Source organism: Sturnira hondurensis, unplaced genomic scaffold, assembly GCF_014824575.4.
Source record: "Sturnira hondurensis isolate 20B ecotype Veracruz unplaced genomic scaffold, ASM1482457v3 Scaffold0018337, whole genome shotgun sequence".
In the NCBI taxonomy this organism is placed as follows: Eukaryota; Metazoa; Chordata; class Mammalia; order Chiroptera; family Phyllostomidae; genus Sturnira; species Sturnira hondurensis.
Window position 1 is genome coordinate 4,399,858 of NW_028090968.1, and position 72,089 is coordinate 4,471,946.

Here is a 72,089-nt window from a genome sequence, read left to right on the forward strand (position 1 = left end):
CCAGTGGGGATAGGAGAAAAAGAGACCCAAGTAAGGTGTGGGTTTCAATCACCCTTAAGAAAAAAAATTTTTTTTCAGCCAACATGGAGGCGTAGGTGGAAATACTATACCTCCTCACACAACCAAATTTAAGGACAACAAAGATTTAGAAACAAAAACACAACCAAAACAGACAGAAATTTTAACAATACCAGAGTCCAACAACAACAAACCATTCATCCAGACCAATAAGAGGGGCAGAGTCAGGGCTGATGGAGAGGGGTCCCGGCAGGAGGAGGTGGTAGTTGGCAGGCACGGCTCGGGGAGAAAACCAGCAAACCCAGTGAGGCGCGCAAGGCAACTGGCTGGCAGTGGACACACACTCGCGTGCAGATAAACCAAGCAGGCTTAAAAATAGTGAGACAGGCCGTGCAACCCAGGGCCCCAGAGATGGGAAATAAAGCCTAAAATCACTGCTTGGAAAAACTTTCGGGGGTTGAGGTGCCAGGAGAGGCACCCAGCCTCACAGGAGAGTTCACTGGGGAGACCCACATGGTCCTAGAATGTACACAAGCCCACACACCCAGGAACTAGCACCAGAAGGACCCAATTTGCTTGTGAGAAGTGGCAGAGGGGACCGAAATCCAAGAGACCAACAAATGCCATTGCTCCCTCTCTGATTCCACCCCCAGTCAAAACCCAGCAACTGGGTTGACCCACTTCTCATACATAACAGGTGCAAACAGACCAAAACATTATGGCTCAAGCAGAAGAACAGCTCAAAGCCCCAGAGCCAATACTTTTAAGGGACCAAGACATAGCCAACCTATTGGATGCACAGTTCAAAATAGTGGTGATCAGGATGCTCACAGAACTGATTAATTTTAGTCGCAAATTAGATTAAAACATGAAGGCTACACTAAGTGAAATGAAGCAAAATGCACAGGGAACCAATAGTGATGGAAACAAAACTGGGACTAAAATCAATGGAGTGGACCAGAAGGAAGGAAGAAACAACCAAACAGAAAAGAATGAAGAAACAAGAATTCCAAAAAAATGAGGAGAAGCTTAGGAACCTCCAGGACATCTTTAAATGTTTCAACATCCGGATTATAGGGGTACCAGAGGGGAAGAAGGAGAGCAACAAGTGGAAAACTTATTTGAACAAATAATAAAGGAGAACTTCCCCAGTCTGGCAAAGGAAATAGACTTCCAGGAAATCCAGGAAGCTCAGAGAGTCCCAAAGAAGGTGGACCCAAGAAGGAACACACCAAGGCACATCATAATTACATTAGCCAAGACCAAAATGAAGGAGAGAATCCTAGAAGCAGCAAGGGATAAGGGGACAGTCACCTACAAAGGAGTACCCATCAGACTGTCAGCGGATTTCTCAAAAGAGACCTTACAGGCAAGAAGGGGCTGGAAAGAAGTATTCCAAGTCATGAAATCCAAAGACCTACAGCCAAGATTGCTTTATCCAGCAAAACTTTCATTTAGAATGGAAGGACAGATAAAGTGCTTCTCAGATAAGGTCAAGTTCAAGGAGTTCATCATCACCAAGCCCTTATTATATGAAATGCTAAAGGGACTTATATAAGAAAAAGAAGATGAAAAATATGAACAGTGAAAGGACAGCAAACACACAGTTATTAACAACCACACCTAAAACAAAAGCAAACCAAGAGGACAGCTAGATCAGGAGTGGAACCATAGAAATGAAGAACACATGGAGGGTTAGAAACAGGGGAGTGGGAGGAGGAGAAGGGGGGAGAAGTCACAGAAAATAGCATAGATGGTAGGTAGAAAATAGGGGGGAGGGCAAGAATAGTGGGGGAAATATAGAATCTAAAGAACTTGAGACACGTGGTTATAAACTAAGGGGCGGGGAGAATGGTGGGGGAGGGAGTGTGCAGGTGGAGGGGAAGGAGGGGGGAATAAAACAACTGTAATGGTATAATCAATAAAATATATTTTAAAAAACCAATCTCCCTAAAACTCAAAAAAAAAAAGAACTTATGACACATGGGCATGAACTAAAGGAGGGGGGCAATGTAGGGAGAGGGGGTGTGCAGGGTGGAGGGGAATGAAGAGGGGAAGGGACAACTGTATAGCATAATCAGTAAAATATATATTTTAAAAAAGAAAAAAATTTTAATCATTTCTAATAAGCAAGCCACTGGGTGTTGAAAGGGTATGTCTGTTCTGCTTCCAAAGGCTTTCAGAGTATATTTCTGGTCACAAATTAAGCAACAGACTCACATACAGCCCCAGAGACTCCCCAGAAAGCTGATTTGCAAACCCCCAAAGTGTCCCAGGTGCAGGGCTGAGCTCTTTGAGGTCTGAACTATTTCCAACAGGAAGCATAGTTCCTGGGACAAAGGCAGTGCCTAGAAAATAAATGTGGAATGTATCCAAGGCTAACCTTGACCTCTTTGCAAGGTTAAGGTCCTTCCGGCACCCTCGGACCCTGTCTGTCTTCACCTCCTCCTCTCTCCTCTCTCCTGCTCTTCTCCAGCCATACTGGCTCCAGTGCTGTCCCTCAAACCTACCAGGATCACTGCTGCCCCAGGGCCTTTGCACTGTCCCTGCCAACAAGGCTCACTCCCTTCTCCCCTTCAGGTCTTGTTCAAGTGTCCCTTTATAAAATTGCTACTTCCTCTCTTTCCCTTTCCACCTCTCTCCCATTCTCTGATTTTTTTTCTTATAGTATTCACATCCTTTGAACTTGCTAAATAATTCCCTTATTGTTTGGTGTTTATCTCTAGACTCCTATAGAAAAGGATCACAATAAATATTTGCAGAATGAATGAATAATCTGTAAGCCTCACAGTAAGTCTCTATGATTAGTAATAACATTTCCTCCATTTAATAATGGGAGATTAAGACCTAGAGACCTGAAGCAAGTCAGTCACCTAAGACTGCACAATCAAGTAGAGGAGCCAGGATTCTAACACGGGCATGCCTGACTACAAGTCCAAGCTCCCCCATGCCCATGCTGCACAGGGCCTGCAGGACAAGGGCCACCACAGACCCTTTGAGAGTGGCCCTGAAATGGACTACAACCAACTAACCCTTAGTGGACAGTCACTGGGTAGCAGGCAGAACACTACACACCCTATGCATATCCCCTCTTCTAATTCTATGAGGTAGCTACCATTTGCAGTGCCATTTACACACGAGGAAACTGAGGCACAGAGCGGTCATATCACTTGTTCAAGGTCATGTAACTAGCGAGTTCAAGAGCCAGATTCCAACTCAGGCAGGTGGCCCTGAGTGTGTCCTTCTCAAGCACGAGGCTGTGTGACTCCCAGGCAAAGTCTTTCCCCAGAGTCTTTCTCTGTTCCCCCAAATCCAGGGAACTGTAAGCAGGTTCCTTGTCCTCAGCCTGCCCACCTGGAATGGGAGCCACCTGGACTCATTCAAAGTTCCTTCAAAGATTTCTGCACTAAACACTTCCAAAGACTCATGTGCAATTGGCAGCTCCCATTCACATCACTAAATACTGAGCTCTAGAGAGATGTGAGGTGCACTGTGGAAAGTCAGAGAGAGCTAGGTGGAAGCCCTGGCTAGCCACACACGTGTAGAAACTCCTGTGAGGAGGGTGAATGTTATGGGTTAAATTGGGCCCCCTCCAAAAAAGACATTAAGTTCTAACTCCCAGGACCTCGGGATATGACCACACTTAAAGACAGGGTCTATACAGAGGCAATCGTGTTAAAATGAGGCCATTAGGGTGGACCCCAATCCAACAGGACTGGTGTTCTTATAAAAATAGGAAATTTGAACATAAAGATGTGCACAAAGACCTTGTAAACACAGAGGGAGAAGACAGCCATCTATCTACAAGCTGAGGAATGCCTCCGGCCTCCAGAAGCTGGCAAGAGAATCAGATTCTCCCTCCCTTCCCTCAGAAGGAACCAGCCCTGTCAGCACCTTGAACTACAGGAATACGCTTCTGCTGTTTCATCCACCCAGGTTGTGGCACGTTGTTGCAGCAGCCTTAGCAAACTAGTAGAGGGAATAACCGAAAAATCGGGGGTTCTGAGGAAAGTGTCAGCGAGAAGTGGCCATGAAGAGTGGCCTGAAATCATAGCGATGCCAGCAGCCAACTGAATTCTTGATCCATGAGGCAGGTATTCTCGAATCCTGACTGGAAAAGCTATTCTCAGAAGTGCTCCTGCTTTTTATTCCTTCACCCACTCATCTCCTCCGAAATCCTCGAAGATCTGTCTGCCAACAAGGCACAGGATGAGCTGTCTAATCATAATTTCTTAGATTTTATTTTTGCCCAAATACTAGGCATGACTTAATAACAACCAAAAATTGTTTTCACGAATAAGGATGGGTGCCTTATCAAGTACATTAAAAGAACTTAGCATCTATCTTTCTTGGAAGGGCATGGAAAACCTTGATACAAATTAGCCTTAAAAAAAATCAGATGCAAATCAAGAATAAGGGGTACTTAATTTTTCTTAACTTAAAAAAATAAATAAATAAACATGGTTACTCAACAAATCAAGCTAATGATTCTCCTGGATCCCAGAACTCAAACTACATTTATAAATACATGATTCCACTACTATTTGGTATAAATGGGCTGTTGGGCTAGCTGGGGACACGTTGTCACTTTACTATTTTCTAAAGAGGAAATATTTTCCAATTTATGTATCAACTCAGTGAGTCTTAATATAAGATCCATTTTTAAGTTGGAACTACCTGTACAGTAGTTTAAAATTTTCTCTACAATTTTACAGAAATAACTTTCTTTACTGTAAAACTGAGTTAACATGTAAAGTACAGCTTTACATCATAATAAAAATATTAGAACTATTTCTTTTAAATTGTATCCTTGTAGAGTAGTATTGGGTACTATTCTCCCCCCAGATGTTATTGCTCACAGTATTGAATTTTTGCATTTTTTAAACATTAAAATGTATTGTTTAATGTCTCTTTCCTTTCAGTCACTGATAATAAACCTTGTAACAATTTTCATTCTTCAGTTTTACTGTCTTCATTCTTTTTCCCTTAGGATTCCTTAGGAGTCCAGGTTTGCATTCTTTAGACTGCCAATGGTTTGCAGAATCAAAGAACTTGAGAGCTAAATGAGGCCTTAGAAACTATTGTGTCAACAAACGTTAATTGGATATTGAATATTTGATAAATGGACCATCCAAACAATACAAAGCGCTCAGTTGGACTGGGGCCATTGACTCCTGGAAAACATTCCAACGTGTTTTTGCAAATGGAAAATGCCAAGGAGAAGAATGCACCTGAATTGTTTTGAAGGGCTGGGTTTCAAATGTAGAACAATTAAGCTTGTGTTTATAAACACAGCTATTTAAAAGAATGCATGACTTATTTTCCAGTTAAAATACCATGCGAATGTGTAAGCCTGAGCTTTGTCAACTAGAACTAAGTAAACAGGAGAGCAGAAGAGCTCAAATGAAATCATTTCTAGTTCAATTAGTTATTTCTGATAATACTGTTTTCTTTTTTTGTGTAACTATTTGGAACCAAAAAAAAAGTCAAAACAACCTTGATAACTCTTCTTTGCAGGACTCTTCACCTCAAATCTCACTGGGGATGAGGGACCGTTATTATAATCAGACACTAGAAAAGCTACTAAGATGAAGCTCACATTTACTGCGTGTTTATAATGTGCTAGCTATTGTGACAAACAGGCTGTACTCAGTATCTCATGTGATCTTCCCAAGAAATCTATGAGGTCATCATGCATGTATTATAAGTTAAGTTACAAGTGAAGAGAGACCCAAAATGACAGTGGCCTAAATAAGGTAGAAGTTTTCTTTTCTGCGACATAAAAATCTGATATAAAGTGTTCCAGGGCTTGTGTGGCAGCCCCCCGGTGTCGGGGAAACAACTTTGTTCTGCCTACTGGCCTACCATGTATGCCCTCCGTTCTCCAGTCCTCATGTTGCACATAGCTGCCCCGTCTCCAGCCCCGACACCTGCAATCCAGCTCAGGGGAAGGGAAACACACCCAGAAGTTTCCCACACCACTTTTACCTACATCCCATTGGCCAGAACTTGGTCACCTGGCAAAGGAGGTAGCAAAATAGTTATTTGCAGTAGCCGTATGCCTCCACTAAAACCCAGGCAAGAGGATAACAATCAGTCTCTACCACAGGTAAGACCCTATTGTTAATCCTCTCTTACAGATGAGAAAACTTAGAAGATAGTAACTCAGCCAAGGTCACAGAATAGGTAATGAACCTAGACTTACAAAACCCTATTTTCTGATACTTTTTCTCAGGCACCTTGCATCAGTAAGGTATTAGTGATTAACTTCTGTATGTTGCTCAAAAGAGAGAAATTATATAAAAATGGTGCGTGTAGAATTTTACTTTTACACTTAAATCACTGCTTATTTTATCAAATAGAAATTTTTAAAAGTACAGCTATCTCTGTGTCAGAGACTAGTGTGCTAACTAACAAAAATAGGGCTTCCTCCTTCTCCAGAGAATGTGGGCAAACGGGCCAGCCCTGCTCATGCCTGGAGGGTTTGTGGGCAGCAGGGCCGTCTTCCCCCTCCATCCGGGGCTCACTGTGGCTTTGGCCACAGCACCTATACCCTTCACAGAAATTAACCCAAAATGGATTGCAGACCTAAACTGAAAATGTAAAATTATAAAACTCCCAGAAGATAACATAGGTGAGACCTAGACAAATGACCTGGAGTATAGCAATGACTTTTTAAATACAACACCAAATGCACAATCCATGAGAGAAATCAGTGATAAGCTGAACTGCATTATAATTAATAATTTCTGCTCTATGAAAGACAATGTCAAGAGAATTCAAAGATAAGCCACAGACTGGGAGGAAATATTTGCAAAAGATACATGCAATAAAGGACTGTTACCCAAAACATACAAAGAACTCTCAAACCCAACAACAAGAAACAAACAACCTGGTTAAAAGATGAGCCAATGATCTTAAACAGACACCTTACCAAAGAAGATATTGAGATGGCAAATAAGCACATGACAAAATGCTCCGCAGCATATGTCATCAGGAAAGGCAGATTAGAACAGTGAGGTGCCACTAAACACCGATTAGAATGGCCAAAATCTGGAACACTGACAACATTATGTGCTGGTGGGGATGTAGCGCAACAGAAACTCTCCCTCACTGCTGATGGGAATGCAAATGGCGCAGCCACTTTGGAATACAGTCTGACAGTTTTTTATGAAACTAAATATATTCCTACCATATATTCCAGCAATCGGGCTCCTTGGTATTTACTCAAAGGAGCTAAATACTATGTCCCCACAGAAACCTGCTCATGGATGATTCCAACAGCTTTAGTCACAAACTACCATACATTCAAACAAGGGAATATTACTCAGCACTAAAAAGAAATGAGCTATTAAGCCATGAAAAGATATAGAGGACCCTTACTGCATATTACTAAGTGAAAGAAACCAGTCTGAACAGGCTCCGTACTGTATGATTCCAACTCCAAGGCATTCTGGAAAAGGTGAAAGTTTGGAGATAGTTAGAAACATCAGTGATTTCCAGGGATTATGGCAGAGGAAGGAATGAAAAGGTGGAACACAGAGGATTTTTAGGGCAACAAAAATACTCTGTATGAACCACAATGATGGATACATGTGTCCAAACCCACAGAATATACACCACCAAGAGTGAACCCTCATGTTAACAATGGACTTTGAGTGACAATGATGTATCAGTGTAGGTTCATCAATGTACCACTGTGCAAAAGCACCACTGTGGTAGGGGATGCTGAAAATGGGAAAGGCTTGGCATGTGGGGGCAGGGGTAGATGAACTATCTCTATATCTCCTCACAATTTTGCTGTGATCCCAAAACTGCTCTTAAAAAGTGTTAACATTCATCCAGCCAAGATAGGGGCATAGGTAGATACACGTTGCCTTCTTGCACACCCAGAAGAAGGACAAAAACAAACTTAAAAACAAAAATAACCAGAACTGCTGGAAAATCAAACTGTATGGAAGTCTGGCAACCAAGGAGTTAAAGAAGAAACATTCGTCCAGACCAGTAGGAGGGGTGGAGACGGGCAGCCAGGGTGGAGAGAATGCGCAGCAAGGCAGCAACTGGCTAACCTGGAGAACTGGGCAGTCCCACATTTGTGTGCAGACAAACTGGCAGAAACAACTGGGGAGAGAGAAAGGGGGAGCAACCCAGGGTTCCACTGTGGAGAACTAAAGCCTCAAAACCTCTGACTATAAAAATCTATAGGAGCTGCAGCAGTGGGAGAAACTCCCAGCCTCACAGAAGAGCCTGTTGGAGAGGCCCACAGGGTCCTCTAACCTACACAAACCCACCCCCCCAGGAATCAGCACCAGAAGGGCCTAATTTGCTTGTGGGTAGTGGGGGAAGTGCCTGAAAGCTGGCTGAGAGCCAAGCAAGTGGCATTGTTCCCTCTCAGACCCCTCTCCCACACACAGTGACACAACATAGCAAGGGGAGTTGCCCTGCCCTGGTGAATAGCTAAGGCTCTTCCCCTTACAATGTAACAGGCCATCAGAGACATCTATATATATACATGTGGAGCTTTGATATATTTATTAAATATATATTATTATAAATATATATAATATATATCTACAACTATATTTATATTTATAAACATATAAATATATTATTATTATAAGTATATATATATTTTGGAGCTTTGATCTGTTTGGGAAGGGTGGGAGCCTTGATCTGTTTGGGATATATATATATATATATATATATATATATATATCCCAAATGAAAAAACAGATCAAAGCTCCAAAAATAGAACTAAACAACAAAGAGACAGCCAACCTATCAGATGCGGGGTTCAAAACACTAGTAATCAGGATGCTCACAAAATGACTGAATATGGTCACAAAATAGAGGAAAAAGTGAAGGCTGTGAAAAGGAAAATATAGGGGGAACCAACAGTGACAGAAGGAAACCGAGACTCAAATCAATGGTTTGGAGAAGGAAGAAAGAAACATTCAACCAGAACAGAATGAAGAAACAACAATTCAAAAAAATGAGGAGAGGCTTAGGGACCTCTGGGATGGCTTTAAACATTCCAACATCTGAATTATAGGGGTGCCAGAGGGAGAAAAGAAGAGCAAGAAATTGAGAACTTATTCGGAAAAATAATGGAGAATTTCCCCAATCTGTCAGAGGAAATACACATCCATGAAGTTCAGAGAGTCCCAAAGAAGTTGGACCCAAGGAGGAACACACCAAGGAGCATCATACTTACATCACCCAAGACTAAAGACAGGGAGAGAATCTTAAAAGCAGCAAGAGAAAAGGAGACAGTTACCTACAAAGAAGTTCCCATAAGACTGTCAGCTGATTTCTCAAAAGAAACCTTGTAGACAAGAAGTAGCCAGAAAGAAGTATTCCAAGTCATGAAAGGCAAGGACCTACATCCAAGATTACTCTATCCAGCAAAGCTATCATGTAGAATAGAAGGGCAGATAAAGTACTTCCCTGATTAGGTAAAGTGAAAGAAGTTTATCATCGCCAAGCCCTTATTATATGAAATGTTAAAGGGATTTATTTATTTAAGAAAAAGATGATCATCAAAACTATGAACAGTAAAGTGACAACAAATGCACAACTATTAACAGCTGAACCTAAAAAAAAAAAAAACTAAGCAAACAACTAGAACAGGAACAGAATCACAGAAATGGAGATCTGTAGAAGGTTCTCAGTGGGGACAGGGAGGAAGGCGAATGGGGGAAAAGCTACAGGGAATAAGAAGCATGATTAGGAACTTCCGCCAAGATGGAGGCATAGGTGGAAACACTGTGCCTTCTCCCACAACCAAGTTTGAACACAACAAAGGTTTGGAGAACTAGGACACACCCAAAGACCAGAAAACGGAATTATACGGGAGTCCGACAACTACGAACCGTTCAACGGGACGGTAGGAGAGGCGGAGCCAGCAGTGGAGCTGGGTTGGGCAGGACAGATCCCCCGACCTAGGCACACAGGCAGCCCGGAACCAGTCGGGGTGTGGGGCAGACTGACCACGGTTGCACATTCGCGCACAGTGAGACTGACCACACAGGCCCCAGGGGGCGAACCCAGTGGTGGAGGGCTGACGGCGGTGGCACACTCGCGTGCAGTGGAACAAAACGCGTGGGCCTGGTTACGCTGGTGGCTGCGGCAGACGGGAAGCCATTGTCCCTCTTTGACCCCGCCCCCACATACAACGTCACAACCCAGCGACTTAGTTGCCCTGTTCTAGTGAACGCTGTAGGGCTCTGATCCTGCTATGGAACAGGCATGAACAGCCCAAAAGATGGTGCAAGAAGAACTCAAAGTCTCAGAGCCAATAACTCTAAGCGACCGAGAAATTGCCAGCCTCTCAGAAGCACAATTAAAGACACTATTTATCAGGATGCTCACAGAACTGGTAGATTATAGTCACAAATTAGAGGAACATAGTCACAAATTAGAGGAACATATGAAGGCTAAACTAATTGAAATGAAGGGAGATGCACAGGAAACCAATAGTGATGGAAAGGAAACTGGGACTCAAATCAATGGAATGGACCAGAAGGAAGAACAAAACATCCCACCAGAAAGGAATGAAGAAATGAGAATTCAAAAAAATGAGGAGAGGCTTAGGAACCTCCAGGACATCTTTAAACGTTCCAACATCCGGATTATAGGGGTACCAGAAGGGGGAAAGAAACAGCCACGAGTGGAAAACGTATTTGAACAAATAATAAAGGAGAACTTCCCCAGTCTGGCAAAGGAAATAGACTTCCAGGAAATCCAGGAAGCTCAGAGAGTGCCAAAGAAGTTGGACCCAAGAAGGAACACACCAAGGCACATCATAATTACATTAGCCAAGACCAAAATGAAGGAGAGAATCCTAGAAGCAGCAAGGGATAAGGGGACAGTCACCTACAAAGGAGTACCCATCAGACTGTCAGCGGATTTCTCAAAAGAGACCTTACAGGCAAGAAGGGGCTGGAAAGAAGTATTCCAAGTCATGAAATCCAAAGACCTACAGCCAAGATTGCTTTATCCAGCAAAACTTTCATTTAGAATGGAAGGACAGATAAAGTGCTTCTCAGATAAGGTCAAGTTCAAGGAGTTCATCATCACCAAGCCCTTATTATATGAAATGCTAAAGGGACTTATATAAGAAAAAGAAGATGAAAAATATTAACAGGGAAAGGACAGCAAACTCACAGTTATTAACAACCACACCTAAAACAATAGCAAACCAAGAGGACAGCTAGATCAGGAGTGGAACCATAGAAATGAAGATCACATGGAGGGTTAGGAACAGGGGGGTGGGAGAGGGAGAAGGGGGAGAAGTCACAGAAAATAGCATAGAGGGTAGGTAGAAAATAGATAGGGGCGAGGGCGAGAATAGTGAGGGAAATATAGAATCTAAAGAAATTGAGACACGTGGTTATAAACTAAGGGGGGAGAATGGTGGGGGAGGGAGTGTGCAGGTGGAGGGGAACGAAGGGGGGAATAGAACAACTGTAATGGTATAATCAATAAATTTTTTTAAAAAGAAGCATGATTGGTAGGTACAAAATAGGCAGGGGGAAGTTAAGAATCATATAAGAAATGTAGAAGCCAAAGAACTTATATATATGACCTATGGACATGAACTAAGGGGGAAATTCTAAGGGGGAAATTCTGAGGGGGGAACATGGAGGGTGGAGGGGAATAAAGGGGGGAAAATGGGACAACTGTAATAGTATAATCAGTAAAATATATATTTTTAAAAGTCTTAACATTCAGTCAAGGATCCTACTAAAATTTACCAATGTGTATATTCCTAGGAAGAAGGTCAAAGGCTCTGTACCAATCCCCCACTCCCATTAAATTATAACTATCAGTGATCTGGGAGGAAGCTCTCAAATGCCAACATGTATCAGAATCACGTGGGGAACATGGAAATTCTAGAGGCTCAGCAACCCTGCTCCCCCCTGCAAGGTCTGATTCATGGGGCTTGAGATGGTTCCTGGGTCTTTTATGTTTTTTAACTGAGAGTACATGTATTAGAAGTGGGAACAGTGAAGCAAGGAAAGACAGAATAGAGGAAGCAGTGACAAACAGCCACGGTGGGCCTGCTGTCAGCTCACTGGAGAGTCAGAGAATAGGGGGCCTTGGAGACAGGTTCAGGGGTTATCCCAGGACAAGCTGCTGGCGCGGCTGCTGCTGCTGCTCTGGCTCTAAGTCTCCTGGGGACCCTTGGAGTTTAGGAGATGCAGGCCTGCAGGGAAGAGGGGAAAAGGAGAGACATGGTGGATATGCTCCCTGGAGGGAGAGTGTGCTCTGGATCTTCATTGTATTAAGTCTCCCACAAGCTGACAGTGATTTTGAGAAATACCACATTTTAAGAAATGTTGCCCCACAGGTTTCTTGACACAAGGCTTGTTGAAGGGTATTTCTGGTGTTGATGTCCTCAGGGGTTTCCAGAAAACAAGCAGCCCTTCCCAGCGCTGCAGCCCTGTCTCAGAGGCTGCAAGGATGGCTGCCCTGTGGGCTAGAAGCCTCTAGATGGCACTGCCCAGCCAGAGACAGGGCCAGCCGAAGGCCGCGGGAATAAGGGGAGGGAGGCCTCCAGTCCCCTAACCTGCCCCAACTGGCTCACACAGGTGGAACATTCAAGACACACGTCAATGAGTGATGCCTGCACTGACAACAAACAAATGATCACTGGAAGGTTTGAAATTCTCAGTAATGATAGTAGCTAACATTTATTGAAAACTTCCTGCTTGACACTATTCTATGCAAATTAGGATCATGCTGTATGTTTTTCGTACTCTGAACATTTTCTCATTTCTTGAAATTTTCTTCAAAAGCATGCTTTATAAAGGCTTCATAGTTTTCCACATAATTAAACTTACGGGTTTTTAAAAAAAATTTAAAGATTTTATTGATTTATCTTTAGAGGGGAAGGAAATGAGAGGAGAGAAATATCCATGTGTAGTTCCCTCTCATGAGAGCTGGCCTGCAACCCAGGCATGTGCCCTGACTGGGAATCAAACCACAATCCTTTGGTTTGCAGGCCTGCACTCAATCCATTGAGCTACACCAGCCAGGACTGAAACTTGTTTTTAATCAGTCCTTTATCATGGGGTTTCATATTATTTCTGTCTTCTACTCCAAATAATACTACATTTCATATGGTTACCTAAGAATCAGCTTTCCCCAAACTCTGATTATTCTCTTCATGGTGTTAATGTTTAGAAGTGGACTCTACACAATCAAAAGCTGGGACGTTTTTAAAGATCTTGATATACACAACCAAATTATTCACCAAAAACAGTTTGCCCTCTCAGGAGCGGCATATGCAAAGATACATCATCTCAGACTTCCCAATACAATGGTATCCAGTTCTCATTTCAAAAGTATACTCAAAATATAGTATCTCTCCCAATAGGCCAAGGCTGTGGTTCAATCCTTGGTCAGGGCACATACAAGAATCAACCATGAATGCATACATAAGTGGAACATCACATTGATGTTTCTCTCTCCCTAAAATAATCAATAAATTTTAAAAAATACAGTATCTGTTCTGAAAATCACAAAGCAAGGTTGAAACTTTAATTCACATATTGGTCATTTGTATTTCTGCTTATGAAATCATATCTTATTTATCCCTTTTGGCATTACTTTCATGTATGTGTATGTATGTGTATGCGTATATATATATATAGGTGAATTTCTCCCCCACGTGAATGTAAATAGTAAGTTTGTCATACTCCCTGGTTTCTTTCAATTTTATTTGTATTGGTAAAGTTTAAATTTATACTCACAATCAAGCTTTTATTTAAAAATATTGCCCTGGCTGGTGTGGCTCAGTGGATTGAGCACGGGCCTGTGAACCATAGGATCGCGGTTCGATTCCCAGTCAGGGCACATGCCTAGGTTGCAGGCCAGTTCCCAGCAGGGGACCCACGAGAGGCAACCATACAGTGATATTTCTCTCCCTCTCTCCTTCCCTTCCCCTCTAAAGATTAATAAAATCTTAAAATAAATAAATAAAAATAAAAATATTGTCCATTACCTTTATCCTTATATATAGCTATTCACATATACTTTCCTCCAGTTTTTAATAGTTTGTTTTGCATTTAACTCCGTAACCTGGGAACTATTTTTTACTCCAAGTAGTCGATTTTCCTGATACCACTTTTTGACTAGTCCACCCCTTCCTTGCTATTTTGTGCTATTCCCTGGTGGAATATCCTGTTTTACTATTGGTGCTAATGCCCAACTTTTAATTATTTCTATTTTATAATGTTTTAATTTCTAACTTTTATTTCAAAATTTCCTTATCTAGTCTCAGTGAATTCTTTCAGCCGAACCTAAATACTCCTGATTCATTCCAAAAATTCCTTTGGACTTTTATTAGAACTATGAATTCAGCTAGAGGCTAATTTGAAAAGAACCAACACTCAAGCATGGAGAGAAAAAAGGGTGCTTGCAGACATCACTGGAGGCTGCATAAACTGGCTTTTAGGAAGTTAAGTGGATAGTCTTCATCAAAGTTTTAAACACATGTATGCTTTGACCCAGAATTTCCACTTCTTGATATCTAGAAGTCTCACACATGTATCAGGTTGGCCAAAAAGTTTGTGTGGTTTTTTCCCCCACTAAATAAAAGACACGTCATTCATTTTCACCAATCACTTTATTGATTTAGATATTTTGAGTATGTTGGCTATCTCCTGTGGGGTATAACATTGATTATTCTCAATTAATTTCTGGATTTGGTTGCAATCAACTTCAACTGGTCTACCTGACCGTGGAGCATTGTCCAGTGAGAAATCACCAGCACAAAACTTCGCAGACCACTTTTGACCCATTCTATCAGTTACAGCACCTTCTCCATAACACTGCATTAATCTTTTTCTTTTTGCATTTTAGTTGCATTTTTACCTTTCTTGAAATAAATATGCTGAAAATATTATGTATTTTCTTCCATCTTCAATATTAAAATGGCTACACAAAAATTCACCCATTTTTGATGGTTTTTTAATGCATGCTGATATGACAGCCGTTACCATACAACCTAACAAAATTGATTCTAATGAAGTTAAAGACAACTAAGTCCTCCCAGAGCCATCTTATAAAAAAGAAACAAACATACGTTTTGGCCAACCCAATACAAAAAAAGGTGTTCACTCCATGGCTTTTTTACAATAGATAACATAGAAATAACATCACAGAGATCAGCTAATAAATTATGGCATAACCAAATCTGAAAAACTGGCAGCAGGCTGGTCCACATGTATGGAGGAGATGCTCAATTTAATGTTAATGAAGAAAAGCAAACTGCTAAACAAATACCGAGAATGATTCCATGTACTTCTTTTTAATTATAGAAGATGATCTAGCCCTGGGCAGGTGGCTCAGCTGGTTGGAGCGTCGTCCTGTACACCAAAAGATAGTGAGTTCAATTCCTGGTCAGGGCACGTGCCTGGGCTGCAGGTTGATGTTTCTCTCTCACCCTCTCTACCCTTCCTCTCTCTCTAAAATCAATCAACATACTCTTGGGTGAGGCTTTAAAAAAAAGAAATAGAGAAAATGGTCAGCAAGTGCTTTCTGTTAAAAACTAGATAATAAAATTTGGGGTTTTGTGAACTATAAGGTCTCTGCCACTGTCAATATGGAAACAAATAAGAGTGAATAAAATTTTATTTACAAGACCAGGCAGTAGGCTGAATTTGGCCCTCAGGCTATAGTTTGCTAACTCTCATCCAGAAAGAAAATTACCAAAATTTTATCAGAGGTTGCTTCTGTGAAAGAACCAGAATTGGGGTTTGGGAGACAGAGAGGGCTGCCAGTTCTATTATAGATGAGGATGCTTCCATATGGTATTTATTTACATCATCATTGATAAATACTTACATAACGCCTATTATATGGCAAATGTTCTTCTAACTTTATAAATATTAATAAATTCATTTCAGCCTTATAACAACTCAAAATATAAACTATCATTATCCACATTTTCAAGATAAGTAAACTGAAGCACAGATAGGCTCAGTGGGTTTGCTCGAGATCACAGAACTCTTGTCAGTGGTGTAGCCAGGATGAAAATCCAGCAGCAGCCTGTGTGCAAAAAAACTGCTCATCAGCGTGATTTCAGTCCTGCTGTATCAGTTTTTTTTAAATAGTGTGCTAATATTCTAAACCCACCACTTTAATTAAAAATTCCACTTTTATACTAAAGAAAAAGCATGAGTGGAAAAAGAAGCCATTTTCCCTTTATGCTGAAACCACAAAACACCATTTAACTGAAATAAATATAGCGAAGTTAAACACATAAATGGTGCCAAATATCACACTTCCCAGTGGATTAAAAGTTCCAGGGAAACAAGCATGGTGTCTTGACCAGGAAATCAAAGTTACACAGGAGAGAGTCCAGCTTTTAGACAAAATCCCAAGTCTGCATCCCAGCTGGGAATCTCGACACGTTAGCCAACCTCTCTAAGCCAACCGCTTCTCTACTGGCCAAAACAGGCACATGCGTACACTATGCCTCAGGGTTTGCTGTGACCATGCAATGGGACTTGCATGCAAAGCATTCAAGAGTCAGTTGAGAAATGGACATTACATAAATTCCTGCACAATCGGAGGACTTCCTGTTTGTCTCCTAGAGAGGCCAGAGACTGCTTTGCCCACAGCTGTGGTTTCCTCTCCTACCAAAGGCTAAGGAAAGGATTATAGTCATAAGGACTTAAGAAAGGACTTTTTAAAAATGATTTTATTATTTATGTTTAGACAGAGGGGAAGGGAGGGAGGGAGAGAGGGAAACATCAATGTATGGTTGCCTCTTGCACACCTCCCACTGGGGACCTGGCCTGCGACCCAGGCATGTGTCCTGACTGGGAATCAAACCAGTGACTCTGGTTTCCAGGCCGGTGCTTAATCCACTCAGCTACACCAGACAGGGCTAAAAAGGGACTTCTGAGGTAAAGCTCTCATGGGCAGACCCAAGGCACCACAAGAACTCCATCTGATAGTTTGGGAATGGAGGAAGTTGGGGGTAGGGACAGCAGGATCTAAACGCTGACAGTAAGTATCTGCAAGTTATAGTTCACCGATTCCTGGGTACCCAACCCAGGAGACCCTATATCCAGGATTGGCAAGGGCCCATTTTAGAGGTGGTTAAGTTGAGGCCCATAAAGCTGCATCACTGGTTCTGAAGGAGCCTGGAAATGTAGCCATCCATTCTTCCAGGCAGTCCGATTCAAGAAATGCAAAAGCCAGCCCCAAATATAGAATGTGCTGGTTGGGCCAACAGGGTCTCTTTGAACAGATGAAATTAGGTGTCCTTAAGTGGATGTGCATTTTGCAATTCACTGTCATCTCAGGGCTGCTAGTTTCAGTCATGATCCGACCCCACCCCCATCCCTCACAGGGAGTTTTCATAATCAGCCTGAAGTATTGTTATCCAGTTGGATAGGAGAAGCAGCTAAGGCCCAGAATAGGCAGAGAATTCAACAAGATTAGAGAATGAGGCCCAGCAGTGTGGTTCCAAAATGGCCTAGCAACTGGATTGGGCGTGAGCAGAAGGTATTCCTTCGAGGAAAAGGACTGCAAAGTCTGGCAGCACTCCCTAGGTTCAGACCTTGACTCTGGATTTCTAGAACCATTCATCAACACCCCAGTCCGTACCAGGAAACCCCCATATAATAAGCCCTGACCTGGGAAAACTGTCCCTTTAAGGCTTTGGTGGGCAGGTCCAGCCATTTCCACAGCACTGACACATTTCTGTCTTCCCAATGCCAGCCCCAAACAGGAAGTGAGTCACCACGGGAGAATGCATGGCTCCCAGATTTAGACAGACTCTCAAGGCCAAACACAGGGCCCCTCTGTGGGCATCACGCCTGTGTGGGTTGCTCGATTGACTTGAGCATCTTCAGTATCTACTTGTATCATTGACTGGTGGGCAACTAGAGAAAGTCTCAAACGCAATTTTTCATCTGAGTTGATCAGGTCAGGCAGGTCATATGGGCATCTTTGGGTCACTGGCCAGGCCCCCAAACAAGAGGCTATTGAACACACTCAGCCAGCTAAATGATTTATGTGCTCACATTACTTTTGTCATCCTTACTTTTCAGATGAGCAAACTGAGGCTCAGGTTAGGGTAACTTGCCCCAGGTCCTACCACCCACACTCCCCAATCCTCTTGCATTAGAAGCCACAGATCCTGGTTTGACCACCCACTTAACCTCTAGGTTCTTCTTTCTTCTTATTTGTAAAATAAGGCCCCTCACCTCTTCAAAACCTATTTACTGATGTCTACTTGGTGACAGGCAGAAAAACATGTTCAAGAGTGAACACACATAGACTCCAAGAAAGGCTGACCAAAACAAAAGTACACCAGTCAATAAAATCACCACGAAGACATAATGAAAAATAAAGAGCAGAGAGAAATATGCAGGAGGGGATGGTCCAAGGAGACAACATGGAAAACAAACCAAAACGTGACCTTGGCCAGGTGGCTCAGCTGGTTGGATCATCATTCCAAACACCAAAAGGTTTTGGGTTCGATCCTGTCAGGGCACATACAGGAGGCAATCGATCAAGATTTCTCTCTCCCTCTCTTGCTCCAAAATCAATACACTCGGGTGAGGGTTAAAAAAAGTAGTTAACAGCCTTTTCAAAAAAACGGGCAGAAGACAACCCCAGGGTTCATAAACCAAAAGAATTCCACAGAACTGAAACTTGCAGCTGGAGTACATGTTAACAAGGAGAAGCCTCTGAAGGTTTCAGTGGGTGGCCCCCAGATCCTGCAGGGTCATGCCCTGGAAGGGAAACCCTCATTCCTGGCATCTACTAAGAACGCCAGCTGGGGTGACAGCAGACATGGCCCAGGCCCTAGTCCTCCCCTGCCTCAGACAGCACCAGCTCCACACTCAGGTGCTGGAAATAACCTTCTCTCTGCCTTCATGGGGCCTCCCCCACCACTGCTAGGCTGTAAGCCCCCCCAAGAATGTAAACAATGTCTGGCTGGTGACTCTGACAGCTACGCATGCCCAGGGATGTCATTACTCTGGTGTATACGGTGGTGCCAAGTCCACTGTATCATGAACTCAACAGCTGAGTCAGGAGTCAATTTATTTATTAATTAAGATTCACATGCCCCATCCTGGGGACCTGTCCTGCAACCTAGGCATGTACCATGACTTGGAATTGAACTGGAGACCTTTTGGTTCTCAGGCCCACACTCAATCCACTGAGCCACACCAGCCAGGGCATTTAAAACAGAATTATCACCAGGCCACTCTACCCAGATGTCAGGTCCCAGATGTCAGGCCCCAAGCACCTTACAGGATCCCACCTGTTGTTCTCATGTTGCATGAGACTGTGAGCTGCCTGAAACACACCTTTCTGGCGCAGGGAATGTTACCAAGGCCGTTTCTGATGATACTCCCCACACCTCGGCACACTCCTCCCCCAGAGCACCCTCCTTTCTTCTGGGGAGGACCTCCAACTTGAGTTACCACTTACCAGCTTTGGGGACAACAGTGCAAAGTCCACCTGGGAAAAATGGAGAGCATACTCTCAAAGCCAGTTTCTCCTGGCTGGGATTAAGACTTTAGTGCTCACCCTGACCAGTGTGGCGCAATCAGTTGGGAGCGTTGTCCTGAAACTCAAAGGTTGCAGGTCTCATCTCTAGTCTGGGAGTGTACAGAAGGAAACCAATCCACGCTTCTCTTTCATAAAACAAGGAAAGTCCTCAGGTGAGGAATAAGAAAAATAGTAAAATTAAAAATGTAATGCTCACCTTGAGCCAGGTGCCCTTAGGTATTACCTCATTGCATCCTCGCAAACAACCCTCTTTACAGATGAGGATACTGAGGCAGTAGCTGAAGAACTTCCCAGGATGGGTTAGTGACACCCTAATGATGAGGCTCTATGACCCCCCAGGCACAGCAGCAATGACGGAGCCACAAGAGCCCATGACATGCCCAGCCCTGCACACAGCAGCAGCCACAAACATAGTCCTCTGGTAAATGAAGACAACAGTACCTACCCGACAGCAGGATGAGCTTGAAGAATCTTCAGACCTTGTTCATGACAATATTCATTACATAATACAAGATGCAGATCTGCACAGGCTGGTCAGGGAAAGAATTCTGACTACTTTAAGTGAAAGAAGTGCACTTCAGAGTGCACGTAACTGCTTCTGTAGATTTCTAGGAATACACATGTAGGTCCATGTAAGTAGCTTCAAAGCGCACCCATAATTCCTGACAAGGTATGGAGATGTGGGTGGGTGCACCCACCCTTTCGGAATTGCTCCTCCTTCTAACAGGATTTCAAGTGCAGTTAAGGCAGGGACCAATATTGTCCAGAACCAAGGATCTTCCCATTCTCTGATGTGCCCCCTGCCCACTCCCCTTGTAGTGGTGAGCCACACATCCCCAGGCTTACCTGCATACATGATGACATCCACCCGGAGAGACTGCTCAGGCACACTTTCACCTTGAACGCTTCCTTAACAATCTTCCCTAAAGTGCATGTATTTATTATCGATGTAGGTTTCAGAATATAAACAGAGGTAATGAAATGATAAGACTTAGATCCATTTTTTAAAATTCTTTAATTAGCCTTTAAAAAGAAAAAAAGATAACCCTGTCTCCAACCCCAGACCTTTGGATTTAGTATGTGTAAGAGGGTCCAAGAAACTGTGTCTTAAACCTTTGCCACAGTGACCAGCACCACCAAATGCAGGAGACACCATGCTCTGAGGCCTTGTGGGTATGCTTCCTCCTGCCAATCCTAAAAACATGCTGCCCACTGCCCCATGCCCTGATCACGAGCCTGAAAGCACACTACCCCGTGCTCTGGTCACATCAATTTCCTCAAAGCCTGAGGAACTAAAAGCAGATGGGCAGGCAGCCCAAGGGGAGGGGAATAAGCCTCCAGCAACACCAACTGCCCTCAGCCTCAGGGACAACCAAGGAAGCCCAGAGCCACTGGCCATCTGCCCAGGAAAAACCTGAAAAAAGAGCCAAAGCAACATTCCCCTCGGATTGCCCTACAGAATGCACCATGCAGGTCCTTGGACACTGGGTCTCTACTAGAGGAGCTGGAAAAGAGCAGGTGCCTGGTACCACCCCATTAAGTCCAAGTTTGTCTGGGCTCATTCTGATTCTCTGCATACAAGTTTGAGAACACTGGAGGGAAAAGGAAATGGAGGGAACGAGCTAGTGTAGGACCCAGGAGAGCTCCTCACTCTGAAGGGAATTTTATCCAGCCAATGAAGGTGACATTTAATGGCTGGCATGAGTGCTCACCACGTGCCATCAGCCATCATCCCAGGCGTCTTCATCTCAGCAGACCTGAGGCAGGGCTCCACGACACCCACCAACCCCCATTAGTCCTGCTCTTAACCACCACACCCCGGTGCTTCTTTGACAGACTGTGAGGTCCCATGAGGAAAAATCGGGACTTTTCATGAAAACTGAAGAAATTTCTTCAAGCCACCTTTTCTCTACTCACTCATTCAAGAAATGTCCGAGTACCTACTCGGTGCTGGGTGCGGCCATCCAGAGTGCCAGGTTTACAAATCGGTTGTGGAATAGATGCAGTAGTTAATACACAGCATACTGTTCAATGAAAACGGCAAGAAACTATCAAGCGCAGTGCACCAGACACAGTAAGAATGGCTCCCTACAGCTTGTCTTACTTATATGGTGGATGGATCTTTCCACATGAGGTCTTGATGGGAGGTTATCTCTGTAGACCACAGTCCAAAACATTTGAGAAACACTGAGATGGGCAAGAGACAAACCTTAATATACAGAATGTAATTGGGTTAGCAAACAGATCTATATGTTTATGTTAACCTAAGAAGCCTCAAACAGCAAATCAGAACTACTTGGCAGTTACCAAATTCTACATGCACCTTGAAATCAACACTAACATTGTGGTTATGACAGTCACTGTCAAAGATGAGATGGGAGAGCCACCCACCTCCTTGCATGGCACTCAAGGGACAATTTGGAAAAATGTTCCCTCTCCCCACAGGGATTCCAGCTCTAGCAATGCCACTCCTGAGGAATATCAATGGCCTGAAAACATTTCCTCCCATCTCAAAGTTGCAGTGGCAGTGGCACATACCCTAGTGCATTTATTGAGAAAGTCATCTGGAGTACAAATCCACTTGGCCCTTGGGTGTTGAAAGCAACGCAGGGAATCCAGGGGTGGCAGGCTGACCTAACCCCCCCCCCCATCCTTCTTTCTCGGTCAGGCTACAAAACACTACAAAACAGCCTGCTGAGCCATGCCTACTGTTAAAACTGGATAAACAGTAGGACAACCCCTGAACACTTTTGTAAGCTCAGAGGACACACCTATCAGACCCAACAGGAAGGAATTCCACAGCCCTTACTACGGAGTGCAGTTGTGCTGTGACAGAGGGCTGCATCACAGGTGTGGCGGCACACGGCTAAAACACAAGTTGGGTCCAAAAAGCACGGCTCCCTGATCTGAGGATTAAGTACTAATGAAGTTAGGCTGCCTGTGCTTGGTGGTCTGTGGCATCTCCTTGGTAAGCAGTCAATTCAACCTGTCTGAAAAATAGGATCTCACTCCCATGTAGACAAGCCTTCACAGCACAGAAACGTCATGTCTGGTACCTAACAGCCCCAGGTTTCAAACAGCACCAGAACAAGGTGAAATCGAAGTTCCCATCTCCCAAAATGACTTTCATCACTGAAGAGTATTGTCTAGCACTAACTCCTAAATTACCACCAATCAGCCAGCATATTTTAATGGTTACATACATGACTGATATATATAAAAAAACAATTTGGAAAATCACCCTCCAAAACAGTATACTGTTTTTACCTTTGCAGAGAGGGTGAAGGCAGAGGACAAGTCAAAAGGGCCTTCATACTAACTGTCTCACACTTTACAGAAATGGTGTGTGTTAATTTTTTCGGTGGAACATTTTTTTAAACTATCAGAGCCCCTCAGGGGCTCTTCGGATGGGAGGCAGATTACAAATGTAGATATAAACAATTCAAGTCACTAAGCTTCATTGTCATTTTTTTCTAGATATATTTCCCAGATGAGCCCAAAGAGGCCCGGGTTCCAATACACAGTAAGTAGTGGGATCAGCAGTCAAATCCACATGATTTCAAGAAAAGATTCTTTCTCCTTATGACAAGGCAAAAAGTAAATGAAAATGGTAAGCTCACCTCTGCCTGCAAGTAGTATAGATAGCCATAGATAGCCAACACTGGCTAAGACATAAGGGAAAAGGCACTCTTGTCACCGCGTTCACAGCGTGCTTGAGCTCTTCCTTGCAGAAGGACCACCCAGTGTTTTAAATATGAATTCCTTTGGTATTCATATTGCCAAAGGAATTCCTTGCCAGTGCAGCTCAGCTGGTAAGAGCACCATCCCAGTCACCAAAAGGTTGGCAGTTTGTTTCTAATCCACATGGGAGGCAACCGATCGATGTTTCTCTCTCACATGGGTGTTTTTCTCCCTCTCTAAAATCAATAAACAGCTTTTTTTACAGTATACAATTGTAAACTGTATACTTAGTTTACAATTGTAAATATGAATTCCTTTGAACCAGCAATTTTACCTGCAGAAATTTATCCTACAGAAACCTAAAGAAACTAAAATATTCACCACTGTACTAATAATTATCAAAAACTGTGACTCCCACGAAGGCCCACCCATACAATAGCATATTACTTGGTCATAAAATACCACCATATATATATTCTGATGTAAAAGATCTATACACACTATAAACTGTTATGTGCTTAATTTTTGCAGTTTTAGATGTTCTTTAGAGAATTAATTCCATACAAATGAAATAAGGGGCCACTGGAAACTTGGAATAGTATCAATGAAACTTACCAGTTCAGCTGAGGGCTAAAAATTTGCATTTAACCTGCAAAACCCTCTCATGTCATAGGCTGCTACCTGCTGAACTTGACAGAGAACATGCATGTCCCATCACAGGAACTAAAACCCTGGATCTCACTACATAAAATGCATCAGTCTAACATACAGAATAACAGCCATAATACTTTCCCCACTAAAACACCACACGCCCCAGAAACATTCCAGTGAGGAGTCTACAAGCTAGCCTTAGGTGGTAAGGTCATCCGAACTAACCAAAGTTGTAACAGCTCAAAGGGGATGGGGGTTGGGAGGTGAGCAGGCACTACAAACAACTGATCAGAACAATCTAACAAATCTTAATTTCTTTTAACTTTAATAAATAAGGCTTTTTCAGATCTTGTTTGGAGGAACCTTCCAAGTCACTCCATTCCAAAAGGATAGAATATCTTCCTGAAGATCTCCAATCTCGTCACTATATATACCTAGTAATCAACCTAATAGACAAAGACACAGCTGTATGAAATAAAATGCAATGAGATTAATTTACTAATAGTCACTACACCTCTCAAAAAACTTAGGCAGTAATCATATGAAAAATTTAATGATTTGTTCATAACATTCTAAAATTCACTGTGCTGTCCCTGTCCCCAACTAATGACCGTATTTCCAACCATCTCTTGGCATCATGAATCCTCACTGCACTGAGATGGTTCACCTCACAGTCAGATCTTGGCCATCCCCTACTATACAGGAAGCAAGCCAACTTTCACTATTGTAGGGAAACCGGTAAGGCCCAAAGCCACAGTTACTCAAATTTAATGAGTTCCAATAGCCCTTAGAGGAAAAATGTAGAAGGCTGGTTCTTCTTTAAAAGCCTGGACTTCATTTGATTACAACAATGAGTTATTCAGGTGCGATGACCAAAACAAAACTGCAGACAAGCCCCATAGTTTTTTGTTTTTTATAATTATTTATTCATCGAATGATTTACGGTGTGTACCACTACTCCAGTTGGGTAAACCACATTGAAGAATTTGACTGTAGGACTTTAGGTTCAGCCAAATATTTTCCATTATTTTTGTTCTGTAAAATACCAGACATTATCGTTAAGTTTTTAATGCTTCAGCCATGCTCAGAACAACTGCAGTGTAAGGATGACTTCAATTCACTCATGCCAAGTTAGAACAACAGGAACAGAAGTAATGAGCTACGAAGTCTCAAAGAATCAAAGAAGCTACCTTATGATGAAAACAGGTTCTGTTCCCCAAAAGCAAAGTGTTAAATTCTAAAATTCAGCCTACAATGTTCTCAAGAGACCAGAAAAAAATATTTTTAAAAAGTACCACACAAATACGCAATCTTCCATGATTTGTTTTGCATCTAAAATGGTACAAAGAAAAGGTTCAAAAATCTAGCAGTCAGAACTAACTTTTCCTAAAAGAAATCATTTCCCTTTCTATTCTTAGGTTTCAGGGTTAATCTGCACAGGTGGCACAAGGGAGAAAAACAATGGGATGGAAAAGGAAGAAGGGAGTTACAAGTGATTAAATGCAATGGAAAAAATTAACAAATGCTAAAGTTTTCAAAAAGTTTAATGCAGCCAACAAGGCGTATAAATTGTGTTCTGGCAGACAGTAACACCTGCTTTCTCTTACCAAAGAAAATGGCACATGTTTTACCGGAATTTGACAATTGAGAGTAAAGGGTACTGAGATTAGGCATCAGAGCACCAACTAAAACAACCCCCCCCCCCAAAATTGCCACTCAACTTGGAAAAGAGGAACTAGAACCAAGGTATAAAGGGGAGATTAAATATGTGTTCCTCAATCTCAAAAAATCCTTTAGGAGGAGTTCTGGCCAATTGTGAGCAACACATCACACCACCAAACCCCAGTCCCAGAATCTAAATTTACAATGACAGAAAAACACAGATAACTTCAACTGCATTTCTTACTATAGTCCAAAGTGCAGCTTGCAAGTATTCCTAATACAGAGGAGGCTTGTCCGTTTCAGGTAAAATGATAAGATTGATGTAATTCCTCCTGCTATAATATTCAAATAAAAATGATCCACTTTTACAAAAATTTAGAAATACCTTTCCTTTCATTCCTATAGTATGAAACTGACTTTAAATAAAGGTTTTATATATGATTGCAGAACTTTAGTTCACACCATCTCTAACATTCTATTCACATCCCACCCAGTCCACGAATATTATGGCTAACTTAGCAAAGTTTCTTCACATAAAGGTATTATTAAATGGCTGGAGAAATTGCAAACTTTAACAAAGTGCTGTGAGTAAATTACTGGAAAAATCCTTACATTGGATTTGCAATGGTCTTTTAAGGATAAAAATAGAAAGTAACTGATATTGGACTACAAATTTGCAAGGAAACATTTTTCACTGTCCTACTTGATATATATTATATAATAATATGATAGAATAAATTACAGTACCTGGCAGGCTGACATCAGTTCTTCATCTAAAAAAGACTATCATTCAGTTGAAGGTATTAAAAATGAAGATGAAACATGCTCTAAAACATAGTAGCTACAAGAGGTCTTATATTTACCCAAAAGAGAAATATAGTGGGGATTTTTATTTAGCTCTAACATCTAGAGAACCTCCATGCGATTCCATCTTTTCCAGAATGAGAATCCAAATAGCACTTTTTAAGAGAGGGACTGGAGAGTGGGTTTTGCTATTTAAGTTGTAATCACATTATAAGCAGATAAAAGACCTTTTCTTACCTGCCACCCATTCCAATGGAAACTGCACAAAGTAGGGCACTCATGAGAAATGTAAAGCATAACAGAAAGACTGGAATACCTACCCTCCCACTATCCATCTCCCTCTCATGAATACCAGAGGAAGCCCACTCTCAAAGTTCATGACCTCTCTACTTGAGGCCACCTTGAGTACAGTCTACATGTTTACATTTATCGCAAGTATAGTACCCTGCATGGGAAGCAGTACTTGTCTTAAAACCGGAGTTTAAACCTACAGGGTTAATCTGGGGGCAATTTAATATTTATTGCTACTTTTAGAGCACTAACACACACGAAGTGAATCCAATAAAGTTCTTTGTATTGATTCAATATTAATTGCATGACCATCATAGCACCTCTTAACATCACACAATCACCAGAATTTGCAACTGCCATGAAAACTAAAACCAGAGCACAGTTCGATAATTAGAAGTTGCACACTGTTACTATACAGAAACCAGGTGCATGATACAGTGCTGCTGTGCAAAAAAATGGAAGCCTGCAGATTTGACGAGGAAGCCAAATCGTGTGTTTTAGACAATTTTAGGAACCTGGCAATACTGTTGAAGCAAAATACTCAGCACAGCAGGAAATTTTTAGAAAAGCATTCTATAACCAAATAAACATCTGATATTTCCCTTCCCTTTGAGAATAAATACAGTTAAGGTCACTTTTAGCCTTGGAACGGATATATGTTTGCCTATGATGATCTTGCTAACGACTACACAATATCTCATGTCCTCTGCTAGGATTATAGTTTTAAGAAAGCCATAGTTACAAGAGGCATCTACTGTAAATACCTAGAACTTCCATTTATGGCAACCACTATAGAATTCACTTGTCTTAAACTGAACAAGGGAAGATGGCCTCATGTTTCCTTTGCAATAATAGTATATGTTGAGGATCAAGTGGCTTTCAAGCAGCATGGTGGGTGTGAAAATGTTTTCAGTTTAGATCATTCTGTTGCGTTTATGGGTTGGTGAGTCTGTAATGACATCGCCACACTGGGCTGAGGTACGCTTTCTAGTTCCACCATTGTCCAAGTGGAGTGCCATTTCTTCTGATATGAAAGTGTTCAAATCGACATCATGGAGTCCATTTCTCCTTCGACTAGCATTCGATCCACTGCTTACATGTGTAGGAGAGCCTGGGGTACTCGAACGCACGCTTATACTAGCCATTGCACCACTAAGACCTAGGAAGAAGAAAAAAGGTTTTAGAGTTGCTCAATTATTCAACCCCTTTGAAAGCAATCCACTTTACTTTCAATGTTCATAGTGTCAAAGGATGTCCATTTTCTTTGTAAGGGGTCCCCAGGGAGCAGGTAAGCTTTATTTTGGAAAGAGGAATTGTCTGGCTTTGCTATATGAGATGCTTTATTGATAATACTACCAATTTTTATAATATTGGGCAAGTACCGTGCTAGGTGTACAAACAGACTGTGAAATACTCCCATCTACTTCTTGGCTAGGTACATATGCAATTCACAGCTGAAGATAGAAGGCACCCGTTCTAAACAATTTTAATTATCAAAAGCCACCATTTTGACAGAGCCTCTGATGTGTCTGTGGGTGTAGGTTGAGTGTGGGTGTGTGTGCTCACATCAACATAGGGGAGCAGGCAATCATTTCCAGGCGTGAGGGGGTTTGTTCCAACACCCCCTCTAGATAAGGCAACTTTATAATTTATCATCCAAAACTACACTATCAAACCCCCCAAAAAGGCCACTACTATACATTATACTGGGAGATCAAGTACAAGATGAATCTGACCTACACAAACTGGGCTACCTGATCACCCAAGGTCTGGACTCTATTTGGGAGATATGCCCCCCCCCCCTTAGAACAGCCTAACTCATTATCACCTATAATTTTTTAGAGGAGCGAGGGCAACAATGGCATAAAAAATCCTGCTTCTTTGCTTGCCCCATAAATTATTAAATCCAGAATAGACCCAGCCTTCATGGCTTGAACACTCAATTCCTTACACTTGTGAACAGTTAAGGAAATCAACGTGTCCCCACTCCTAAATGTCCAGGATAAACCTGTAAAAGGAATGAGTGAGGCAAGGAAACATAAACCATAGTGCTGAATTAAAAAACCTAGTATCATCAACAGTGGACATTCTTTCTCATGAATTTCCCTTACGCTCTTCTAGCCTCACACAGGGATTTTGTTATAGCTTGATTAAATTTATATAACATGATCTAGTATAACCAGTGTTTCCAAAGAATAGGATTTAAAATAAGCTTAGAGGTTGGTTTCATAGGGGCCTGTTCTAATTTTATGCTCTGCAAATATGACTTAACTGTGAACATTAAACGTTGAAAAAGTATTCTGCTTCCTACCATTCCAATTCTATTAAATTCCCTTTGACATTGTTCTCACCCTACAAATACTGACCATTCTCAAACCCACAGCCTCAACCCATTTGCTGATTATGTTCACAGCCCACACCAGTCTTCTCAATTGCTCTAACCAACCTGTCCCCTCACTGCTCTCTCTATAAAAAATGCATCCAACCTTCCCACTGATGGCCAGAGGAAAGCTGAGTATGTCCCTTTGAAGCTCTAAATGCCTTTCCAAGACTGGCACCTATTAAAAAAATTAAATACAAACACTAATATTGGAGTACTTCCTGTATCTGGCACATTAAGTACTACTTTTCAATGTCATCCTCAAAATAATCATCCGCATTACCTCCATTTTGTACATGAAAAATCAAGACTAAGTAAGCCACCCAAGGTCACACAGCTAGTAAGAGGTGGGACTCAAATTCAATCAATTATAGCCCCTCCAAAGTCTAAATTATTTTTAATGAAAGTGGCTTTAGGGTCTAGGGCCTAGTATGCCTTAGGCTCCACTTCTTTGAACAGTTACTCTCCCCTCCTGCCTTCTTCACGTCTTCTTCCCCCATAAGACTGAATCCTAACTACCTGTATCACACAATTTCCAGTTCCTTAAAATAGCCGGGCCTTGCCTCCCTTCTAACATCTGCTCCCCGCTGATTCCTCCAGCACCTCCTCCCCTGAGTCCTTCTATCCTGGTTTTCCTACCTCCCCTGTTTAGTCTCTTGCTGGCTCCTCTTCCCTCCTGCTTCAAACTCTCCGCTCCCTGCTGTGTGGCCTTTGCAGGTGTCTCTTATGCCCAACAAGTTGGTATCACGCAGGCTGACCCCTTTGATTACCCATTTTCCCAAATCAGTGCTACAAAAGCAGGTATTTTTCCTCAGCTCAAAGTCCTATCCATTTTTCTAACTGCCCAGACATCTCAAACTTCACATTTTCATAAAGAATTTCACTCCTTCTTCCCTGGCCCAAACAGGTTTATTAAAAATAAATTTTAAAAAAGGGAAAGAAGCACTTCAGGCTCACTTTTCTGTAATAGCACAGTACAATCATTAGACTCCTCCTCGACAGTCTTTTCATCTCTACCTAATAAACTTAACATGGTATCTGGCACATAGCATTCACTGAATTCTGAAAAAATAATGTTTCAAAGTCCTATTCAGTATTTTAAAACCCACTTAAATACAAAGCTGTTTATTTACCTACCACCAAAAAATAAACTCAGGTAGCTCCCTTCACTTAAAGCTTTGCCATCAAGTTAACGCAGTCTATTCCCAAGCTGGCAATTTTTTAAGTTCTTCACCAAATCTGTAAACTCGAGAGCTGTGCCTTCCTAATATCAAAGCTCACAAGATACTAAAAGGGGTCCACATACCCCTTTTTCATACTTGTTTTATAATGCAGGATTCATAATTTGGACCTTCAGCCAAAAATTGGGCTATTCAGTAATTAAACTCAGGATGCCCTTTAGCATTTGAAACCACACACACACACAAAGAGAGAGAACACACCTCATGAAACCCCACCCCAATGCCCTTTGTAAGTTAGAAGGTTCCATGGCAGTAAGTTTTAACACCTAGTGACAAACACCCAAGACTCGTTAGTGATTCCATCAGAAGTGAACAAACATACCAACCGCCATTCTCCATTAAAAAGATGAGAGTAAACATTTGCGAGTAAATTTGAATTTGAAAATTCCCCAGTAACTTCTGTAAAATCACAATCTTTTGGGGGGGATATAGGACATGGGGTTTAGTTTGACAGCTAAAGTAAAATCACAATGTGCAGCATTTCCTACTTATTATCTATTCTCAACAGTAAAGTTTCTTTTCAAAGTTTAAGTATCTAATCTTCCCCAAAAAGACTTTTCAGGTGTAAAAAAAATTAAGATTAACAACCAAAAATATGTGCATTTTAAACAGCCCAAATTTTATTTAATAAACCAATGACAGCTACTAGAAGATGCTTTAGGAAACCTTACTAAGCCAATGAACAATCAGGCCTATACAAGTACAGAGAATCTAAACATGCTTCAGAACTAAAAATGAAGTTGTACAGCCCATGGGCAGACAACTTAATCTCTACCAAAAACACACTTTTCAAAAGGGCTATCGGAATATCAATTGACAAAGCAATAGAACAAGTAGTATGATTAGACAGAGAAGTCTCAATTTCTTAATACAAGATAAATTTTATCCGTATTAAAGTTTCTGCATTTTATTTTAAATGATTAGTGAAAGAGTGAGGAAAAAAAGATCAGGAGAATGTAACCATACTTTGGAGGAAAAAGAAAGCTCCCACTGGAGCTAAAACAAAGTTACAAGTCCAGGTTATAAGAATCTCAGTTACAGGGTAAATTGTTAAAAGTAGCACAAAACTATTATTCTCATGCCAAGTTCATGCTTAGTACAGTCAGGAAATCCTGTTTTGAACATTATATGTGATTCCAGCTTACCAACACATAGTCGTGTCACATACAGGCAGAGAAAGAGCAAATGTAGAACCAGTCCACCTCCTTCCTCCTCCACACAGCAGCCCCTGGCCTGGAAGCCCCGTCTACCCTCTCTACTTGCTTTCACCTCTGCACCCCACTCCACCCACCACCCCACCCCAAATCCCCCAGACTTATGAGAACACAGAGCTATCTCTTGAGAAGGCAGATTGTTAGTACTGTTGATCCGATCAGCACAGGTTCAGGACCCCCTGCAGATCTGCTCCACCAGTTTTCTCATCTCCAGTGGAAAGGGGGAATTTGACATCCACACAACTTGAACCAAGTGATTAACATCCTGCCTGAAGCCTAAGAAACTGGTATGCTCGCATTTGAAATGAATTGCACTATTCAAATGGATAGCAGCCCTCCCTTTTCACCAAATTGTGTTCTGAGGTTTTCATCAAGAAGCACTTGTGTGTAAATGTGGTGTTTTAAATGCACCAGGGGGAGATTCAATCATTGAAAAAGAAATTCTACTAGGAAGATTTCTGTTAAGTTGAAGTAGATACCACTCCCCACCCCAATCTGTAAATTGTAATACTGAACTTTTATTGAAGCAAAGCACACTAAATCAAACCAATTACAAAGATACATGTGTCAAACCGAGAAAACATTTTCAGTTATGCTCACAGCCCAAAATGCTTTCAATTTTTCAAAGACAGTTTTAATGCCATGGGGAAAATGCTCACGTTAAAATGAAAAAAGCAATATACAGTACCATATGATGCAGCATGATCTCCACTATAAAATAACTTTAATATTTATACATTTGGGGGAAAAAAAGTCTGGAAGAAAATTCACCAAACATTGAATTGTAGTTATCTTTGTATAGTTGGATAACAATATCTAAATTTTTACTTTTAGGAAATTTTCAAATTTTCCAAGAAATTAGTATTCATAAATCAGAAAACTAGTAAAAAAAATTAAACTCAAATGTTAAACTCTTATCATAACTACCAATGGATTTTTAAGTAAGTACCAGGTGAGTAAACTGGCTTTGAGGCATGGCTATGCTACACAAACTTCTTTATCACTTCAATGACCAAAAAATAAAAAGTCCAACAACATTTTATTACAAGTTCAAAACAGTTCTGTATCATTGATGTTTAAAGCTTTAGTTAAGCCCTACATCCCCCAGAAAGTTCAGCAGCTGACATGCAACCTCAAAATTTTTTCATCAAAAATTTTAATGCTATTTTAAATTGCCTTAATTGTTCTTGTTCTCAGAAGCTAGTCTGAACAAAGGGCATAATTTAAAAATTCTAGCCTTCAGAGAACTTTTGATTCAAGAATATCCTTTGAAATAATCACTTCAATCAATCAAGAAATGAGACAGCTTTGGTGCATTCATCTCTTATATCTTAATGTCCAAGTACTGTTTTTAAAACATTTTACTGCTAAATAACTCTTGATAGTTCTGTTATTCAGTAAGATGCAGACCACAACATTCAAATATTTATCAAGAATATACTTGTTCCACACACTGTTGCTAGGTATGTGGGCAAAAGGAAAGATTTTGAAAGGTGGATGGAAAGAAATGCCCCACAGGTCAGTTCCAATTAGTCCTCAGCAACAGAAAATTCAAAGGAGTTTATTTTATAACATACCAGCAGTTTAAGAACACTTAACCTATTTTTTGTGTTAAATTATCAAAATTTGTGTCTAAATATTTAGCTTTATAAATGAAAACAGGAAAGGGGCAGAGACAAAGAACCAAGCTACTTATTTGAACAACTACTTAAATTTCTTCTTAAATGGACTAGGACTTCATGTCTAAGAAATTTTACCAGGAAGATTTGTTCTCACCAAAATTTTTTAACTTCTACTATCACTCTAGAGCACTAGGCCAAAGAATAACAAAATAACAACAGCTGCAAAAAACCTGTGCTCAAAGAACAAAGAAAATCCTATTGTGGCTCAGGCTGCCAAGAATCACAGTTCTCCATAAACTCTACAGGAAGGTTACCAGTTCTATGTGTTGAGTATGACAAATTAGGAATTAGCCTTACATTTTTTCTAAGTAAAAGTTCTGTCTGACCTTATACCCTTGAAGATGACTTCAAATGATTCCATTTTTATTATAAGGCTCTACACCCAGTTTCACCCAGATCCTCAAAGTTGTCAAGCAACTTAAACTATTTAAGAGGGTATGGATCTTCACACAGCCCAGAGAAAGACTCTGCTAGGCAAAAAAAAAGGGGGGGGGGGGGCAGAAATGGAACCTATTAATTCCTAAGGCAATGGCACTGTCCCTCAATCCAAATGCCTAGGTTTATAAAACTTCAAACTGTCTAATGTAATTCTATTAAGCTAGAAACTCCCTTGACACTATTTGATTCACCTTTGTTTTTTAAGGTAGCCTCTGGCCCTTTATTTATTAAAAAAAAAAAAGATTTTAGTTAGAAATATCAATGTGTTGTTGCCTCTCGCAGAATGACAATATAGGCTTTATTTTTAAATGCCTACACCTTCAGCAGAAGGATTTTAGGTGCAGAAGTCAGGGTTTATAACTACATCCATTAAAAATGTTTTAAAAAGAGCTTTCAAACAAAAAAAAAAAAAAAAAAAACAAGGCTTTAGACTTCACTCAGCAGCTGTTTTAACTGACAAAATTCTTTAATAAAACAAATTTCCTTTTTAAAATTTTCCACCGTGACAGTAAAGGCAGGACTACTTAATATTTGCCCAAGTCCCTTTTAGAACTCACACTGGCAAATGCAGTAGCCCAATGTCTTTTTAAACTTGTTCTGATCATGAAACTAAAATTAAGCAAGGTGACACCCTAAAACCAAATGTCAGTAACAGCAATGGTTCCCCCACCAGACACCAGACCCTATTTGCTAGACGCCTTTGAGTTTGAACTAATGAATTTCATAGAGGCTCAATCCAGACCCAGAAGGGTTAGCTCCTTGCACAGCAGTCAAGAATGTTGTCAAAATGACTTCTGGAACTAAAACAGAGTGATTTTTCTGTTTGAAGCAGGGCCAGAAACCTACAAAGACCACCTATGAGATGATCTGAGTAAGAGTAAGAGCAAAGCTTTCAAAAAAATTATCAAATGAGTGAAATCTGACTTGGCATCCTGCTTCTTCCTCTTCCATCCAGGTCTCTTATCTTCCCTGCAGGATGGCATGTCCCATTCTTACTCTGGACCCTTTCACCAAAATCTCCATGATGACAAACAGAACTGAGAACAAAGACACCAGATTTCAAACTAAGACATTTCCAGACACAGCAGCACTAATTTGGGCTCCTAAGAATCTCTCTCCATACAACAGAAAGAGAACATCACCAGCCTCACTGGTTTTTATCAACAGGAAACAAGCTCAAGATCTGAGGAAGTAAAATAAGTAAACCGTAAATTTTAAGTTAACCCTCTCCCCCTCTGGAGTGATTCCACAATGTTAAAAAGCTACCCTTACCAAAAAAGGAGGAGGAAAGGTATCCTCAAAGGCCACTGTAGCTCCAGGTCTCTTTTATATCCAGGGGCAAAAAGAACATTCATAGGACTTAGAACTAACCCTAAGAGTAGATACTTTGGGTAGTTTCTCATTTACTATACCACCTTATATACAAAGTGCATCACCTTTCACAGAGGAGGAGACTGCCTTGGCAAGGCTAACCATATTGCCTAAAATCATACTAGGAAAGTAGCCTATATACAAAGCTTAAATACTCTTCCTACTAAAGTTAAGACAGAAATACAGCAGACCACAAGACATTCACCTGCAAGCCTACTTCCACATTCCCTTATGGGGAGAACACCAAAAAGATACAAAACTCATGTATTTTCTGACAGAGAAGAAAAGTAAGCCTGGAGACCTATACCATCCCACCCCCAAGCCCTACCAACGGAAGGTGGTAGAGAAACCACAAATGTGCAAACATAGAGACACACTGGTTAACAGCATGCATCTAAAAGCCAGACAAATCTATTCTACTACTAACTGATCTCTTCCATTTAGCCAAATAAGCCTTTCTTCATTGATAAAATGGCAACTACCCAAGGTAAATTGAGGATTAAAGTAGACCGTCCTTGGTGCCGACACCAAGTAAACACTAAATTAGTTATTGTGAATCATCCTCAGGCCCCACTCCAAGTTTCAGTTGTTCTAACTTTGTAGCATTCCTAAGGTACACCCATTACAGTGAGTGTACCCTTATAGTAGTCATCTAGAGATCTGTATCCTCACCTAGAGATCTGTATCCTCAACTCTTTCTAAAGGTTCTCTGCCCAAACTGTGCATCCAGTCACTTAACAGACTGCTGAGTCTACGGCCATACCACCCTGAACACGCCGGATTTCGTCTGATCTCGGAAGCTAAGCAGGGTCGGGCCTGGTTAGTACTTGGATGGGAGAACAGACTGCTGAATCAGTGTTAAAGCTCAGAATAATCTACACGAGGTTCGTTAAAACCAGAACCTGTAAGACAAGGCCCCTGCCCTAATGAAACAATGCTTAGAAACAATTCAATTGGGCGGGGGGGGGGGGGGGGGGGGGGGGGNGGGGCGGGGGAGATGTATAGTTCAGTTAAGGACAGAGAAAATGGAAACAACCGTTCAAAAATCTTTGTCACAGCAGAGACTCTTAATCAATCTGAAAGAATAAACAGGCAGAGTGATAAACCTTAAAAAAGAGAAGAGAGGTAGACATTCAATAGATTAAACAGTATGGCTAAGATACATTCCCTAAGGCTGAGACCAAGTCATAAAGGCCTTGCAATGTCAAGCTAAGTTCTGACCTCACCCTATAGGCCACAGGGAAACAAATTATTTTTTCAGTGAAGAGATCAAAAAGAACACTCCAACAGCCCCAGGAAATGTGGACTGGCAAATGGGTCAACTCAAGGTTGGGAAACAAGAGCAGCAAGATTATTCCTAGAGCCCAGAACTCAACTCCTCCAAAGAGCCTTCTCTGAACACATAGCCAGGCAGCACTAGATGTCCCTTTCTGTACCCAGAATATCTTAAACATGATGTTCAAGACATTACATTATTATCCAAGTATGTGTTGGCCTCAACAGAAAAGAAAGCATTCATTTATAATTTCCAGAGACTGCACAGAATCTGCCATGTACACATCTGCTATATGATTAAAAGAGGAAAAAAACATGTCCTTGCTGTAGTCTGGTCTAGAAGGAAGAGTCCAGTTTGACATCTGTGTGAGATAAAGGCCTATGGGACAAGAGTAGAGAGTCCACCAAAGACAATTGGGACCACACATATCTGATAGTCAGCAAAGAGATCTAAACTAGAAGTACAAATTTTGAAAATTAATAATGGCCTTTGGAGTGTTTTCAAGTTAGCCTAAGAAGAGAAGAAAAAGAAAATCTCTACAAGACAAAGTATAACTAAAAAAGGGATTATGAGAAAAACAGAGAACCACAAAAGGAGGTCCAGGTGATTTTAACCTGAATCTGTTTATATAAAAATGAGGTGATAGGTATCAATTCAGCACTCTGTAAATTTTCAATAATGTTCTTAAGACAAGGACCAAAAGGGCAAGAATGGAAATCAATTTACCATCTGCCTATGTTTCTTTGACTTCTGAGTTTAATGTCCAGATAACCAGATCTCAGACAGAAAGTGCCAAAAATAACCAGATCCCATGGACAGAAAGTGCCAAAATAAAGCAATGGATTATATTTGTTAAGCCTCAATAACCCTTGACATTTTTTAATTGAAACTCTGATAACCATTAACTGATGCCCTTTTGGTTGTAACTGTGAACTTAAGAGTAAAGGGGATGAGGGTATTGATCAGAGAATCTTACTCATTATCACATCCGAATCGCCAACATGAAATACTCTACAAGCATCTTACATCTGTCATTTTTACCTTATACATAAAATAAAGGATGTATTTTAGGTATACATAGGCACATTTGGTGCAGGTGGGAATTCAGAAGCTGACAAATAAAAAATTATAAAGGTAATTGTCCTCTTATAAAATGGGCAGAACATGTGTGGGGAAGAATAAATCAATGTGACCTCCTACACTAAAGTTTGCTTTGTTTATGAAACTCAAGAAGTCTGCCTCAATATACCAATTCTTTTCCTATATCCCCTCTTACACTCCTAAACTTCATGAATTTAAACTCTTCCCCCAATGTAGAACTCCGAGAACTTCATTTTGACCTCACATTTCACATATTTGGCTAAGCCAATTATATACCAAACCAAATTCTGATAAGTATGTGCCCTAATCAAGATGTTTTGAAAAACATTTTTAAAGATCTGAACAATTTTCACTTCAATTTACTATTCAATAAAACAGATCATGAGGACACTTTGTTACAAAGTTAGTCATTAACTGCATTACAATTTAGTTAACAATGCCCTACCATTAAAAATCACTCCAATTACTTTAAACACTCAAATCAAGCATTCCCAATACACTGATGTTCTCTAAAACCACTAGAGCACAAAACTCAGTATAATTTATGTTTCTGTATACTCTTTCAAGGGGCCCTATTACTTCACCACAATGCATGTAATTTTAACTGCATGAATTTGGTATATGAACCCTAGGAATAAGAGTACACAGAGTCTCCAATGTATTCTGGATTGGCCACTACTTGGTAAATTTATTGAAGACAAAGATTATTTTTCTATACAGCTTTGTAAGTAAACTTATTTAAACCCTCACAAATTAAACATAAATAAAATTATAGAGACACCCTTCCTAAAATTACATCATCATTGAAACTCCCAAAGTTCAGGAAAATATATAATCACAAGTTGAACAGATTCAATTTAGGAAAATGTATGGGAAGGTAGAGGATATAGTAGTTCTCCAGGGAAGGGGCTGGCTTGCCCTTTGTACAACGGGGCGAAAAGTAGGTTTACAGTTGTGAGTACATGAAACAGTTTATTCTTGTATTATTGTTTATTGTATTATTTTCCACACAAACAACTGCAAACCTACTTTGCCCACCCAAGTATACAACTGCATTAAAATTTAAAACAAGAATGGCATATGTTTTTTAAAACTATCTTCTAAAAGCACAGTATAGCATAATACAGAAAAAGACACTTTAACAAGAGAAGTGTGGAATGAGTCATAAATCCACTTGATAAAAGAAAAGCAGAATACTTAGGAAAAAACTACATCAAATATTACCATGCATTAAAATTAATCTGACAACTATGTGTACTTCCAGTAAATTTTCCAAACTTAAAGGTAAAAGATGTGAAACTCTTTAATTCAACAGGAACAGATCATTCTGTTACTTTGCCCGAGTTTCAAAAGTTCTGATGACATAACTATTTCACTGTATTAGAAAACAGCAAGCAGTCTTAAGTACTGCATCCATACATTATGGAGTTTCTTGCAATAAATGTGTCTGTATTTTTAACTTACAAAGTCACAATTAGGAGGGAAGAAAACCAACATGTTTTTAAACCCCATGTTCTGGTTTGAAGATAAAGAATCAAGGTTTGCCAGAGAACAAGAATCTATATAAGCATTAAGGATGCAGGATATAGAAGCCCTTTCTATATTTTTCCACTAGGTTACTTTGCTTTAGATAACCTAACACTATGGTCCAAATGTTAACTTTTAACAGGACTCATGACCTAATTCACTAATCACTGCTACATACTTAAGTCACTGGCACAATCCATATTTTCACCTTGGTTTCAATCAAGTCTTATTATTTTGTTCTTTTATTTTTACAGCAGTATAAAATGGTGTTCTAAAGAAGTATTTCTCCCAGTTATATTTGAAAGTCTGTATTAGAGAACAACAAGCAACAACAGACTCATTGACTACACAATCCAGGCTTCTCCAATAATACTTACACCCTTCAGCCAAGAATGCCTTTTTATGGCAGGTCTGGCCTATGGGGATGGTGACAGACCTGTTCTTTGACAGTCCTGACTATCAAAGCAAGGACCTAAGGGACAAAGGAAAGTCAATTCCATCGGTCCACTCCCACTGGGTCATCAACTCTCACCCTCTACAGGCACATGCAATAACTTAGGGTGTCAAAGGGAGTTCCCATGAGAGCTAGCCCAACAATTACCTGCCTTACTTGCCTGTCACTCACCAGGCTCCTCCAGGCAATCATTAATGTGGTAGAAGTCTTAAAAACACAAGAACTTCCGCTTTGACGCAGAAGAGTAAGAAAACATGTACAATATGAGTAAAGCATTAAATTCTAATCAATGCTGCAAAACACTGTGTTACTGTAAAATCAGTAAGCTCAAACTACCTTTCTTGAAAACATTTCTTAGAATGGGCTATCTAACATTCAAAAATTGTCCATATATGTTCTTAGCTTACATTCTATTTAAACATTTCTAGAGCAAATAGTTGCTAGAATAGACAAAAAACAGACAATATATCTGGAACTAAACCTAAATGTGAAAATGGATCCACAGGCACACTCTTAACCATGTTCCAAAAAAATATGTTTAAACGGCTTTACCATGCAGAGCTATGGCTTCCCGGAAGGGTTGCAAATCAGTCTCTACAGATGAGCTAGTTTCCGTTGAAGTAGCTCGGTTAGGGGACACTACAGTCAGTCTTGGGGGAGCTCTAGAGTTTCGTGGTGGAGGAACTTTCCCACACAGAAAGCTGATCAAATCTTCTCTACGAATAGTTCTTCTGCGCTTTTTAACCCAAGCCAACACATCCTTATTGCGTCGCTGATAGCCAATCTGAATTCCAATATCAAAACTTCGTTGATGGGTATCCACGCTTTCTGTTAGGGGAAAAAAAAAGATACATGATGATCAAAAGAGCCATGCTGAATTTTCTTCTAAAGAAAATCATTTTACTAGGTAACCAATATGAGTATCATGAAGTATGGGGCTTTCTTTAAAAAAGACTTATTTATCTATTGAACAGAGGGGAAGGGAGGGAGAAAGAGAGGGGATAAACATTAATGTGTGGTTGCCTCTCACACGCCCCCTACTGAGGACCTGGCTCACAACCCAGGCAAGTGCCTTGAGTGGGAATCAAATCTTTGGTTCACAGGCCAGTGTTTAATCCACTGAACCACACCAGCCAGGGTTAAGTATGAGGTTTTCTAAGTCAATAAGTAATCTATTAAACTGGATAGTATTTTGTTTGCATTTCAAATGTTACACCTAACATTTAATACGAATTTAAAATCAGTTAACACATCACATAATCCTAGAGCTTCTGCCTTGTCCTTAAAAAAAATTAAAGATAAAAAGAGACTATGCTTAGCCAAATTTCTATTTTTCAAGCGCTGTTCCCTTAAAAAGCTTGCTATAATAATCTGATTAAAATGAACTTGTTTAATAATGCTAACGATGGGTAAATTAAGTGTCTATTATTACTGTGCATATTCAGCTTCACTGGAGAAAAATACAATCATCTTGAGAGCGATACTACTGTCCCCTTATTGCATATGAAGAAGCAGGTATTGAGCACTGAGTAATAACTTCACTAGGGCCACAAAATATGTACAAGGGCTAGAGTTTTGCTTGAGTCTGTTATTCTTATCCACTAAAGTTATAGTGATCTCCTTCAGAAAATAGTGAATTCTCATAAATCTTAAATAGGAACATCCCACCATTCAACAGATGACTAAATACTGCATTTCACTCAGGCCACACTCACCAACAGCATTCACCAAGTTATTTTGGAAATGCACTTCTACTGAAAGGTTTAGCCCTGGTTTGGGGGAACAAACTAAAGTAGCAAACATTTTAGAAATAAGGGAAATTTCATTCTGATTAACTACTCAACAAAATCTAGCAACTCAGTAGAAACAAAAAAAGCTTCATTCATTTCCCTAGGTATATTCTCACTCTGCTTCCAGTTCCCAACAGTTTTCCATAACTCCTAACCATTCCAACCCCAAAAGACTTGGCCTTAAAATCTCTGGCTTCCCAGGCTCCATGTAGATACTCCTTCATATACACCAACCCCAAGTTTTCAGTAAAACAATTCCTGCCTTTAGTGGTTTTATACAGTTGAAATTTAAATCACTGTAATTCTTTAAGATTTTATTTATTCATTTTTAGACAGGGAGGGAGAGAAACATCTATTGGTTGCCTCCTACCCATGCTACAACTGTGGACTGAACCTGCAACCAAGAGATATGTGCAGATGAAAATCAACAGTGGATCTTTCACTTTGCCCGACAGCACCCAACTAACTGAGCCACACTGATCAGAGCTGCAAATTATTTTTAGTTGAGCTGCTAAACCATTAGAAAATCACCAATATACCTTTAACAGAATTAAAGATAGTTCCTTTATCCCTGAACCTTTTGCAAAAGCTACAATTCTTGTGTAACAATGAATCACCACCTATTACTTTTTCTAGCCTTGAATTTTTTAAAAATTCTTTGTCTGCTACAAAGGTACTCTGAAAGGAGCAATGATTAATGACAAGTTGTATCCCCAGAAAGAAAAACAAGAATCAAGACATCACTGGCTCCCAAGCTGCATAAATTTGTATTATTTAAAAATATGGCAGAGAGCAACACAAGCAGAACATTATTACAAGAGCTATTCCTCAGCAGATGATCAGACCTTATTACTAAAAGAGAAATGTAAGTTGTCCATGGAAGCACTCTTAAAAATACTAAACTCCATCACAATGTTAACAAAGTAGGTTATTCTGATTTTATAGATAAAATAACCAGCTCAGGAATATAGTAATTTCTCCAGTATCTCACTACCAGAATAAATAACCAAGTTACGTGAATCAATGACTTCTGAGTTCCCATTTCACATAAACAAAGGAAGCATGAATTCTATTTTAAAGACATATGTCATGAAGAGGACAATACAGCACTTTTCCACCTCTCAGTCATAAAGGCTTAGATGAAGCTAGCCTGAATGGCATAGATAAACTCTAAGGTGACTTTGTCAAGCTATAGCTAGACCTTAAGTGGTCTGAAGAACTGGCAACATGATAAAAGAAATCAAGTCATCAAGAAAACCAAGCCCATCCTGTGGGACTGACCATGGAAAGGAGAAAAGTAAAATGTATGAATCTAGAAGCAATCAGGTTTCCACGAACCTGCCCTACACCTTCTAAGAACTGTTGTTATCAAGCTCGTAACTAGAGAGTAAGTCATTCTCTTTCCAGTAAGAATGACTAATAAAATTTCATTATTCAAGAAGCAAATCAAGTAGGCCCAGAACTGGAAATACACTATAGAGCGAAGCTAAACCTGATACAAACCTCCAGAGTCAAAGGTAAGAAGAGGTTCCGTAAGGTGGTGATTTAAGGAAACTAACAAGCCACAGAAGGAAGGCCTTAACAAAATTTAGGTTTGTTCTTATTGAGGACACAAGGAAGTTGCAAAAGTTAGATTCCCAAGAGGCTGATGATTTAACCACAGATTTTAACAAAGTTGATAAACTCAATATTCACTGGTTTAAATGAGTTACATAATTTTAAATTGTATGGCACTGACGAATCATTTCACCTCAAAAATTCTGCGCAAGTCTCAGTACCAGAACCAACCAAAGGCACACTAAAATTTAGGCATTTTGTAAGCACTGACTTTTACATACTAGAAAGTACAGTAGAAGAAAAGCAGATATAACACTTAAGGTCTTCGGGTAAATGCTTTTGCACTGCCTGGGCATAACTTGGTTTCATACCATTAACAGCATATCCTGAAAGCCAAACGCAATTAACTTTACCACCCAGATTAATTTGATCTCAGTTATGCCACTGAAGAGAAAAATCTCATGTTACATTTAAAATATAGTCCTATTTTTAGGACTTTAACACTTTGAATACATCTGAACCCTAACAACAGACACACAAATCTAGAAGTGCAATACACAAAGAGTAGGGGACAGTCTTGGGCCCAACACTATCTTACTAACACCAAAGTCACTGTGGGAAAGGGCCATAAGCTTGAAGGTTAGGCGAACCCCCAAAACATCACAAAACGTCAATCTAACCTTTAATAACACATTCATTTCCTCACTCAAGAAATGATGGTTCAAGTCAGTCACAGTAGACATCCCATGTTTCATATATACATATTTTTAATTCTTTTTTTAAAAGATTTTTTTTATTTATTTATCTTAGAGGGGAAGGGAAGGGAAGGAGAGGGATAGTTGCCTCTAGTGCATCCCCTTCCGGGAACTGACCTGCAACCCAGGCACGTGCCCTAACTGGGAATTGAACCATGATCCTTTGGTTCTCAGGCCCACGCTCAATCCAACGAGCTACACCAGCCAGGGCTCCATGTTTTATATTTTTAAAAAATGTTTTTAGGTAAGTAGCTGAAATTTAATTCACAAAATTTTTAGAAGTCTAATCATCCCACCACTGGTAGGGGGCACTTGGCAAATAATCATCATTTCTGAGGTCAAGACCAAATGCAAAATTTGGTCTTGATACAGACAGAATTAATTAGATTTCACTATCTATACTTTTCCAGATACTCATAAACCCTGTACAAACCAGCCAGCCAGAGCAGATATCCCAATTTCATAAACAAGGAACTGAAAATGAGGTTCAAGGGCCTTACCCAAAGTTGGAGTAAGTGGCAGTAATAGCTGGATAAGTGGAAAAGAAATACCTTCTGTAAAAGGTAAAGTCAATTCCCATTCTCTTAGAGGATTTACAAACCAGAAGAGCACACCACTGTATCAAAGTAACTTCTAAGAAACACTAATGACTACAAAGTATTTGAACTTAAGAATTGAGCCTATACTAACCAACCCAGTCTGCCATGGGGGTGGGGGGGAATATATATATTTAAAATGTTTCATTAGAAACAAAGTTCTGAGTGATACCTAAAATAAAATGGCTTTTCAATTTTTTGAGAAAATAACTATGTATTCCCTTAATGAGGTAGTATCCACTAGGCATTAACTTCTAGCTATTTAGATATTTACTTAATCTTTACCTTCCACATAAAACAAATGACAGGAACCAAGGAAGAATCATTGCAGCCACAGCTGTGTGGCATCCAATCCTCCTTCCTTTCCTAAAGACCCTCCAAGTTTTTGTTTGGACAGCTCTGGGGGAAGCTTCTGTTGAACATTTGGTCAAGGGGTGGAACATCTGGCTTAGTCCTAAAATTAATCTGCACAACCCAAAACCATGATTGTGATACTGGTTCTAAGTTATTATGTGACCCAATTCTGGCCAAGAAACTATAGAAGTCATTTACTAGTAGCTTCTGGGAAAAAAGGTTTCCCCATCTCTTCTAAATTTCATTAAGTGGCGTAAACTGCCAACATAATGAAATAAGCCTGAAGACAAACCTCAAGCATGCCTGTGTGAGCAGATTAAGGGTGAAGAGCTGTAGAGACATGGAGCCTGAGCCACTGAATTCAGTTGACCTCACCCTCACCTGCAAATTAGAGTCAATCCATGTCCCACACCACCGAAGCGAGCCTAATTTGTAATTTTCTGGTATTTGTAGCCAGAACATCCTTTTTACAGAGAAGTTACACATTGGAAAATGATTGTCTTCTATAAAAACTTAAAAGACAAAATCTTAAAACAGTACCAGGAATAACTGAAGATACTACTGTTCCTCGTAAGTTTAATACAATTTAAGACAGGGTTTCTAATCGTGATCCATACTAAGGCATACAAAGTCTCCAAGTTCATCTAATAGTTTTTTGCAGCCAGGGGAGTCATAAACAAACCCCAGACATTTTAAGGAGCTGAAATCCCAATAGCTGTCTCTCTGTCTCACTCACCATTTGGCCCACAAATTTTCAGTATGTTCAGTTTACTTTCAGCTTATATAAAAGTCCAAAATGGCCCAATGAAGTGAGACATTATTATAAACAATTTGGCAACAAGATATCTCAAAAATAAGAACTTAAATGCATCATACTATTTTTTGCATGTGAAGATTTTATTTACATGTGACCCTTTTAGGGGAAAATGAGGAAGAAAGGTACATACCAAAACTTATTTCAACACAAGAAGAGAAAGTGTAGACCAAAAAACTAGAATTATGTTTCTTTACTTTTCAGTACTGCCTACAGGTATAAATCTGTGAAAAAGAAAACGACCACCAACAGTCAACCCTAACACTTGAATACTCAATATACGCCAGCACTAAAATAAAGAGCTTATACTAAGTTATGGATACTAACCTCCACTTAGAGTAAAGAAAATAAAGGAGGACAGTGGTGGGAAAAAGAAATCTTGCTCCATTATCTGTTTCCAGGACCTTTAAACTGTGTTGCAATTAAAATCTAAATAAATTCTAAACTCAGATAAGCCAGCAGTAGACTCCATAAGGATGTTGGCTTTCTGTATGCACTACTGGTATACAAACGTGCCCTGGGGCAAATGCTGTTCACTGATAGACCAAAACATCTTTAATACAAACCTTTATTAGCAAACAATATGAAGAGAAAGCTCTCAATATGTGATAGAACTCAGCATTCAATTCAAAGTTTCAGAAGCAGTTTTAAAATGTAAAGGGACAAACAAATGAGGCGTGTCATTTAAAAATGGCTCTACAGGGTGGGATCAAATACTGGCTTACAGGGGCTGAAGAGAGCTAAGGCACCCACCTCGATCTGACCTTGTGAGGCTCCCTAGGGTGGCCTTGTCCTAGAGGACAACCAGTCCAACCTCTCTACTGAGCAAGTAGCCCCAAGCAGGAGGAATTTGAACTAGATAAGGAGAATACGTATTTTCGTAAAGAAGAGTCAAGAAACAGAGACTGGAAACCTGTCACCCAAGGAAATGTGGCAGGTGGATGGTAGATTTAAGAAGCAACACAGGCTTGGCCAAATATTTCCCAGGTAAGCATCAACCTGGGCTAGATTAAAATGACCTCGGTAACTTTTCACTCCCTTCTTTAGTGGTAGACATCAAAAAATGTATTAGACTAAGTGAGGGAGACACAACATGACTAAATACACAGAAACAATAACCAGCAATCAAGATTTTTCTTCCCCTCTCCAAAAAAAGATGTCAAAATCTAGCTCTACTTTTTGAGGTACAAAAAACCACTCACTCCATTTTGTTGAGTTCTGTCCACACTGAGGGGATATGCCAAAGGACTCTCCTCCAAATCCTTCCAGCTACATTCCTACCCAAACAACTGAATGGATGTTCAATTTTCAGAAGGCCACAGGTAATCAAAAGAGGCCCTTCTGAACTTGTACCTCAATTCTGACCTTCCAATGAGCTCATTTTAGAGATTATGAAGAGGTTGGTGAATGTGCCAAGCTATCCCCAGGCTGCAAAATGAGCCACTTTTAGCTTGCTACATTAAATGCTTAATTATGCAAAATAGGAACACTGCCCACTTAAAGGGATTCTCCCAAATATTCCCACTGTAAATTACATTTAAATATTAATCAGAACTGTAAACATTCTGATCTATACTTATCACCACTTAATGCTGCATACACTTGTGACACTGCCCTGCCACTTTTGATTCTATTTAAGATACCCAATCATTCCTGTAGTTGAAAACTGTGTTCTCTGAAGACCACACCATGAAAAGGAGGAAGAAATTAACTGCAGAGCACTATGGATACTCTCCCTGAATTAGGTAAAAAAAAAAAAAATAATGTTGCTACACTATCAAATTCCACAAGGTACAATTTACCTTTTCTACCACGTAAACATACTTTTAACAACAACAAAAATACAAAGTAAGAGTAGTTCAACCTAACAATCCAGCATTTTCAATAATGAAAGACTGTGATGTTTAAAAAGAACCAGAATGTCTCACCTTACATTTCCTGAACTAAGAAAACTAGTGAATTTTAAGCAGCATTTTCAAATCAAGTAAACAAATTTAAGATTTCGAAGCTCAGCTTCTGAGTCCATCTTCTTATACAAAGAATCAGCACTACAAAAAACTGCCAACTTTAGTCCTAAACCAGTAACAATCCTGTAGTCAACAGCACCAAAAACCGACCCAAAAAGCCACAGCACATTCCTATTTTTGTATGACCTAGGCAGTCTGGCACAGAGAAGACACTAAAAATGTGTTGCCTTCCCCTTTAAGCAATCAAGTACAACAAGCAAATGAATAATCCATGCTACTCAGCAAAAGGAAAAGGGCCATGAGCTAGTTATTAATGCATATATTATGAAACTAAATGGATCACTTTTAGAAACATGGGAAGGGGTAAGAAGCCACACACAAAAAGCTACATACTGTAAAATTGTTTATGGAACTATGAAAACGAGAAAAAACATATACAGCAATCATATCAGTAACTGCTAAAGGTTAGGGTGGGAAGATATGGTTTATTTAACAGCAGGTGTCTGTCAAACTCAAGCCCCCATCTTAGAAGGGCAATTTTACTTCATGGAAGTTATACTACAAGATATGAGTATATTACACTCAGAAACCGGTGTAAAAAAACAGTTCTATGTTGCATTTCAAAATTCCCTGTCTGGATGAAACCAAGAGCCATTGCAAGAATGCACAAGACTCTCAAAAGCCCTGATAGATGTTAAAGCAAACTACTCACGAGTCAAAATTTCAGGAACTCAGCCACAGAAAATCAAAGCTGGTCACTGGGACACCATTTAATTATGTTTCCCTTTTCTTGGTAAGCCTGGACCATTAGTTCCTCATTCCTTAAAATTCATGTTCTACTCACCAGTTTCAGTTTATGTTCAGTATGAAATTACTGTCCCCCCAAAATGCAAATTCTAACCAAGAAATTTCACAGTAAAGGTATTTTTCTTGTAGAATGCTACCATCAATTGCACATTCTTACACAAGTCTCTAAGAATCAAGTCACTCCACAGCCTATTTTAGTAATTTTGAAATGTACCAAGTTCTATTATTGTTAGCAGCAGCTTCTTTCTAACAGCTTCTGAAAGCACTTGACTTTGTATTTACTAAGATTAACAAATTCAAATCCTTTTTCCACAGAAACCTTGCCACACCAAAAGGTCAAACCCAAGTTTCCAAATTTTTAAAATCACTACTGAACAAAATCTCAACCCATTGTCACTAAGAGGCACAATGGGCAAGAAATGTTTCCTTAACGTATTTTTATGTTATCTTAAAGATAAATTAACTCCAGAAAGACACTACCATAAAACAAAACTCTGTAATTCACGCTTAGATCACACATTTCCTGCCAACAATGTGCAAGCACATATAAAGTAGTTTTTAAAACAAATACTTGTAGTTGCTAGGGAAGAGCAGCACAGTAACGCGGGCACAGATTACCCCAATTAGCTATTTTTCAACGCACTTACATGCTCTGAATTATCATGCTCAACACTGCTTCTCTCAAGATTCTTTTCCACAAATCGTGTACAAGTCTTCCCACCCCCCTACCTCGCTGTGACACAAAACCATAAACTCTCTTCCCTTGGGTGCTTCTCCCAAAAAGAAGTTCCTCTTACCTAGTTCAGTTCAGGGCTTCTAGACCTCGGCACTATTGACATTTGGGGCGTGGAGATGAGGGAACCATCTTGCGCGGCACAACATAAGCAGAGCCCCTTCTCAGTAATGACATACAAAAACGCTCTCTAGATATTGCCAAAAGTACCCGAGAGCTTGAGGAAGTCAAAATCGCCCCCAGCTGAAAATCACTGGTCTAGGTAGATAGATCACCTCCGGAGTTTCCAAGTTGCAAAATGTTCAGAATTAATGGTTAGATTCAGGAACAGAAAACACTCCAGCAACCTGGGTCCAGGTAGAGGTGACCAATACAATTGGAACGCGGGACTTAAACCCTGACGCAGGGTGCCCTTCCCCTTAATCCGCAATGTAGCAAGGTTATCTTTACCTTTGTAGAGGTTGGTGACGGCGGTGGCTGCGTTTTGGAAAGGGACCCAGAGAGAAAGTCCTGGCTGCTGACACACTCGGTCTGAAACAGTGGTAGAAAAAAAATTTATTTGCGCGTCAATCACTCAAGAACGGCCATATTAGGTTTCGCCATTTTGTTCAAGGGTTTCGGGATCCCACACTGACTAGGAAGAAAGCAAGAAAGGGGTTTCGGCGGAGTAAGGGGCTGCCGCGGGGGAAGGGGCTGCCGCGGGGCTCGGAGGCACGTAAGGAGAGCGAGCTGCGGCGCAGGGAGGTGCCCCCTCTCAGTCCCCGCCCCGAGGCCGGCTTCAGGCACAATAGGCAGGGCCCTGCTGCTTCCCTTCGCCATTTTGTGACTAGGGGCTCCTCCCCTGCCCTCTCCGGCCCGGGGGCGTCCGGCTGTCGGGCCTTAGAAGCGAACGAACTCCTCCGGGCCGGCCCCCAAAGACGACATCCCCCGAGACAACCCCGGGGTTCCCCAGAGGCCCCGCTCGCCGCGCCGCCATCTTGTGAGGAGGGGGCGGCGGGGCGGTGGCCGGAGCCCCGCAAGCCGCCCCGGGGCTCTCGGCCGAGGGTCAGGCCCGAGGCGGAGGCGGCAAGATGGCGGCGGCGGCCCTCACCTTTGTAGAGTTGGGCCACGGCGGTGGCCGAATTCTGGAAAAGGTGCCACAGCTTCTGCTGCTTGTGCTCGGGCTGCGCCTCGGCCGCCGCCTCCTCCTGCAGCTCCGGGGATAGCTGCTCGTCCTGCTCGGCCTCGGCCAAGCACTGCCGCTCCCACTTGGAGAACCAGTGCTCGGGCCCGTGCTCCTGGATCTCCGCCTCGCCCTCTTCCTTCCGCTCCTCCATCCTTCGCGGCCTCCCGCGGCCTCGCCGCCGCCGCCGCCGCGTCCTCCTCAGGCTAGTCTCCCGCGGGAGCGTCGTCGTCGAGGGGCCTGGCGGCGGGGCCCAGCGGCCAGCGGCGCTGCTCGCGGCTGCCCAGGCCTCCTGCTGCCCGACTGCCTCCGAGCCCCGCCCCGCAGCCCCACGCAGCCCGGGACGACCCCCGCCCCGGGCCTCCCCACCCCTGAGCCCCGCCTAAGTTCGCTGCGGGCCGGATGACCGCGGCCGCCGCTAGCCTCTAAGGTCCGAGCCCGTCTACCGCCGCCCCATGGCGCAGCGGCCCTCCCCGCCTAGGGCCGCCGCCGCCGCCGTCTACCAAGCCCGCCCCACAGCCCTGCCGGCACCACCGAGCCCACACCGAAGACTGAAAAACGTCGTCGCCGCCGCCGTCTACGCCTCTGCGGCTGCTGGTCCCCGCCCTCCCCCGCCCACAGGCTGACTGAGGAAGCACCGCCCACTCAGGCTGGTTCTCTTGTCTGATTGGGGTGCTTCTGCTCCAAAAGATCTCATTGGTACGGCCTGACCGGTTCCGCGTACCGGCGTCTAAATGTTGCGCGGTAATTGGTTCCTCGGCTTGTCTCTTTGACATAACCAATGGGCGGGAGGGCTGGAGAGAGTGAATGTCAGGAAGGATGAAGTCGTAGAAAAAGGGGGAGGGGCTGACAGTGGTGGCAGCCAGCCAACCAACCCAACCCCCCCCCCCACCCCCGGCCACCAATCACGAAAATAAGTGCGCAAGCGCACTTGCTGGTTGCCCCTTCCGCCCCTGCTGGGCTCCGGGAGTCACCTGACTCCCGGCCTAGTGCGGCCAACTTCGGCGGGCTCGGACCCTGCTGGAGCTTCAGGGCTCCAGCAGGCGCAAAATCAATTCGTGCCACAGCGCCGCGGGATGGAGGGATGTTGCAGTTGATCGCCTGCCTAATCCTGCCCCCTGGGCTTCCAAAAGGAGGAGGAAAGTGGGCAAATTGAATAGAACTAGAGTCCAAGTGTGCAAAGTGCATCTATTTCAGTGTTCCATTTCTTAGATTGCATCTCTGAGGCAAATTGAGCCTCAGAGCCAAAACAAAAACTTTTAAGTTACAGTCCAGCGAGCCCTTCCTGTTGCCTGCCGGGCTGCCCGGACGCACAGAGATTGTCAAGGGCAGTGCCTTGGGAGGGACTCTATCCCTCCCCTTGAGGACACTGGACTCGACCGCAGCTGACGCCCAGCCGACCTGCGAAACCGAGAATAAACTGGAACGAGAGGGTGCTGAGGACCGGGCAAATCTGCGCCTTCGGGAGCTCGGCAGCCCCCCTCACCTGTCCCTAAATGCACATTCTTGGGCCACGTGCGGCCATCAGCGTCACGCGCCACCCTCAGCCTCCTGGTGCCGGAACTTGCTCGGCCAAGCCAAGTGGGAGGCCCCGCTTACAGGGGGAAAATTCTGTGCTGGCCTTTCTTTTAACCCTTCGTGTGCCATCGCCCTGTCACCCCTGCAGCAGATAGGGTATGTGCGTTCGCAGCGGACCAGGTGTGGGGCTGCGTGCCGGCGTCACCGAACAAGGGCTTTCCCTGGAATTTAAGTTTTGGAGAGGAAGCAGTCGAGTAAATGGGCTTTGATCGCCCAGATGGCAAAACTGGTCCTCTAGATTACACACTGGCAGCGGGGCAGTGAGCCATTGGGGGCTTCCAGAAGTCAGCCTAAAGCACGAACTCCCACTAACTGCCAGATTACGTTCCTCCAAATTCAGCTTTAATGCCACCAATTTATCTAAGAAATGGAACACTGAAATAAACAGACGCACTTTGCACACAGCTTTAACTGCCACGTCTGGAATAAAATCTGACCTCACAAAAAAACGCCAAGTCCCTGCAGAACTCGGCCCCCACCTCTGTTTTCCTGTCGTCAGTTTCTGCTGCTCAGCCGTAGGCCTGCTTTCTGTTCTATGGGACACTGGGCTCTTTTCTGCTTCAGGTCCTTTGCCCTAGCAGTTCCCTCTCTGAAATCTCTTCCTCCTCCTCCTAGCCCTCCTCCCTCTCCCTGTCCTCCTCCTATCAGTTCTCTCTCTGGAATTTCTTCTCCTTCTTCTCTTCCTCCTCCTCCTAGCACTTCCCTCTCCCAATAATCAATCAATCCCTCCCTCCCTCCTCCCTCCCTCCCCCCCTCCTCCTCCCCTCCCCCCTCCCCCCTCCCCTACCCCTCCTCCTACTCGTCCTCCTACCCATCCTCCTCTTCCTCCTAGATTCCTCTATCTGGAATCTCTTCTTCCTCCCCCTCCCTCTCCTTCTCCTTCTCCTCCTCCTCCATCCTCAGGGCTCTGCTCAAATGGCCCCTAAGCCCTGAGCTGTCGCCAGACCAATCAATCTCTTTACAGTAGTGCCCTCCCCACTCTCTGCTATTGCCCGTTTTTTACTTTCTCATACCCTGCATCACTCCTAAAGATCTGCTATTGATATGTTTATTTACTTATGCTCCTCTCACCAAAAAGTAAGTTCTTAGATAAGGAGTCTTGGCAGTCTTGTACCTGGCTGAATCTGAAAACAAGTAGGATTTAGAAAGAAAGGCTGGGAGCCCTGGCTGGTGTGGCTCAGTGGATTCAGCGCCAGCCTGTGGACCTAGAGGTAACCGACGGCTGGGTCCCTGGTTGGGGGTATGTGTGTTTCAAACTCCCTCTCTTTCTCCCCCCTTCCTGTGTCTCTAAAGTAAATAAATAAAATCTTAAAAAGGCGGGGGCGGGGGCGAAAATGGAAGCCATAGTAGAAAGAACGTGCCAGGTAGAAATAGGGCACAGGGGGCAAACACAAGGCCCACGAGCCGAATCAGGCCCTCCACCTTGTTTTATCCAGCGGCAGCGCTGAGTTCCTCACCCTTAGTTAAGGAGTAAGTTACATTTCTACAGTCCTAAAATTACATTCAGCCCTCAAGGCGACCACGAGGCTGATGCGGCCTCCGGTGAAAAAGTGTTTGACACCGCTGAAGTAGGGTATATAGGGAAGCCTAAATTCATCAGGCCCACCAGAGTGGGAGGGCACAGCAGGCAGGGAACTTCATCCACCCAGTATTAGAGGCACACAGCCTAGGGGCTACCTCTTTGTACAGGTAAAACAAAAACTATGAAAAAATTTTCCCAATGATTACAATAAAAGAAATCTGAAAATCTTCAGTTATATTTATAGCAAAACATTAATCTGCATGCATATTAATACATTTTCTGTGATAAAAGATTTTTCTGAGACCTGCTACGATTTTAAATGTGTATGTGTGTATGTCATACATGCACACATAAGACCAGGCTACTGGCAAATGACCCTTTTTTTCATTCTAAACTGCACTTTATGTAACCCAGAAAACATTTTTACATTATCTACCCTTGGCAGGAGCTCATGGCCAACTGGCAAAGGCTGTGGGATGAGGCTCACAGGAGGCCACTGTGAAAAGCAGCATATGCTAAACACCCGGCATAAAGTCAGGTTAGTGGGGATGATAAAACAGTACTTCCCCTTGATAGGAATCTGGGAGGGCTTTCTGGGGGAGGAAGCATTTTTTTCACTGGGCCTTGAAGTACAAGGTTGCTGGGAGGAGGGGGCTAAGGAACACATACACTTAAAGGCTCAGAAGTGGAAAAGGCTTAAAGACCTCAGAATTTTCTGGTTTGATATATTTTCTTTCTTTCTGGTGATGAGATGGTGCCATCTCATTTGTCTTTCTGAATAATTGTACAGGTGCTTGCTAAATGAGTAAACCTGAGCAAATTACTAAGGTTCCCTAAGCATCATAAATGAAATTGATGACAGAAACTCATAGTGTTTACTCTCAGGATTAAATAAGGAAAGAACTGAGTACCATACCAGTACATAAAAATCACTGAATAAAGACTAACACACAAAGCACCTGAGAAAATGCTTCCCCTTTAAAAAAAAAAAAAACCCACATATGTTGGCCTGTATTTCAAAAATCATAACAGTTGTCACCGTAAAAAGTTGTTATGATACTATTCACTGTATTCCCTGTGAAGGACATTGCATCCTCATGACTTACATTAGTTTATAAGTGGAAGTTTGTGTGCATGGTTCTCCTTCACATTTCCAACCACCTCCTACAACACTACCCTCCAGCACCTATCAGTTTGTTCTCTGGATCTGTAAGACTGTTTTTGTCTTGTTCTGTTTGTTCATTAGGTTCTTTTGTTTGTTTTTGGTTGTTGGCTTTTTGTTGTTGTTCCACATGTAAATGAGATCATACAGTATTTGTCTTTCTCTGACCATTTCTCACTTAGCTACCTCCAGGTCCATACATGTTGTCACAAATGGCTAGAATCATTATGTTGTACACCTGAAACTAATACAATATTGTATATCAACTATATTTTTAAAAAGGAGCAAAACAGAAAATCATAACAATTTTCAAACATATACACTTAGTGTGATGAACATTGGAAAGAATTTGTGATTGAGAAAGCAGGAATGGTTTGGAACTCTGCCTAATTACTCTATTTTTTAATTCAGCCAATTTAATCTCTCTTAGCTTTAAGCTCATCATCTGGAATATAGTGACAATGGTATCTACTTACTTCTCTCAGGAGTTCATTATAACAATCAATTTAGATAACCTGTGCAAAAGTATATGTTAGGCTATGATATAGTACATGCAGTCATAGTTGACTTTGTTCGGAAAAGGCATTGCCAAAGAGTTATTCTCAAAAATCTAAAATTCAAAAGCTATAAATTTTATCAGACAGTTTGCAGAAAAAAATGAAATAAAATGAATCTTTTCTTTTTTATTACAAAAACATATATAACTTAGGCTACATCATTCCAGTTAATTTATAGATTTCTTAGTGTTCCTGAATCAAATTGGCAAATATATATTATATTTACAATGAAGAAGCCATAATTCTGTAATAAAAAATTGACTGAAGAGGAAAAAGGGAAAGTGTTCCTTGCTTAACCTCCCACCTTGGAACTAGGAGGCCCTTATGAAAGAATACAAATATGACATGTTCAGCTAAGATCTGGAAACTTTACATCCACTTAACATCACTAGAGACTGATGGTGCAAGAAAAATGGATTAATATATCCTTTCATTTTTAACATTCTTTCAGACTTTTCATTAAGTATATGTAAATACTTCAATACAAAAAATTTGTTATACAGCTTACCTTTTACTTTCCATTTTATAATATATTTAGGACATCTTTTCCATGTCAACAATATAGAGGTCTCAGTTCCTCTTATTATTAGTCTCATAGCATCCCAGGGTATGGGTACATCAAAATACATTCAGCAGTTCTTTACTAAAAGGTATTTGGGTTGTTTTCTGTGTTTTAGTACTACACCATACATTCATCACCCTTGTACATTCATCTTTGCATACTTGTTCAATCACTTCCTTTGTATGAATTTTACAAAGTAGAATCACTTGTTGAGAGTACTGCATTTTTCTGTACTCACTGGTTTCATTATTATTACCGGAAAAGTACTCCATGTTTCTACTGAAGAATTCTAATTTTACAAAACAATATAAAGGGAAAAGTAAAAATCATTCTACTTCCCTCGTTTCAGATCTTGCTCAGTCCTGTTTCCAAAAATAGCATGTGTGCCCTGGCTGATGTGGCTAAGTGGATTGAGCGCCAGCCTGAGAACCCAAGGGTGGCTGGTTCGATTCCCGATCATGTGCCTGGGGTTGCAGGCCAGGTTCCCCAGTGCAGAGCATGCAAGAAGCAACCACACACAGATGTTTCTCTCCCTCTCTTTCTTTTTCACTCCCTTCCCTGCTGTCTAAAAATAAATGAATAAAATCTTTAAAAAACTAGCGCATAATTTTTGGAAGCTGTGTCGATGTGTATAGGTCATATGTGTCACATGTATAACCATATATATATAGGTCCCCCCCTTAAGGGAATAAAAAGGTGATCATTTTATTTGTACTATTATACAAATTTGTTTTCCTTAACATAATTTGAACATCCTTCCACATTAGGATATAAATTATTTTAAATATTTTGAAATACTGTACTGTATGGATTGATTATAAACAGATTTCCTATTGATGGAATTTAGGTTATACCAGTCTTTGACTACTATAAATAATGCTGTAATGATCATCCTTGTGTGTGTACACATGTATGTGTGTGCAAATATATATCTTCAGAAATAGGAGTTTGGGGTCAAAGGTAGATAATTCAAATATTTTATGAGACTTCTAAAACACCCTTCAGAAAAGGAAAGCAATGGACACTGCCTCCAATAAATGAGTATGCCATTTTTCCAGACTTGTTAGTAGTGAGTTATTATAAAATACTTTGCACAACTTTTAGCCAAGATGGAGGTGTAGGTAGATATGCTTTGCTTTCTTGCACAACCAAATGAAGGACAACCAATTTAAAAAAAAATTGAACCAGAACTGCCTGAAAATCAAACTGTATGGAAGTCGGACTTAAAAGGACTTAAAAAGGACTTAAAAAGCATTCATCCAGACTAGAAAGAGGTGGGAGAGACGGGAAGCCAGGGAGTGAAGATGCACAGCAAGGCGATGCACCAGTCAAGTGAGGCAGAGGCTGATGGACAGGATTTCTAACATTCACCTGGGGAAAAACAGGGAGGACCAACTGGGGAGTGAGACAGACCACGAAACCAAGGGTTTCAGCATGAGAAACTTAAAAACTCAAAACCTCTGTCTATAAAACCCTCTGGGCATTACAATGGAAGAAGAAAATCCTAGTCTCACAGGAGGGTCTATTAGAGGGGCCCACAGGGTCCTAGAACATACACAAGCCCAACCATCTGAGAATCAGTACCCAAAAGAGCACAATCTGCTTTGGGAAGTGAGGGAACTGACTAAACATGAGGCAGGAGCTGAGCGAGCAGCACTGTTCACTCTCTGACCCTTCCTCCACATATAGCACTACAACACAGTAAAGGGGGGTGCCTTGCCCTGGCAAATACCTAAAGCTCTGCCCCTAACAATGTAACAGGTGATCTGAGACAAAGAAATACAACCCAAATGAAAGAACAGATCAAGACTTCAGAAAAAGCCCTGGCTGGTGGGGCTCAGTGAATTGAGTGCTGCTTTGCGAACCAAAGGATCGCTGGTTTGATTCCCAGCACATGCCTTGGTTGTGGGACCAGGTCTCTGGGGGAGGGGGGGTGCACAAGAGGCAACCACACATTGATATTTCTCTCCTTCTCCCTCCCCTTCCCTCTCTCTAAAAATAAACAAATAAAATCTTTTTTTAAAAAAAACCCTCCAGAAAAAGAATGAAGCAACAAGGAGTTAGCCAATCTATCAGATGAAGAGTTCAAAACATTGGTAATATGGAGACTCACAGAAATGATTGAGTACAAATGCAAAATAGAGGAAGAAGTGAAGGTTATGCAAAGTGAAGCAAAGGAAAATGTACAGGGAACCAACAGTGAACAGAAGGAAACTGAAGCTCAAATCAAAGATTTAGAACAGAAGGAAAAAATAAACATTCAACCAGAACAGAATGAAGAAACAAAAATTCACAATAATGAGAGAGGCTTAGGAACCTCTGGGACAACTTTAAACATTCCAACATCTGAATCATAGGGTGCCAGAAGGAGAAGAGGAAAACCAATAAACTGAAAACTTATTTGAAAAAATAGTGAAGGAAAACTTCCCCAATCTGGTGAAGGAACTAGAGATGCAAGTCCTGGAAACTCAGAGAGTCCTAAAGAAGTTGGACCCAAGGAGGAACACACCAAGACACATCATAATTACATTACCCAATATTAAAGATAAGGAGAGAATCTTGAAAGCAAGAAAGAGAAAAGAAGACAGTTACCTACAAAGGAGTTCCCATAAAACTACCAGCTGATTTCTCAAAAGAAATCCTACAGACAAGAAGGGGCTGGAAAGAAAAGAAAGAACTTAGTTTTCAGGAAAAGCAAGAACCTACAACCTAGATTACTTATCCAGCAAAGCTATCATTTAGAATGGAAGGGTAGCTAAAGTGCTTCCCAGATAAGGTCAAGTTAAAGGAGTTCATCATTACCAAGTCCTTATATAAAATGTTAAAGGGACTTGTCTAAGAAAAAGATCAAAACTATGATCAATAAAATGACAACAGACTCACAACTGTCAACAACTGAACCTAAAAAAGCAAAAACGAAAACAAACTAAGAAAACAACTAGAACAGGAACAGAATCACAGAAGTGGAGATCACATGGAGGGTTATCAGTGGGGAGGGGGAAGGGGAGAGAGGGGGGAAAGGTACAGTCACTAAGAAGCATAAATGGTAGGCACAAAATAGACAGGGGGGAGGTTAAGAAGAGGGAATGGAGAAGCCAAAGAACCTGTGTGTATGGCTGGGACATGAACTAAGGGGTGGGGAATGCTAGTGGGAGGGGGTGCAGGGCAGAGGGGGATAAAGGGGAGAAAAACATAGGATTACTATAATAGCATAATCAATAAAATATACTTAAAAATAAAATACACTTTGCTGATGAAATAAGTGAAAAAAAAGGATGTCTTCTTGTGGTTGTACTTTGACTAGTCCAGCTTCCCAGGTTGTCATATGTTTTGTGTGTGTGTGTGTGTGTGTTTTATGGTTTTTCATTTTCTTGTCTTGCAAAATTTTTTTAAGTAGGCAAGTGTTTTACTTTATAGCTTCTGAGTTTTACATCAGGCTCAGAAAGGCTTTCCGCACTCCAAGATTATTTGTTAACACAATTGAATTAAAATCATCTTTTTCCTCATCTATTTGACTACCAAACTGGAATGTCAAGAGAATACATGCTACCAATAGCCTTTTTGTGATATGCATGCATTCATCATAGAGGCAGCAAAATAGACTCAAAGATTAATTACTGCTAGGAAAGGTCAAAGTTAGACTCAGGGACATGAGTCAAGAATATATGAAAAGTAAAATAATATTGTAAGTACAAAAAGGCAATACAAAGAACAAGACAAAATAAAACATCTTTTTAAAAAAAATATTTATCTTTAGAGGGGAAGGGAAGGACAGGAGAGAAATATCAGTGTATGGTTTCCTCTCGTGAGCCCCCTGCCAGGAACCGGCCTGCAACCCAGGCATGTGCCCTGACTGGGAATTGAACCACGATCGTCTGGTTCGCAGGCCTGCGCTCAATCCACTGAGCTATACCAGCCAGGGCAAAATAAAACATCTTTTAAGATTCAGCAGAATACCAGTCAGCATGCATGTTTAAATAAGAGCAATGGTTTCGTTTTTGTTTTGTATTTTAATACATTACCTGTCCAAGTTTAGGACCAATATTGATATATTAAGTGCACCCTTGAGTCAAGTCCTGCATTTCACTTGTGTTGCATTGGAATAAAGTAGACCAGTTCTGCATATAGGTTTTAGCAAAGGAAAGAGCACAACTTATCCATTTTGCTCCCTTCAGGCACAGAGTCAGAAGTTACACACTGTTTTAGTAGTCATTTATTTAGTAGTAGTAATCTGCTCTGCTAAGAGTGCTTTCATTCATATGTTAACGGTTTAGTAGTCATTTATTTTGTTTCTTGTTGTAGACCGCCCTGCCTGGTTTTAGGAATTCTATCTGTACCCCTTGTGGTTAAGGTTGAGGGGCGACCTTTGGAATGCAAGCCGCAGGGGACAAAGCTGTCTCTGGTAGCAAATGCTGCCTCAATTTCCTCTCCCTGCCCCCAAAGCTTGGTCGAAAGTCAATGACCGGTAAGACCCCTCACAGCGGGGGGCAACCTAAGCCAGACTCGATCACTTGGGAGGCCTTCATGGAAGGACTCAGGGGCTGCAACAAAGAGCAATGGACTCTCACCCCTGGCTTTGACATAGCCCGAGTCCCCACGTTCTCTGGGAGAAGCGCTTCCTGGCTCTAATCCCCTGAAGCCTGAATACCTGTGGGGGAGAGGTGCAGCTCCTTGCCCTGCTAGAGTGTGTCCTGGGGAAAAATCTGGCATCACAAAGACTTCCTGATAAACCTGTGAAATCTGCTCTGCTAAGAGTGCTTTTATTCATATGTTAACCGTTCAAGCAGGAAACCCTAAAACTCTGTTCCTGACAGACTCTGAAGCCCTCAGATTTCTTTGAAATTTTATCTACTGTTTAATCCTTGCTGCCCTGTATTCCTGTGTATTAGAAGCCAATAAAAGGCTATGGAGCAGGGGGCTCGGGGCCTTTTTCTCCTCGAAGAAATTGGCTGCTGCTGGCCTTTTTCCCCTGACAAACTGGCCACCAGCCCACGTCCTTCTTCCAGCAGGGAGAATGGCCACCCCTCCTCCCTAAGCAGATCACGTCATATCTCGGCCGCATTCACTTTCGTCCATGGTACCCTGGCGGCGGGGGGGGGGGGGGTGGGNGTCCCTGGTCCCCGGGGGGGGGGGGGGGGGGGACTCACCATAGAAGTCGCCCCCACAGTTTCTAGCTACTCAACTCCTGTACCCATTTTCTAATTGAGTTGTCTTTGTATTGTTGAGTTGTCGATTTTCTTTATAAATTCTAGATACCAGTCCATTATCAGATATATGATTTGCAAATATGTTCTCCCATTCTGTGAGTTGTCTTTTCACTTTATTAATGGCATCCTTGGAAGCAGAAAAGGTAGAAACTTTGATATAGTACAATTTATCTATTTATTCTTTTGCTGCTGCTGATCACATACCTTTTTTAAGTGAGCTAAAATTCACATAACATTTGATTCACATTTTGCCTAAATTTTAAAAAGAAATTTTGTCACAAAAAAAATGCAAGGAGCATCTTTTTAAAAAAACACGGGGTAAAAACATGACTTAAATCTACCAGTGTTGCAATCTGAAAATAGAAAATAATCTTGATAGTACTTAGTAAGTACTATGCACAAAGTTAAATGACACATCAGTGGTTCCTAGCTGGGGACAATTTAACCCCATAGAGGACATTGATCATGTCTGGGCATATTTGGTTGTCATAACTGAGGGGGAAGTCAGTGCTACTGGAATCTAGTGGGTGGAGACCAGGGATGGTGCTAAACGTCCTGCAGTGCACAGGGCAGCTCCACAACGAGGTTGGGATTATCTGGCCCAACCTCAATCACCAGTGCTGAGCTGGAGAAACCCTGATCCATATCCATCCATTTTAAGACGAGAAAACCAAGGCTTGGGTTAAATAAGTCATGTAAAAGCACATGGCCTGTAGGTGAGACAACCAGGATTAAAGCTCTGGCAGTCTGTCTCCAGAATCCTGACCCCTTGCTGAAGCAAGGACAGGAGGAAGGAGATAACTTTGTGAGGAGGTCTCCTGAAGAGGAAAACATCCCGATGTTATCCCTGAGAAGTCGCTTATTCCTAGTACAGTCTGATCTTTCGTTGAACCAGGATGGTAGAATGAACAGTGAGGTGTAGCTAACCTAACGCTGAGCAGGAGGCTTTCCTCTGGAAAATTCTCTCAGACAGGAGAATGGGCTTTAGAAGAGCCTAGATATGGTTCTAGAATATGTGAATTGTTGCTCCTCAGAATTACCTAGGGCTTTTTAGAAATATTGGTCCTTGAAACCCAATCAAAGCTATGGAATCTATGGAATCTAGTCCCCAGGAATGGGCCTCTGGAATCTGTATTTTCAAAGGCCCTCTGTTTTGTCAAGTACAATACTCATAATCACCACATCATGGGGTGGCTAAGACTGTTTTCAGATGCTCTGGTGTCAAGTATGATTTTTCTTCCTCTGGCCTGGACCATCCACTTGATGATGATGATGATGATGATGATGATGATGATGATGATTTTTATCCTCACCTGAGGACATGCTTATTGATTTCAGAGAGAGGGGAAGGGAGGGAGGCAAGGAGGCAAGGAGGGAGAGAAGGAGAGAAACGTCAATTGAGAGAGAACATCCATTGGTTGTTTCTCCCACATGCCTGGACCAAGGATTGCACCCACAACTCAGGCATTCACCCTGACCAGGAATCATACCTGAAACCTATCAGTTTATGGGCTGATGCTCCAACCAACTGAGCCACACCGGCCAGGGCCCACTTGATTATTTTAATCACAAACAAGAAGCTTTAGGAAACCCAGAGGCAGAAACCAGCCAAGGAATAGCTCTCTCTCCATTTATTGCTTCTCATAATATTTAATGTTCAGTGTGTTAGTTATCTGAGCAACAAACCAAACTTAGTAGTATAAAACAATAATAAGCAACAAAAATTCAGGAGCAGCTCAGTTGGGTGTTCTGACATAGGGTCTCTCATGAAGTTGCAGTCAGGTTGTTGACCAGGCCTGCATTCATCTGAAGTCTTGACGGAGGCTGAAGGATCCACTTCCAAGACAGCACCATCACGTGGCTGGCAAGTTAATCCTGGCTGTTGACCAGAGTTCTCAGGTCCTCCACAGGCTACTTGAATGTCCTCAAGACATGGCAGCTGGCTTTATTCAGAGTGAGTGAGCTGAAAGCCAACATTAGGCAGAAGCTATTAGGTCCTTTATATGACCTAGACTCAGAAGTCATATAGCATCGTTCAACCACATTCTATTCCTTAGAAGCAAGGCACTAAGTCTGAGCCATATTCAAAAGGAGGGGAAGTAGGCCCCATCTTTTGAAGGGAGGGATGTCATAGAATTTGGGGACGTATTTTAAAACCACCACATCTAGATCTTACCCATGCTGCATTCAGCTCTCTACTGCAGGCAAAATTCTTGGACAGTTCATACAGCCCTAGACTTTAAAGGTGTCATGGCTTGCCTGGAGATGAGGGTAGACTCAGAGAGCACATCACTCACATTCCACAGCCATCTTTTACAGTTACAACTAGGTGACTGTTCTGATAAGTGTGGGAGCAAGTGAGGAAAGAGATGAATTCTTACCTCTTTTTACTTTCTTTCCTGGGGCAGAAATGGCAAGCTCATAATTGAACCCAGTCAAAACTCTCGTACCTCATTTGGTAGAATGAAGGACACGTTTCTCTCTAAATTCTATTTAAATAAAAGCACCAAAAATGGTTAAATTTTAACCTTGTAGCAAAAATTGGAAGGTTTATATGTTCTTCTACCCTTGTTATAAAATACAGCTTGCCTCGGGCAAGTAATTTCTACCTGCCTTAAAAAACAATAGACAATGTTGCTACCTGTTATCTATGAGACAGAAAAGACTTTTATCCAGAAGGGTCAAAGAATTTAAGATCTCATGGGAGAAATTTTCCTGGGAGTTTCTCAAAACTGAGTATATAATAAAATATTGTTGCCTGGTTGGTGTAGCTCAGTGGATCGAGCGTGGGCCTGAGAACCACACGATTGTGGTTTGATTCCTAGTCAGGCACATGCCTGGGTTGCAGGCCAGTCCCCAGCAGGGGACTCACGAGAGGCAACCATACATTGATATTTCTCTCCTTCTCTCCTTCCCTTCCTCTCTAAAGATAAATAAATAAAATCTTATTAAAAAATTAAAAATATATTTTAAAAAAGAATATTGTATACATAACAGAGTTGGCTAGATCCTGTCCCCATATCCATTCCAGAAGCATTATTTTTTCAATTTTTTTACATTAAAATTTTTTTATTGTTGTTCAAGCACAGTTGTCTCCATTCCCCCCCACTACTCCCCCCTACCCCACCCATCCCTACCTCCCACCTTCTATCCTAACACCCTTTGGCTTTGTCCATGCATCCTCTATCATTATTTTCAATTATGTTTTTCCCATTACCATTTATTCCCCCATACCCTCTTCCACCTCCACCCACCCCCAATCCATCCACAACTATCCTTTACTAACAGAGCCTAAATTGTATTTAAGTGGGCAATGAACCCAGCTTAAAGACTACATTTCCCAGCCCACTTTGCAACTGAAGGAGGATGATGAAATAGTAAGAGGAAGTCATTGGGTGGGGCTTCCAGGAAAGCTATTTAAAGGGAACTGACTTGGCTTGCCCTCTTGCTCTTGCTACTTCCTTCTTCCTGTTGCCTGGAACACAAACAAAATAGCAAGGGCTGTAGCAGCCATCTTTGACCATGAAGTAACCTTGAGGAAGGAAGCCATATGCTAAGGATGGTGGAGCAGAAAGGAGGAAGTTTCTGATGAATTTGTGGGTGTCCCTGGGCTACCTCTACACTTTTTTTTTTAAATAGAGGAAAAGCCTCTAGTTTATATAAGCAACTGTTGTCAGATCTCTATACCAACAGCTGAACACAATTCATTAGTCATTATATAATGTAATGCTTATGGTAATTTGCTCAGTGCTAAGTAAATGCAATGCTCTGTAGTTTGGGGAGATTTGAGATTTTTTTCTTTTTCATTCGTGCTTTCACTTTGCTTTTACCCATGGTTCATGCAGCTTTTCCCCAATATAACATCATGTTTCCTCCATAGCTAGTCCTCAGCCTGGAACTACAGCTGCAAGTCACTGTGGGTTATCACCTAGTACTCAGATTAAAAATGTGATCTCCCATTCTAATTCATCTGAGGGGTGAATCACAGGCAATTAAATGCATTTTCAGAAAGACTGCTTGTGGCCTTCCCAACATGATGCAACTTTGTCAGTGGTACTCAACCTGGTTTGGAGGTACACTTCAGCAGAATAGTGATACCACCATGAAAGGCACCTCAAAACAGACTGTGTTTCTCAGGTCCCCCCCCCCCCTTCTGACTGCTAAATGATTCCTTAATTCTCTTGAAAACTGTTATAGAAGTGGCACAGCTCTGAAGACAACAAGGCTCCGGTCTGTTTGCTAACACAGGTGTCGCAAGAGAACCAACTTCTCATTGAGGCAAAATGTCTACACAATAGAGTGAAACCACTGACTGCAGCCTGCACCCGGAAACAATAGTGACGCAGGCCCTTGCACTCTACACACTACCCTGTGATTCTCCCACAAATCACCTGGGAGTCATGTTCAAGTGCAGTCTGGTTCTGTAGGTCTGCTCTGGGACCTGAGAGTCTACATTTCTAACAAGCTCCCAGCAATGCCCAGGTTGCTGGTCCACAGACTGCATCTTGAATACAGGCACTTTCTGGGTGTTCTCATAACCCAGATCCTACCCTCTGTCAGGTCCTTGTCATCCAGGTTTCTGTTTCAGTGTCACTTTCTTCCAGCAGCCCTCCCTGACTAGCCCAGCCAATCAGACCCTCATCACTTGTTACCCAGATTTCTCTTTGTGGTGCTTACCAATCTTGGGATGAACAAGGCATATCCATCTTTTACTTGCTTGTCCATATCTCTTTGCTAGAGTGTTCCATGGAGGCAGAGGACATGTCTGCCTGTTGCCCCGTTTATCTCTACATCTCCAGTCTCTACAAGAGACCCTGCCATGTAGTGGGCACTTGATAAATACCTTCAACCTCTCCTTCAGTCAGAATATTCTTCCAGAGATGAGATGGTTGCTCTTAGATATCTCAAGACTTGGAAAAAAAAATGTTTATTTTCTGATGAAAAAAGTACTATGTCTACTGTGAAAAAAAATGTACCAATACCTAAGTTGGGTTCTCCCAGAAGCAGAACCCGAAACAAGGATCAGAGAGCAGGTAGTGAATTTGGGAGGTGACCCCAGGACAGAGAAGGGAAGCAGGGAAGGAGAGGAACCAATTCAGGGTGCATTTATAGGCAGGTTTCTACTATGGATAGCTGGGGTACAATCCCTCAGAGGACCTCCAAGAGTGAGGAAGCTGAGATCCTGTCCACCACTGGTTGAGACTGGGTGGTTGGTGGCATTGTCCCAGCATTTCCAGCCACCCCATGGGCAGGTTGAGCACACTTCTGCACCCAGAGCAAAGCTTCAGCCAAGATTCATAGGTGCTTGGTGAATGCCAAGGAGATACCAGTGGGTGTCGGGGTCTGCCACACAGTGTCTATCCAGAAAAGAAGCTTACTCTCTCTCTGGGACCTCCTGCCACCACCCCATGTCTAGGTCACCAAGATGAACTCCTAGAACCCTTGTTTTGGAGAGCACGGTCAACCCATATGTTTCCAGCCTGTGTGCAAACTAGAACAAAATATACCTTCCTCAAATTATTTTTATTATTGAAATACAATACAGACACCATTAAATCCACTGTTTTAAAGTATACAGGTCAGTGGTTTTAGTATATTCACTATGTTGTGCAACTAATACCACTATCTATATCCACAACATTTTCATGACCCTTATAAGAAGCCCCATGACCGTGAGCAGTCACTACCCATTCCCCCTACCCCAACCCTCTAGAAACCACTAACCTGCTTTCTGCCTGTGGATCTGCTCTTCTGGATATTTCATAGAAATAAAATCATAAAACATGTAGCCTTTTGTGTCTGACTTATTTCATCAATCGTAATGTTTTTGAAGTTTATGTATGTTGTAGCATGTATTAGTACTTCATTTTTTATGGCTGGATAATATTCCATTATTATAAACCATGCTTTGCTTATCCATTCATCTGTCGATGGATATTTGGGGTGTTTCCTCTTTGGAGGCTCTGATGAATAAGTCTGCTCTGAGTATTTGTGTACAAGTTTTTGTGTGAACATATGTTTTTAATTCTCTTGAGTATCCCAAATGATTTCTTAAAACTGTTCTAAGTACCTTACTGTGGCCACATGGGCAGCAGCCTTGGCTGAGGGTCAAGTATACCTTCACTTTGCCGTACTTGAAGGCATCCTAGGGCTTATCTGTCCCACCAGTATTCTCAATAACCCAGTGCCCTCTCCTCTGGGTGAAACAACCATGTCAGTTTCAGCACTGGGGTGGAGGGGGCAGAATTAGGCCTCTGAGAAATGAAGAGCTCCAGTATGTATATAACAGGACCATGTGTCCATGTGCTGGAGTGTGTACATGACCGTCAGCCCATAACCGTCAACCTCTTATAACAGAGGTTATTCCCCCACTGCCTCAGGACTCAGAAGCCCCAAACCTCCCAACCCACCTACATTCTTTATACAAGTTCATATGTGTCTATAATGTGAATGGGCAACCCCAGATGTGCTGTCTTCATGCAGTTCAGAACACAAACACCTACACTATATGCCCTGCAAGCCCTGAATATTTATATGAATCATTCCCCCACTCCCATCACTGTTGTCATAGATTGTGTCAGCTGATTCTCTCAGTCAGGAATTCAGAATTTGGATAGAGACCAATGAGCCACATCATATTATTAGCCATGTTATTCCATTCTTTCTTGGAGGACATAAACTAGACAAGGAGCCATCCCTTCAAATTCATTCGTTATTCAGCTGGAGCTTAATGGTTTCTAATATACGCATGATCCCACTGCTTTACCATTAACATTTTTTAGTGTTTTTCCTTCCAGGTTTTTTAGATTTTAAAAAATATTTTATTCATTTATCTTTAGAGAGACAGGAAAGCAGGGAGAAAGAGGGAAAGAGAAACATCAATGTGCAGTTGCCTCTCACACACACCCAACTGGAGACCTGGCCCACAACCCAGGCATGTGCCCTGACTGGGAAGTGAACCAGTGACCCTTTGGTTCACTGGCCGGCACTCAATCCACTGAGCCCCACCAGCTGGGGCTTTTTTTTTTTTTTTAGATTTCATTTAATTTTTTAAAGAGGAGGGGAAGGAAAAGAGATAGAAAGGGAGAGAAGCAACGATGTATGAGAGAAACATAGATTAGTTGCCTCTTGCACATCCCCAACTGGGGACCTAGCCCACAACCCAGACATGTGCCCTGGTTGGAAACTGAACCAGCAACCTTTAGATTCACAGGCCAGCACTCAGCCCACTAAACCACAACTTCTAGCCCTTTTTTAAAATTATTAACATAAATTCTTTCCAGTGGTGTGCTGTAGCCAGCTCTTATGGACTCAGCTATCCAGCTGAGTACACTTACCAACTCCTCCTTCAGTGACATCATGAGCTTGAAATCAGCCTTGATGGGAAGTCTTTACACAACAGAAATCAGCAATTGCTACAAATGAGGGATTTTCTTTTCAGAGAGTCGATTGTTAAATATTTACCAGCACAGCGCTGATTTTACTTCCAAGACACCAGGTTCATCCATTTGCATGTCCACCAACTATTTAATGCTCTCCTGAAGTACAATGAGAGCTTAAATCCTAGGAAATGAAAACAGATGATATGTAAGTAAACATAGAAATAAACAAGATAAAGTACAGGATAAAGTATGAAGAAAATTAAATGAAAGAGCTGATAGGTTGAAAATACTCCTTTTATCCTTTTTGTTTTTTTCATATATCAGAAACAACTCCCCAAGTTTTACAAAGGTCTGAGGAGTATTCCTTTTAATGGCTGCATAATATTTATTCTCTGTGAGAATATTACTCTAATTTCTTTAAGAATTCCCCCATTATTCAGGGTTTCTCAACTGTGGCACAATTGACATTAGGAGTCAAAAAAATTTTGGTGGGGCCTGTTCTGTGTATTGTAGGACATCCCTGGCTTCTTACACACTAGATGCTAATTGCAGTTCCCCACCACACACACCAGTTATGACAACCAAAATGTCTCAGGATCTGTCCCCTTGTTGGGGAGGGGTGCAAAGTCACATTGGTTGAAGATCACTGCCGTGGTTGGACTTTAAATTGAGGCTTCCAGTTGGGAAGTGGGTCTCAGCATGTGGCCCCTGGACCAGCAGCATCAGCACCACCTGGAAACTTGTTGGAAATGAAAAGTCTCAGGCCCCTCTCCAGCTGCATGAAATCAGAATCTCTAGGGGTGGGACCAGGCAATCCATGTTTTAACAAGCCATCCGGGCATTCTGAGGAAAACTCCAGTTTAATAGGGGGCTGGGAATAAAGGTCTCAGAAATCTAAAAAGTGTCTGAGTGTGGGTGGCATCCTGCAATGCCTACTTGTGGTTGCACCATAGTGATGTTTTCCCCTCTGGCTGATCCATGACTGGGGTAGGTGATTAGTGCAAATTAGCTGAGTTCAGGTGTACTTTTGACTTAAGTACCACCTTTCAGGTCAGGATTACCAAACACCACTTATTTTTACCCCAGGGACACTCTGGGAGGCTACAGGGCCAGAGAGAAAGTTAAAAATAGAAAGCAAATGGATCATCTGACTCCAGGCTCTAACCACCATTGCACATAAACTTCAGTTCTTTAAATAAGAGCATTTTCGTCTTTTCAGAAACTGAAGAACCACAAAATGCATGGCACAGCCAATATGTACCACTGGCAGTTACCTCTGGTTCTCACAACCATCTTGTACTTCAGGTTACCATAAATTTTGTTCACAAATATGGGTTCACACATTTCTCTTCCTTGGTTCCTAAATCTTTGCTACCACTGGAACAAAAGAGCTTCTGGTCTAGTGGTTCTCCACTGTGGCAGCACTGCTCCGTCCCTGGGGCTTTGTAAAGGGAGTTGGGAGCTGAATTGTCACAGTAACTGGGACCTCTGGCATTTATGTAGTGGGTTAGTGCCAGGGTTCTAAAATGTCCTACAGGATGCTTGTGGGAATTTAAAATGGTACACTCACTTTGAAAAATAACTTAAGAGCTTTTTCTTTTTATTAAGGTAAATTTTATATATAACGTCATATGTTTCAGCTGTGCCATATGATAATTTGACATCTGTATACATTTCAAAGTAGTCACCCCCTAAAGTCTAGTTGCCATCGGTCACGACACAGTTGGCTCCCTTTACCCCTTTGGCTCACTGCCCCCAACTGATGTTTCCCTGTGGTAACCACCAATTTGTTCTCTGTATCTGCACATTTGTTTTTGTTTTGTTTTTCCATTTGTTTTGTTTATATTTCCCATATGAATGAAATCACATGGCATTATCTTTCTCCACTTCACTTATTTCACTTAGCAAAATACCCTCATGGTCCACTCATGTTGTCAGTAATGATTTCACTTTTTTATAGGTAGGTATTATTCCATTGTATATTAATACATATAATGCATCTTTACCCATTCATCCACTGATGGACACTTAGGTTGCTTTCATATTACGGCTGTTGTAAATAATGCTGCAATGATCATATGAGTGCATATATCTTTTGAATTAGTGTTTTGGGGATAAACACCCAGAAGTTAAAATTCCACATACACTTAGGTTAAGACATAGGCATTTCATTCCCTTGTAATTACCCATGAGAAAAAGAAAGCCATACTTATGCATGAATGTTCATATCAGCTCTACCTGTGGTGGTCCAAAACTGGAAGCAACCTGAACACCCGTCAACCGGTGAACAGACAGCTTGTGGTACATCAATAAGACAGGATGGACTAGTTGTACACAACACAGGATGAATGGATGAATCTCAATATAATTATGTTGAATGAAAGAAGCCAGACCCCGCTCACCAAAAAAGTACTTTTTAATTCATTCCCTTTACCTAAAATGATAGAAAATGCAAACTAATCTATAGTCACAGAAAATAGATCAAATGTTGCCTGGGGTGAGGGGGAGAGTGGGAATTATAAGGGGGGGCTGGCTGTTGTAGTCCCCTTTGGGAAAGGAAACAGTTTGGGTAATAGTTATGTTAATTAATTCTCCTTGGGGTAGTTCACAACTGGCAGCTGACTTCTTTCAGCAGAGGGAGAGAGAAAAAGAGGACACCCAAGACAGAAGCCACTGGTTTTTTTTACTTACTCTGGGATGTGGTGTCCATCATTTGCTGAATTCTGTTCATTTGAGGCAAGTCAGCAAACCCAGCTCACACACAAAGACGTGAATAAGAAGAGATGTGGATTTTAGGGACCCCCTTAGAGGCTGCCCACTGCATTTAAAGGACACAAACATGATGGGAATGCAAGTACATGCTGTTTCTACCGCTCTGCCCAAACCAGGGCACATTAACCATGGCCTGGCAGATCAGAACCATTTTACAAGGCCATTTTCTTTTCTTATTAAAAAAACTAGCACCATTGCTTCCTCTGCAGAGGCCATAAGAACTGGTGATGCTGATGCAGTTGGCAGAGGGTGTTTCTGCGGTTTTTCCCAGCAGCTGCAGCAGCAGCTTGTTATGAAAGAGCCAGGGATGAAAGATATGAGAGGTGGGGCCCTAGATCCTCAGAATAAACAGTCTGGTTATTTTATCGAAACATCCATCAATATGTTGTACTAGTCAGGATGGGTTTATGCTGCTGTAAATGAGCAAGCAACGAAAACAGTAACAAACACATCTAAGTAGCTAAACACACAAAAGTTCCTTTCTTGCTCAGGCAAAGCCAGCTCTGGGTCCAGGTGACCCTCCAGGGCAGCTGTCTACCACAGGATGATGCATGGTGACTCAGGGATCCATTCAGCTTCTGTCGTGTGACTCAACCCTCTCTATACCAGGCCTCATCCACAGAAGGGAGGATGAGCCTGGAGAACATTGCAGAGGCATTTTGCTGCATCAGAAAGAAAGTGACCATCCCTTCTAATCACATTCCATTGGCCAGAGCTAGTCATAAGACCCTGCCTAACTCAAGAGTATTCGAATGGGCATCTCCACATAGCCAAGCGGAAAAAGAGAACTAGAAATTGAAAAAAAGTGTGAATTTTGGTTACATATGGCAAGAAGGAGTCACATTAGGAGTTAAGCATCTTTACCTACATGTTAATGCTGCAGAGCTGAGCTCCTCAAAATTAATAACATTTTAATAAAAGGTCCCCCTGCCACATATACAATTTCACATGTTTTAATATTTATGATAAATCCTTTGTGTCTATTGATTCATTTGATTCTGACAGTTCCCCAATAAGGTTGGTATTTTAATTCTTATTTTAAAGATGAAAAATTGAGACACAAACAGTTTCCTAACGTCTGTTTCTGCCCACAGAACACTTCCGACACCCAACATGTGAAGGTTTTTCCCACACCAACCAATTCCCCAACTCACTGGACACCAACAGCAATTCAATTCAGGCCCCACAGGTTAGAAGCTCAGCCCCACAAGACTACTCCCACTTCAGGTGCCAATCCCAAGTCCAGGCCTCCTGTACTTCTGACTGACCAGCTATAGGCCAGGGGCTCCCACGCCCCACACCTCATGTTGCACTGGGCTCACAGAACTCAGGAAATAATTTACCTAGTATTACCATTTTATTACAAAGGAAACAACGCAGAAACAGCCAAATGGAAGAGATGCCTTGGACAAGAGGAGGGTGGGCCCCAAGCTTATCCTCATGTCTACCCAGGCATGGTACACCCTCCCAGCACGT

General features: G+C 41.7%; 1 protein-coding gene and 1 long non-coding RNA gene across 2 annotated transcripts; one reads left to right on the top strand and one right to left on the bottom strand.

Annotated features, from left to right (window-relative positions):
• Positions 1-24,797: 24,797 nt before the first annotated feature.
• Positions 24,798-50,445, bottom strand: HAPSTR1 (HUWE1 associated protein modifying stress responses). The gene is made up of 4 exons (XM_037068999.1): positions 49,800-50,445; positions 49,160-49,240; positions 39,889-40,164; positions 24,798-27,811 (listed from the first exon to the last, which is right to left on the bottom strand). Exons 1-4 carry the CDS (start codon positions 50,023-50,025, stop codon positions 27,567-27,569), a joined length of 828 nt encoding a protein of 275 aa, XP_036924894.1. The 5' UTR covers positions 50,026-50,445; the 3' UTR covers positions 24,798-27,566.
• LOC119002912 (uncharacterized) lies at positions 35,271-35,940 on the top strand. Its single transcript, XR_005069836.1, has 2 exons — positions 35,271-35,727; positions 35,822-35,940. It is a non-coding gene; the product is annotated as an uncharacterized LOC119002912 (long non-coding RNA).
• Positions 50,446-72,089: the final 21,644 nt, after the last annotated feature.

Bases quoted from the DNA above. Each gene is read 5' to 3' on its own strand.
- HAPSTR1 (XM_037068999.1), bottom strand. From the start codon at position 50,025: ATGGAGGAGCGGAAGGAAGAGGGCGAGGCGGAGATCCAGGAGCACGGG. The intron at 49,241-49,799 runs GTGAGGGCCGCC...CCACTGTTTCAG, and splicing joins CGTGGCCCAACTCTACAAAG to ACCGAGTGTGTCAGCAGCCA. The intron at 40,165-49,159 runs GTAAAGATAACC...TTCCCCTAACAG, and splicing joins CGTCACCAACCTCTACAAAG to AAAGCGTGGATACCCATCAA.